This window comes from Chelmon rostratus, chromosome 5, assembly GCF_017976325.1.
Source record: "Chelmon rostratus isolate fCheRos1 chromosome 5, fCheRos1.pri, whole genome shotgun sequence".
NCBI classification, from domain to species: domain Eukaryota; kingdom Metazoa; phylum Chordata; class Actinopteri; order Chaetodontiformes; family Chaetodontidae; genus Chelmon; species Chelmon rostratus.
The window spans coordinates 879,947-946,814 of record NC_055662.1 but is presented as its reverse complement, the minus strand read 5'-3'; the positions used below and the strand labels follow the sequence as shown (position 1 = coordinate 946,814).

At 39.7% G+C, this 66,868-nt stretch overlaps 2 protein-coding genes and 1 pseudogene across 6 annotated transcripts; 1 reads left to right on the top strand and 2 right to left on the bottom strand.

Annotated features, from left to right (window-relative positions):
* Nucleotides 1–3,784: 3,784 nt before the first annotated feature.
* Nucleotides 3,785–8,813, bottom strand: LOC121606238 (leukocyte surface antigen CD53-like). Its single transcript, XM_041936435.1, has 8 exons — nt 8,692–8,813; nt 7,974–8,064; nt 6,731–6,919; nt 6,238–6,312; nt 5,705–5,815; nt 5,382–5,489; nt 5,182–5,265; nt 3,785–4,518 (listed from the first exon to the last, which is right to left on the bottom strand). The coding sequence occupies exons 2-8, from the start codon at nt 8,034–8,036 to the stop codon at nt 4,450–4,452; spliced, it is 699 nt and encodes a 232-aa protein (XP_041792369.1). The 5' UTR covers nt 8,037–8,064; nt 8,692–8,813; the 3' UTR covers nt 3,785–4,449.
* A 10,355-nt stretch (nt 8,814–19,168) lies between these two features.
* On the top strand, nt 19,169–28,069 carry sub1b (SUB1 regulator of transcription b). Of its 5 annotated transcripts, none has more exons than XM_041936440.1 (6): nt 20,433–20,470; nt 20,900–21,024; nt 22,651–22,723; nt 23,189–23,308; nt 23,661–23,769; nt 26,866–28,069. In XM_041936440.1, exons 3-6 carry the CDS (start codon nt 22,655–22,657, stop codon nt 26,943–26,945), a joined length of 378 nt encoding a protein of 125 aa, XP_041792374.1. In that variant the 5' UTR covers nt 20,433–20,470; nt 20,900–21,024; nt 22,651–22,654; the 3' UTR covers nt 26,946–28,069. The 5 variants fall into 5 exon arrangements, with proteins under 5 accessions (XP_041792371.1, XP_041792373.1, XP_041792374.1 ...); XM_041936438.1 differs by having other exon boundaries at nt 22,654–22,723; nt 26,866–28,068; XM_041936437.1 differs by lacking the exons at nt 20,433–20,470; nt 20,900–21,024 and adding an exon at nt 19,169–19,667 and having other exon boundaries at nt 22,654–22,723.
* A 966-nt stretch (nt 28,070–29,035) lies between these two features.
* Nucleotides 29,036–66,104, bottom strand: LOC121606162 (annotated as a pseudogene).
* Nucleotides 66,105–66,868: the final 764 nt, after the last annotated feature.

The following is a 66,868-nucleotide window of genomic DNA, read 5'->3' as shown; positions in this document are numbered from 1 at the left end:
ACCTGAACAAATGAAACAGTAGATTGCTTCTCGTAGCACCAACTGTCATCAAGAAAACAATCCTCATGAACTGAAACTCAAGGAACACTACACATATTTCACTCTGGAAAATTAACTTTTGATTCATATTTCAAGGAACACGTCCATCAAAAACACAGACAAGGAACTCCTCTCTAACCCTTCATGAATTATTTGCAAACCTGATTCCATTCCATACATACATACTTACATATATGTGCACATACATACATACATGCATGCATGTACATGTACATACATACAAGAGGTGAAGTAGAGAAGGATAAAATAAAATGCAAAGGAGGAGGAGAATCAATAATGACAATGATAATGATTCAGCTTCATTTATCCACTGTACTATAATAACAAAAAAACTATTTACTTATTACATTATTTCCTTAATGTTTGTTTATATATTTATTTTGTTTCTCTCTCTTTCTCTGATACTCCTCCACCACTACAATATTACTAATACGTAACACAATCAATTGTTGGGACCACGCTCTGCCTTTTCCTTTCTGGCTTATGCTCCATTCGAGGCACTCAGATGGTTCTCTCTGGAACGGGCAGCATGCGGAAGGAAGGCTTGGTCAACTTTTTCCTCATTTCCTCACTTCTAATCAAGTAAAAACATTGACTGGTAATCCCTAAAAATCCAATTTGCAACCCTTCTTGATCATTGTCACAGACTTAAATGCATAGTGGGAAATGTCTCTAATCAGAGTGGTCAAATACAGCTTGTCAGCTGTTGTCAGCAAATGTCAGCTTGTTGACAAGCAATATGTACAATATGTGCTACTCTGGTGGATCATTAGGTAGGGGTGTTAGGGTTTAATGATTATTCTGAGGCTGCTTCTGTTCACTCTATAATTGAATGGGATGTAAACCATCTGAAGCACCATTGTTATCAAAGGATATTGGGTTGAAAAAAAAAACCTATGCTATCGGAACACTAAATCTTGTAATTAGATGAAATTAGATATTTTGTTGAGAATAAATTGAGAACATACCCTCATGCAAGAGCAAAGATTAAAAGTTGACTTGACGTTTTTGTTCTACTTTTCCTTTCATCTGTCTTTGAAATGGCTTTTCCACATGTCTGTTTCCACATGCCCCACTTCAGCCGCCCTCCTGACAACAGCAGAGGAAATGGTATCTACAGAAAATAAGTCATGTCACTGAGTCACATCATGCCCTAGATCCACACTGGTGATCAAGGCCCACGCCGTAAAAAAGGGCTGGACCATGATGGAAACTCTTGAATCAACTGTAATATCAAAAGAAGACTAGTGGAATGTCTTATCTTTATTACCTTAAAGACATTAAAACCAGCCATGTGTATTTTACCAATGGCACATTTTTCTATGTTTGGCCAATTTTCTTCAGCCCAGTAGTAATAGTTATCTGTTACAGATTGTTAACCTGACTCAATTCTACATAAGATCTTCATCAGGTGACTGTAATCATGCATATTGAAGGCATGCAATAGTGGTTTAGCTTTAGGAGAGCAGTTGGTATATTAAGTCTTAGAAAAGTCATGAGAAGTCACGTCTAACCATGCCAATGGACTGCTGATGTGGTGACTGTGTATTGAGAAATGCATGTTACCAACTGTAAAAAAAAAAAAAAAAAGAAGAAGAAAAAAGAAAACAGTAAATTCATTAGCGATGCAAATATCTGAGGTTTGATGTCTTGAATAAAAACAAAACAAAGCAATCAAACGTATACATATAGGATGTGCTGTAACAACACACTTCATCATCTATATTCACATTATATTTATATATTGTATGTGCACAGCATATTCAATAAATAACATGAAAGTTTTCAAATGTAATTCTTAATTTACAGAATTTCAAATACTGACTTCTGCGTTGATTCTTCTTTCTGCAAATTTTTATCATTTTTGAGGAGCATGCCAATATTTTGATTATAATTTGTGTCTGACAGCATTATTTGGTAGTGCCATTTTATTTTAAAATGCAAAAATGATTCCAACATAGGTTGCTGTAGTCCTCTGGTATGCTTACTGTTTGCAGCTTGTCTAATTTCATGGAGATGTTTGCATTTGTTTGCATTTTAGGCCGAAATTGTAATATTTTAAAGAGTTTAAAGAGAGAGGAAATCTTACTGTGAAAAGTAAAAGCCAAAGCAATCATAAAATACTGGAATGCCGAATTAAATGTTTCACCAGCTGTCAGTAATTCAGTCGAAGGCCTGCTTTTTTGTCTACACGTTCCCTGTCGAGCGGCGTTTAGGATGTAATATGCAAACTTTCAGTTAAACAGGCTTACTCTGTGCCAGACTGACCTGCATTTAACCTGAGGGTCAGTCCAGCCAAGTTAGATAAACTAAAAGACCAGACTAAACATATGCGACTGTCCTTTTTTAATTAGTTGCACAATGCTCCCGTCTAGTGGTTCAACAGAAGCTCTGCACTTTTAAGCTTTTAACTACACACACAAGTTTGTCTTTGTGCTATGCTCACAGTGTACAAGTATATTCACAGAGTGGAATTAATTGGATATGTTAAGAATATTCTTTCATAATCAGTTGGAGCGGGTTGAAGATTTAAGACACTGCGGCTCAGTGACAAATCATTAGCCTTATTATGCCCACTGTGTGGTCTGTCTCTCTACTGCGTCTTCCTTTTTCCTCTCCTTGATATGCTTGGATTCATCAGTCTATCATCAGTCTAATGCTGCTGTGTTTATTCTCCTCGCAGGATGGAGGTCAATCTTCATCATCACTAAGATGGAGTGTGTCTGTGAGATGGGAAAATCAGAAAATTTAAATGACATCCCACCAATATTTAGGGGACTCATCATGACACAGCAATGACACCATCAAAGATATAAGAAACAACACTCCCTTCTCCACCTTGCTCCATTCCACTGCATTGTGTAGTGCCACACCTAAAAAACTGAGCTGAGTTTGCACACTGGGTTTTTGTGTAATAAACAGTTAATGTGTCAATTAAGGTCTTGCCTTGGGGTCTTGACCAACCACTGACCATTTAAAATTGTATTTTGCAAATTGACAAGGGCAAGGAATTTCAACCAAATTAGATTTCTGATACCTTTCAAAATAATCTCAGAAACATCTGATGGGATAGATACTTACAAAGAACAGATACATTTGAGAATTTGCTAAGAAAGCACTTTTCTAAATACTGTACTGTATCAATCTTCTCATGTAACTCTGGTTAAGACAGAGTGTTCCTATAATAATAATTTTATTAAAATACCAATAAAAATACTCCATCTACTCCATATATACATAGACCCACACAACAAACATTATGCCTGCTAAACATTAACATCACTGCTGTACAACAGCACAGAGCCACGAGCATGGCTGCAGACTGTAACAGCATGTCACTGTTCTATGTTGTTTACGCTGAAAAAGTGGCAAAATAAAATATACTTCAATATAATATACAGTTGTAGACAGCGTGTACACCAAATACAGATGATTTTTTTTGTGTGCTGTTGTTGTCTTGATATGGGTCACTTATGTCAGGATCTTCAGACATTGATAGAGCCCAAACTTTGACGGATGGGGCCAAATGGCAGTTTCAACCACCTATTCTGGTCCCAGGGGTCCAAGGGGACCAGAATAGGCTGCTAGCCTCATCCATCTTGCACTGAAAAAAGCATCTCAGCTTTTAAGGCTGATCGTTTGACTATGACACTATTGTTGATTAAGTCTGTGGAGTCCAGAGAGACCATAGACTGAATACACAGAAAAAAAAACACCACACAAATGGAAGCAAATATGTGCTGGTTTATTGGGCAGAGTAAAATAACACTCATAAACTCAAAACAAGTAAAATCAATAAATGAAAACATTGGAATAAAGGAAGAAAATGATTGAAAAAAAATGGGGGTTTTGATAATGATAATAGGTACCAAAGTTCAATCGAAAGGATTACTAGATTCAAAATGTTGATGTTAAATTCCTCTAAATCTGGTTTATCTTTGTCCAGTACAAAATGTTCTTGAAGTCTAACTGGGAAGGGCAGGTGTCTAAAGTGCATTTATAATTTATCCAGCACTCATTGAGGGAAACGACAGGTCTGGCATAATGATATCTTACCCTCCAATTCAATGTCTCTTTTATGTTTTCAATATCACATTGATTGGCCTATCACCTATATGACATTATCGATAGAGATAAGCCACGTTCCTCAGCTTGTCCCTGGTCATAGAACTAAGGCTTTTGTCATGTTGTCACCCTTTCTGATAGCTGGAAATGACCATCTTTGGTGTTCAAAATAAATTAATAAAAGAAAATAAATATATTATAATAATTATAATATATTCTAACTTTTATAATCACGTAAATTCCTTGTATCAACACAACGAAAAGCAACCTGTTGACATGCATAAAGTTGCTGTAAATTTCGGATGCTGTTTTACTGGCCCTCCTTCACTGGTATCCCAGTCCACGTCGACTGAAGTGGCAAAAGAGAGGGATGGTGACAGACAGACAAAAAAACTGTAAACAAAGAAGAGAAGAAAATATAAATAACTGTTAGCAAACAATGTTTTTTTCCAAGACACAAAAGAGCACACAGAAGCTAATAGGCCAAAATAACAAAGTGAGTGGAGCATTTAGCAGCCAAACAGTCAGATATTTTCCTACAGAACTTCAGAGATAAAAGACAATAAATATTAAACTTATTAGCCATTTAGCTAAAACATGACTCTAAATGAATGCACCATATCAAGTTTATACGCTATATGTTAACATGTCAATGTTGTGTGGCCCAAAAACAGTGATGGATGGCGAGTAATGATTTGCTAGCAAGCTTGAAATTAATAGTTCTCATACATAAACAGAACACAAATTAACCATGCCTATTTAGCTCTGTTGAGGCAGCTATCTCATGAATTTAAAAAGGTATTCAGCTGTTTCTGTACAGAGCTCTTTGCTTCCAATATGGCAGCCATTGCTACTACCTCAAAAAGTAATTCAGTGCTGCATCTCAGAGCAGGAGACTGCAGCTACACTGCTTTCTCTCAGTTTAATTTAAAAAAAATGGCTGGTGTCTGATGGCTAATGGACAACACCTGCTTGGACATCGCTAACTGGGATTTTGAAAGTGCAGCATGAAGGTTTGGTTCAAGGGTAGAATTACCCTTGCATCCTGTACTGTACCTGTATGATAAACATGGTGACAACGCCTGCACCTGTGCTAAGGTAGTTTCGGGCAAACCAGTTCCTCAATTTCACAAGGCAACCCTGAAAGACAAAGCCCCAGAATCTAAGTTTGATCAAATAAGGAACTACAGAGTATTGTCTATTTGGAGATCCTTTTAGGAATATGTTTATACAGTGGATAGTACAGTAAAAGTAACCTCTTGCCAGTTGGCGTGGAGGAGGATGTTACAGGGGTCCTTGGTACAACAGGAGATTGGGACGTTACCCCTCCAGTCTGCCACACCATGAACTCCACAACACTTAAACTGTACAAAAAAAAAAATGACTTCATTGGAATGAACGTCTATTTCATTTGAGCAGGGGAAAACGAATGACTACTACTGTAATCTACATAATGTGTATAAAAGTCAGCAGTAAAACAAATCCAAGATACAGTCAAATAAAAAATATAAAACAGAAATCATTGATCAATCATTGATATAAACATTAAGTTTATAATGTAGAGTAGTGTATCATTTACCAGATGCTGAACAGCATCAAAGTCATCTCTAATGGTCTTGTTGCCTTCTGGACTGGATTGTCTGTAGATCTCCAAGCTTCGCATTAGGTCTTCCTCAAAGTATGTGTCGATCTGCACAACAGATAGGTAAGCTACAACCCTGAATCTCTCCCCATCCTTGCTCGCAAACAACTGAGCCTTTCAAGAATGTCCCTTTCATCCCCAGGCATGATACTATCATCTGTTACTTATTAACCTGTTTACCTGTCAAACATTCCAAACAGATATTTTTTGAGCATTCCACAACTTTCTGAGTTACATTACCTGCAATATTGTCTACATTGCATTAAAGACATTCAGCTGTAGTTTGATGGCAGTATGTGCTGGTGGTAAGACCAGCGGCAGTAACAGGACTGAAAAAGATTTGTGGGTTGTCCCTCAAAAGCCTTCAGCTAGTGATATTGTGAACCTTATCACAGTTTGACACTAGTTCAGCATCAACACAAAAACCTTCTATAAATGTATTTTTGTACAGGCAACATATATTCTTCCACCTCTCTGCTGTAGACCAGGAACACACAGGCCATGGCCAGCTCCACCAGCATCAGGATGAACAGCAGGACAAAAAACTGGAATCACATCAGAAATCAGATTCAAACATCAGTGATTTGTACAATTTCTATTTTGTTATTTGTACTGAGTCAAACAGTGTATGCCTCATTTCCACTTCAAGGTATAGCTTAGCTTGACTTGACCTTGACCGAGGAGATATCAAAAAAACGTACCAGGTACTGTGCACAACTTTTGCCAATGGAAAACCAAAAGAGAATGGTTCCAAGCAAGTGAAGTCAAGTCAAACCAAGCTGTGCCATGCGAAGTCATACCATCAAAAATTAATCACAAGTTCTTTAAAATTATAGATAGGCAAAATCTTTTTTTTAGAATAATCACAAAATGACATTGACTTCAATGCAGTAGCATAAGCTATTCAGATTTACGATTTAACCCTGCAATCGGGTTCTAATAAATATCATGCTTTAGACTCACACTGATGAGCATACAGCGGTTCTCCCTCAAGCCTCCTAACACTCCCACGTAACACACACAGGTAACAATGGTACCGGTGACCACCAGAGTGTTGGCAGGGTAGATGGGCCAGAAGGTGGTGATGAGGGAGGCAAACTTGGAGTGCATCATCTGGAACTCCCCAAACGCCACTACAAATGCACCGCATAGCTCCAACACACACAGATACAAAAAACACATCACATTATTATTCTGGGTATGTGGGTTTAAGTTTGATTCTACAGCATAAATTCAAATTTAGGGCATAATAAATTCTGCACTGAAAGCCAGGATAATAACAATGAAACTTACACATGGCGTTTTAACCCCAGACCTTTGGCAAACCTCCTCCAGATTCATTAATTTTATTTCCACAAGACAGCCTCTTTTAGACATTTTCTATTAAGGGAACACTCAAACAGTTTTGTGTGTAGGATATTGACCTGGGACACTGCAGGACCGTTCAACTTGCCTTCAAACTGAATTAAAATTAATAATTGCATTAATGATTTAATAATAATAGACTGTAAATCTCTCTTAATGATTGCGTGACATTTAAAGTGGCCATCACACCTCAAAAGATGTCATTTTAGGACACATTTTTCTTTCACTTTTGTGCAATGCGAACATTTTGTATACGTTTAGAATACTGTACTAAGAAAATAGGATTCAAACATGAGTGAATTTGTAAGATCTAGGTTTTCCTGTAATTCTGGAGGAAAATATTTATGTTGCAGAGCCTTGTTTTTTCTTATTTCCTACCCTATTAATCCCCCAGGTTTTTCTTGTGATCCCTTCAAGGGAACAAGACCCCTAAACCACCAAACTACTTAACACTATATAAGTGTTGTATATAAGTATATAAGTGGGATAAAATATAATGTCTATATAAAATATACAGAGCATAAAAAAGAGTTCACAATCATACCATATTTTCTATTTTGGATAAAGGATGCAACAATAACATGGTAATTAACACTAACACTGGACTGGGTCATAACAACCCATTGTCTTGGGAGCTTGGTTTTAAGAATCAGAATTCATGCCATTCTCTCCCCCAAAAGGAACTTCATTTCAAACATCCTGAAAAGTCAAACGATAGCCATAATCAAACTTCATATCTCCCGTCTATCAGTTCTAACAGGTAATACCCATTACAGACAACCCAGTGTTTGGTTTGACACTGTGTGATGGCTGCAGGGTATCTGGCTCTTCAACAACCTACCCAGCACAGAAAGTTGAGATTTATCACCAAAGTTTTCAAGCAGTTTACACAGGACCGATTCATCCTTCTTGATTATCTTCCTCTGTAAGATCTGTAAGTGTAGGAAAGTTGATTCATTAAATTACATGCAGAGTTACAGATTTTAGATAAAATCAAATCATCCTTCGGTACTTGTGAAGCAAAACAAGTGAAGCTGCTGCTACACTTAGTGGCAGAGTGTTTACAGGACACAGTTGTTTGATATGACAACACTGAGCCGTGAGTCACAATGGACACCAGTGACTTATTCAGGCTCCAGTTAATAATTATTACCTGCTCTCACCTCCAGATGAACCTTTTGTTGAAAGTTTGTAGTTTAATGTTTAAGAATATTCTTTATCTTAACAGATTAGTACCTGTTTCACTTTTTGCTGACAAAACCAAGTGTAAGAACTTCACTGTTTTTAGTCTTTGCTATACAGTCGCTCTCTGCAGTGGCATTCATATTCTGTAGATTAATTTATTCTTAAGTAATTTTTAAAAAATTCATGATGATTAATGGCTACTTTTTATAACAACAGCAATATTAGGTATACCTTGATAGGTCACTGTCACTGATTTTATTAACTGAATTTGTTTTTTATATTGTTCCTCATAAATAAAGCTGGTATTTGTACAAATGTTTACTGGTATTAACTCAACAATCATCATAAAATTGATTAAATATATAAGTGCTTACCTTAACTACACTGCATCCAGCAATATTGCAGTGACAGATGGAGTGAGCAGTATTTTGGTGTTCCTTACCGTCTCAGTGTTAACTGAAAACAGACAGGAAGGAGGGAGGAGGGAAGGCAACTGTGGCCTCTGTCTGCCTACCGACAGGAAGAACATACTGTATACCTGCATGACTAACACTAAAGAGGAGGGGCATCTGCACTTTGCAATTACAGTAAAGAAAAACTGCTGAGAGAGAAGTATGAGAAAAGTCAGGTTTGTCATGAGAGTGTAGCTTTGATAAAAAAGTTCAGCAAACAAATATTGGTTGAATTTGCCATCAATTTATCTGCATCCTTTACTTCCTCTGGTCAAATACACAATAATTTGGAGATGCTGTTACACTGTAACTATAGCAACAACTTTACACAGTTTAATCAATATTCATATTTGTTCCATCAACTCCCATCCCATAGCTGTCTGCAAAGCGGAATAGTTTTTTCTCAAACACAGGACATTAAATAAGAGTTTACGGTGCAATACAGTTAATAAGCTATGATAGCTTTGTCCATTTTGGACTCTCAGTTACTATTACAGGTTTGTTCAGGAGAACCAGGACCCAGATGCAGAGTAAAACAAATCCGATTTTATTTACAACAAAAAACCTAATGAAAAACCACCTAGCGAAAAAAAATAATGAATTCGCAAAATGCTAACAGAAAATCACTATATAGGGTAAAGTAACAAAGAAACACAAAATCACCTCAAAGGGAATACTCACAATGAAATAACTATAGTTGTCCAGGAGCAAACTCTAACTGGCAAAGATAACAAAAGAATACAAACCTTTTTCAACAAGGAAATAAGAGACACGAGAGGCAGGAGATCAGCTCCCGAGCAGAGTAGCATGCGAGTGGCAAAATGAACCATCTGGCACAGGGGTGAGTTGGGAGATGGCTTAAGTAGCCGGGCTGATTGCAGAATGCCCAACAGGTGAGACTAATGAGCCCTGCTGCTGAGGAGATCGCCTTGCCTCTCTGTGCTCAATCTGCAACAGAGGGAGAGAGAAAACAGAGGAGAGGTAGGAAGCACAGGCAGGGCGAGCGACAAACACTACAAAAATAACCACAAGAATCGAGACCACCTCAGCATGACTTACAACTGGTCAACGTTGCTGATCCTGTTGCATTATGGGGAATGTAGTATTCAGTGTTTTTGACTCTTCACCCATAGTAGGAACTTAAAGTTAGGACATCTAGGACTCAGATTTTGACAATTATTTTTTCTACCTTTAAAAAATCATAAACTGAAAACTCTTATTTCATAGACCTTATTCAGTGTTTTGGAGAAAACCTTTGGAAGCAGTTACAGCTTCAAATCTACAAGTCTCTATAAGCTTTGTGTACCTGCATTTGAGCAGCTTCTTCCATTCTTCCAGGCAGATCCTATTAAACTCAGTCCATGAATGGATGCAGTCTGTGAAATGCCATCTTCAGTCTTCCAAGGTTCTCAAGGGTTAAAGTCAAGTCTAAGGGTGCATCTCATTTGTCTTAATTGTTGTGCCCTCGTCACTTGTTCTGCGTGTTATCTGACTGAAATAATGTGTTTCATGGCTTGTTGGTTTCCTTTCACTGACAGCTCTGAAATGTGTCTCATTGAACAGGGAAAGAGACACAGCGAGGCTGATAAAGTTCAGGTCAGAAAGTGACCACCTGTTCACCTGGAAGAGGCATCCAGCCAAGAATGAACTCATTAATTCTCATGTGTGTTAATAAAAGTGTTTCATACTTATTTGCTAGTACTGGAGACTTTTTTCTAATAATGTAAATATAAGTAAATGAGTCTAAGCAGAGTATGGAGTGTGGGGGGTGGGTGAATATAATGGTGAATGCAGCAGATCCAGCTGTGCCGCGTCATTAGAAACAGACGTCGCTTTACGTGACGCTTCAGAGGAAAGCACATCTTGATTCTCCTGAAACATATTTCCTTGTTTCTTCTCTCCTTGTGTGGTTTCCTTGCGTCTCTCCATGCATCCCCCAAGACGCAAGGAAAAGACGCAAGTGAGGGAAACATGGATGCAATTAAGAGAAACAGGATGTACCCTGTGATTAGATCATCATTCACGGACATTCAGAGACTGATCCTGAAGCCACTTCGGCATTGTGCTGGCTGTAAGGTCTAGTCCATTGGATGCTGGAAGGTGAACCAACGCCTCAGTCTGAGGCAGTATGCACTCTGGAGCAGGTTTTTTCAATGACCTCTCTATTTAGCTGCATTCATTTTCCCCACAATTCTGGGACTATCTTCATAAAGCTCTCTGTACTAAGAGATGCTCCTAGTGATGAAATTGTGAGAAAATTCTTAAAATTATGACATTTCCAAGAATGTCCCTTCCAGAGTTAAGAACAGGTCCTGGTAAAGATAAAAGCTATTGACAAAGCATCTCAGCTCTTAAGAGAGCTCATTGGGTTAAAAAATGTAAGCAGTAGAGAGGAGGACTTTTAAAAGCCTTCTTAAACAGAGAAGAAAATGGCAGAAATGCGAAGGTAGAAGAAATATGGCTGAATGAAACACAATAGATTATATCAGAGATCATGTTTGTGATTGATCTCATTTTAAATGCGCTCACATTCCCACCTAATACTACAATGCTCTAACAGCAGAAATGGAAGTGACTGCTACACTAAGATATTTGGCAACTGGAAAAATACAACAGTGCAGCACTGATGACATGGGTCTGTCACAGCAGTGCAGAATAAACACACAAACTATTACAGCAATTTCACAGCTTCACATCGTGATGCAGTTCATCTCATTTTCACTAGATGTCATCAAACGCTCGCAAAAGGGCTTTCATGAGCATAGCCTCCCCATTGTTGTTTGTGTAATTGATGGGACGCACATCCATATTACTACTACTACATCAGAAAATTAGCATTTTTGTCTACAGAAAGAGGTATCAAAGCATCAGTGCTGAAATTGTTCTCAGTGCAGACTACATAATTTTGGACGTTGTTGCAAAATGGCCAGGGTAAACACATGATGGCAGGATGCTGTCTGAGAGTGGCCTGAGACAGGAAGGATTTTAGAAAGACATTAGTGCCAGCCACTTGCCACTTGTTAGGGGACAGTGGTTATCAATGCAAACCACAGCTCCTTACCCTTTACCTCCATCCAGACCAGAGACCACAGCTAAATTGCACCAGGTGAGAAGGTTATTTAAAGAGCAACAAATGTGTTGGAGTTTAAATATGTGTTATCAAATAGTTTAAGCTGTCATGTCTTGAAAATTACTCACATTATTTTCAGTTGCTTAATTCTGCTGATTTATTTGTATTGACTTATAGGGCCAATAAGACACATGATAAGATCATGTACTACATGGAGAGATGTGGCTAATGGTAGATGAGGTCTGCAAAGTCATTACAGCCTGTGCAGTATTTAACAACATCTGCAAAGTCAGACAAAGTCCAGAACGTCTCGAGGACAGTGGTGGTGACGGTGATGAAGACAAGGTTGATAATGAAGCTGTCACCCACCCCAGTGGAGGAATTTCTTCCAGAGTGGGCTTCCTTACAGAGCCCAATTCATACATTGGTTTTTCAGGCAAGCGACAGTCAAGGTAATATAAAAACTGGTGGCTGTATTAAATCCAACATACCATAAAGTTTTTCTAGGTGAATATTAGAAATGTTGTTATAAAGACACATGAAACATGATTTTGTAGAAGCTCAATTTTTAGTTTGTAGTACTCCTATAAAAATGAGACTCTTTTGTTGTTTGTCAATTTTCTGTCTAGTGGGGATCATGTTGGAGCAGCAATGACTGTAAAGGATAAGCATATGTAAACTTAAAGTAATAACTGTCTACTATTGACCACAGATGTATAACTATAGTAGATATGGAATAACAGGGCGGTGTCTCCACTGTGGAACTACTAAACTCATACACTATGAGTTACACTTATATTCCCCCAGAAAACAATGGTAACTATTTATTTTCTTGTATTGCATACCCTTGGTGAGTAAACAGCCAGCCATCAGGGATGTGAAGACATGGTCATGAGTCCAGTATGGCACTGAGGGACTGTTTTGACACCGAGTGTTGTGCAGCCCTCACGGGGAGAACACTGACAGTTTGACAACATGCATCACAGACTACATTAACTTCTGTGTGGACAACACTGTGCCTCCCAGGAAAGTGCATTGTTTCCCAAACAACAAACCCTGGGTTTGCCCTGAACTGAAAACCCTACTTAAAGAGAAAAAGGGGATTTTTAAGTCTGGGGATAGAACTGAGTTGAAGAGGGCTACAGGAGGAGGGAACAACGCCAGAGAGGTTTGGAGGGACCTGAAAACCATCTCAGGCCACAGCAGGGTCCCAGAATCTGGAGACAGAGGAATGTGCAAATGAGCTGAACCTGTTTTTTAACAGGTTTGATTCTACCCCCGTTTCCTCCCCCAACCACTAGAGCCCAGACCAGACACCATTAGCTCTCAGCATCCCCTCCCCTCCCCCCAGTACATCACTGACACGAGCAGCTCTGTCATCACACCCCTTACCTCCCTCCAATCCACATCACAGACTACGGACCCAGCCCCCCTCCTCACCCAACAGGAGCCACCCCCCTGTCCCCCACACGGCCTCTACATAACAGCAGATCAGGTGAGGAAGGAGCTCAGGAAGATGAAAGTGAGAAAGGCTACTGGTCCTGATGGCATCAGCTCCAGACTGATCAGGGACTGTGCAGATCAGCTCTGTGGGGTTGTTCTTCAATATGAGTCTCAGTCTGGAGAGAGTTCCTGCCCTGTGGAAAACTTCTTGTGTGGTTCCAGTGCCAAAGACCGTGCATCCCAGGGAGCCCAACCACTTCAGGCCGGTAGCCTTAACTTCCCACCTGATGAAGACCCTGGAGAGGATTATATTTAACCACCTCCATCACCTGGTGAGCAGCAGGCTGGACCCCCAACAGTTCGCATATCGTCCAGATGATGCAATCATCTACCTGTTCCATTGCTCTCTTTCCCACCTGGAGAGCACTGGGAGCACAGTGAGGGTCATGTTTTTTGACTTCTCCAGTGCTTTCAGCACAATCCAACCATGCTGAGGGGGAAGCTGGAAGGAGCCGGAGTAGACTGTCACCTGACTGCATGGACTATCAACTACCTCAACAGACCACAGTATGTGGAGGTTTGCGGCACCGGGTCTCCACAGGGTACTGTGCTCTCTCCTTTCCTCTACACCCTCTACACATTGGACATCAGACACAACACAACCAGCTGCCACCTCCAGAAGTTCTCTGACGATATTGACATCCGACATCGTTCGATGTATATCGCAGGGGAACAATTTGGAATACAGGGAAGACATCACTAACTTTGTCAACTGGTGTGGAATAAACCACCTGCACAGAAACGCCAGCAAGACAAAAGAGATGGTGATTGACTTTCGCTGGAAAGCACCACACACTACACCGGTGTGCATCCAGGGTCTGGACATTGAGATGTGGAGGACTACAAATACCTAGATGTATACCTCATCTATAAACCGGACTGGTCCACTACCATTGATGCCCTGTACAGGAAGGGCCAAAGTCGTTTCCATCTACTGAGAGGACCGAGGTCCTTTGGAATATGTAAGACATTACTGAAGACTTTCTATGACTCTGTGGTTGCATCTGCAATCTTTTACACAGTGGTCTGCTGGGGCTGTGGAAGCTCTGAGAGGGTAAGAGACTCAACAAACTGGTCAGGAGGGCTGGTCCTGTCCTGGACTGATCAGCTGCACAGAGGAGGGCAGTGCACAGCGTCACACATACAGCTATTTCTTACTGTGTATCATTAATTTCCCACCTGTTTTGCTCTCATTTTTCATGCAGTTCTGTTGAATAATGCATCTATGGTTTCATGGGACAGATTGATGTAGAATGAGAAATTAGAGGTGTGTCTATTTTAGCCTTCTCACTTTCTAAATTTGAACAGCAGTTTGTGTTAGCTACAAAAAAAAATCAATTTTATTTTATTTATACAGTGCCAAATCACAGAAGAAGTGGCAAAGCAGGTATGATACCTTACTCTTTATCAACAGAGGCCTTGACAACAGTGGCAATGAAAAAGTTTGTAACAGGCAGAAATCTCAAGCAAAACCAGCCTCTGGATGAGTGGCCATCAGCCTCAATGAGTTAGCGAGAGAGACAACAGAGAGAAGGAGATAGAGAAAGGGCGGGAGGTGGGGGTAACTGTAAGCTTGATCAAATTATCAATATCTCTATGTTGTGTACATACAAATGCTATCTAATACCTATCTGACCCCAATGTGAGCACGACTACAACTGGTCAGATGTGATCAGGCAGATCCGATCAAAATTTGATCATGACACATTTACACCTTGCATGCGTTTTCTCTTATCTAGACATGTCCACATACAGATCACATTTTAATACCAGGTGTAAATGGGGTCAAATTTACCACTTAGTCATGCTGATTCCTCCCCTTCACTTCACAAACAGGCAACTAGAGACAGCACTTGGTTTCTGTCTAGTTTAAGAGCAGTTGGCGTCTATAAATGTTGCATAACTGCCATGTACAGTAAGCGTTTGGTCTTCCCTGCATTTGTTAATTTTATGACACATAATGTTGTGGAAAAACAGTCTCAAAATAATCCAAAGTAATTGGTTGAGATTCACAAATACATTTCCATTGAAAAATGGTAATCTGATCTACAAATGGTTTATAAGTCGATTTAGATTTACAGACCCAAATTACTCTAAACTTATTTGTCAGTGTTTCACATGTCATGTGCTCCCTGCATTTGTGGATTTGTGTGAAGCAGCATGGTAAAACAATCTCTAATAGATATTCACATATTTCCATTGAACAATGCTAAATTGATGTACAAATAATGAGTGGCAAGAGGCACAGATATAGATACACATTTACAGATACAAATTACTGCATTGATTTGCAAATCGTCTTTTACGACTTACATAATTTATTCAACTGTCTCACTCCCATGTGGAGACAGAAATGTTAGAGGTTAAAACTCCAGCAACACGTCACAGCTTGTGGCCTTTATCAATGTCATCATAAATCACATTACAAAGCACATTTGAATAAGGTTTGAAGCAAAAACATTTAAAAAGGTTATCAGTATTTCCCTAAGACTGGTGCTATTGTCACTGTTGCTGTGGCAATAATCTTAACTGGTGACAAAAGAACCCAGTTCTACAGCTTTGCAAAGGTTTTATTCCAAACGCATATGAATAGGGACCCACAGTGAAAAGGACGAATGATCACTGATATGCAACTTACTCAGGTTCTTGCACAGCTTAACCCTTGTGTGGTCTTCGCATTTTGGACCCTCTGGTATCCCTCGGGTCAAATTGACCCGGGACATATTTTTGGTGTTAAAAGCAAGTACAAATCAAAATTTAACTTCATAACCCATTAATATACATGACCTTTATCTCAATTTCAGATAGATAGATTGATAGAAAGATACTTTATTAATCTCCAAAGAGAAATAATAGAGAAAACATATATGTTTAGTTATTGCATCACCCCTATGAGAACACAGTTAAAAATGGAAGTTTGATTTGTTTTTTGGAATTTTACTATCCACTGTTACTGTCAAATCATTCATACCTCTAAAGAAAAGAAAATATTTTCATCAACATTTTTTTTTTTAAAAACTCATGAACGTGAATTTCAACAATCACTTTTATCTCATAAAATGCAAATGAACAAGTGAGGCATTATCCTTGCAACAAAGGGTGTTGGTGAGTAAAACAATACCATACCTCCTTACAAAACACATGCATCATCATTTGCAAATTTCTCCTTAGAGATAAAATATCTATCACAAAACTTAGCAGTATGCGTGCCACAAGTGGCCATCGCAGTGTTCTTCTTTGACAGCTGTAGCAGGCCAGCAGCTTGTTGAGGTTGTCTACTTCTCCTTCCTATTTTTGTGGATTGTTCCAACCATTGTCAGCTTTCTTTTGAGAAGCTCCTGTCTCAGGTTGTGCGATGTGAAAAAGTTGTCAAAGGTAATGTTGTGACCACTTAGGCCTTGTGACATATCTAGCACCACTCGTGTTCCCTGGTTTCTCTCAGCAGCTCCTCTTTCTGGCTTCCCTGTATAAATCTGCATGTGCATAAGATGCAACAGCATCACAGGCATCCCAGATTTTGATGCCATACCTTGCTGGTTTTGAGGGAATATATTGCCTGAAAGGGCAGCGGCCTCTAAACCCCACAAGTCGTTCATCCACTGTTACACTGGGCCCAGGGTTGTAAAGGCAGGGAAGCCGGTCCACCCACAAGTCCCACACAGAGCGGATTGCTGGCAAGTTGTTGGGGATGAAGACCATTCAATCTTTCCATTTTTTGACAAAGATGTCTGTGGGCCTATTCCAGTGGCTGGCTCTTGGGCTGCTCCAGCAGCTCCCTGTAGTGCTTCGTCTGGAGCTCTTTGTGGTGTATGTTCCTGGTCATCTTCAAATTCACTCTCAGAATCAGAATTTATGTCTAAATTGTCTTCATAGTCTGAGATATTTTTCTCTTCCACATCGCTGTATGCCTGGCTCTCTTCAAGTATGAGCTCTAAAGCCCTCTGACTGCTGAATCTTTGGTCATATTGAGAGTGGAAGGTTGTACTGTGAAGTAGAGGTATTTATACCTTTTGTCCCCTCCACCTGATGAACAGTGCCTTTGATGACATTCTGTCAATCAAATGTTACAAAATAATGCTCTAAACAACCTGACACAGTGTCAAAAGAGCAGGAAAATGAGATCAGACACCTTCTCTGTGCTGAGTGTGTGCACATCTATGTATGCGGGTCAAAATGACCCGAATACCATATAAAGGATGTAAATGTGTGGGGTATAGTAGCAAGTGTGCTCAATTAATTTTTTTTATTTGTACATGTTTATCACCGAAAATAAGCTAAGGCCATGGAGTTTCAGGTAGAACAAATGTATACTTGTCACATTTTTATTCTTGTAAAAATTTGAAACGGGTTAATTTGACCCGAAGACCACACAAGGGTTAAGGTCAATCTGGTCAGACTGTGGCCCATGATTCATTCTGGCAAGTGACAATTTTGCAGTGTGATATTATGTTGTGTGCATGTGTTATGGTGTTATCTGTATTTATTTTTAATTTATCACAAATATGATTTGACATTCCTTGACACGTTTTCACTGATTCCTGTTTATCATTTTACATTATCCTTCTTATAATCTGTTTGACAGTATTATTCTCTATATTTTATCTTCAATGTTTTATGTTCTATGTGCTGCTGCTGTCGTGGCCAGTCCTCGCTTGTAAAAAAAAGATTTTTAATTTCAGTAAGGCACTTTCCCTGGTTGTATAATGTACAAAGACTCTCAGTGAGGGGCCACCACCTGGGAGTCCTACACCTAGTTAGGAGAGAGTGTTGGGGAAAAAGGCAAAGTGAGTTTTTGTTAACATTTTAGATGTTTCAATGAAAATAAGTTTTGATGTTGATGCCAGATGTTCACTGTATCCCTTTTAGAGGGAAATTTGATTTTGTTAAATGAGTAGGAATGTTCATGTACCTTATGTTTAATAATGCTAGTGTGACATGACGAGAGAACTGCAGGTGAATTTTTTAATTACTGTCGTCAACAACGCCAGCTAGGGTAGGCCTAGGACCCTGCACAAGGCAGACAAAGGTTCGTTTTACCACATTAAATATGGGGCAGAGACAGCACAGTGCTTTTAAATATTAAAGTACAAATTTTATTTAATACATTTCTTTTCTAATTCGTTTTCAGTAAATGACAATTGTAACATATGGATATGATAAATAACACATGATGCAAAAACTCACACCAAAAATACACACAACATGCAAAGAAAGTAAACCCAAAATTGATAATAACAAACCAGTTATTTACAGCTACAATTTACAATATGTACATAAAACCCAGACTGTTACTAACACTTCCAAAGGACTCATGGAGGGACCTAAAGTTCTTTTTGTTCAGTACCAGTCAATAAAAGGAAAACTAAGTTTTTACCAGAAATCCGGAACTCAAGACTGAATTGGGAGGAGGGACATCCAGAATGGACCAACCCAGAACTTGCCAGTCCGGAACAAAACAATCCACAACAGCGGAGGTGGGAGGAGTTGGGCCAGCCGTAGCCAGCGCTTTCAATGGTGTGGGCCAAAGGAAGTCCCCAGGAGACGCAGGAGGTGCAGCTTGGTCCTGTAAGTAGAAGAAACACCGGTCTCCAGACCCCCACGGAGGCGTAATCTCAGCCTCCGAATAAACGCGTGCGTTCCCGCGCATACAAAACCACCACACTACACAAGGAAGAGAGCAGTACACTGGCTGGGTACAGCCCAATGGGTCAGAGAGAGACATGCCTCTTACATCAAATGCCACTGGACCACACAAACGGCGGCTTTTACGCGGCGCGGAGACACTGCAAGAGGAGAGCGCATGCATGAGTGCCAAATACTCACCGCACAAAAACGTGAAGGGAGGCAACGCCGTATAGCCTCACCCACAGAGCAGCATGAGGTTCCAAACAGCAGCTATAATTTACCACAGCCGACCAGGTTTCCACACACGCCACCAGTGCACTGAAACAAAGCGGCGTTAAGTGCCAATTATTCGCAAGAATGGTGCGTAAAAGCAAAACGAAACTCACCCACGGAGAGCGGAGTGCTGATTACGGAGTGAATCCAACGCAGCTGGACATCCCAAACGCCGCCACGGGCACAACTAAAACAAACCCAAGGAAGAGCAGCAAGGATCCACGCACGGAAGCGTCAAAAGAGGATCTGAGCCATTTCAGACCTGAGCTAAAAATCCCCTCGGTCCTGCCCAGCAATCAGCGCAAAAGCCAGGTGCGCGCACAGGTGCGCTCCAAGAAACAGGTGGGGGAGGGCGCACGCTCTCCACACTGCCACACTAGGATAGGATGAGTGTGAAAGTACAGAGAAATCCCATTATGGCTATGAGGTAAAGCTATTTTACATATCTGTAATGTTTATATTCTTACATGACAATTTGACATTTTCTTTGGTCCTGGAAGCTGTTTTAAAATTTATCAGGCACTTCTGTCAACAAGTTTTTAAGTCCCAAACCTGCAACAGTGCAGGTTTATTGGTAGTATCATCACCAAGCCAATCATAAGAATGATAGTTTTAGCTCTCAACTCATTTAGTCTTTATCTCACAATATGAGTGCTCTGTTATTCAGGATAACTTCATCCATGATAAACAAATTAAGCCTCAAAGCCTTAGAAAACCAAATTAGTTGGAGGAGAATAAACAGGAATATTTCTATCTAGTAACAGCGCATTAGCCTGACGTACTTAAACCACATTTGAAGGACAGGGCCCTGGAAATTAAAGAAAGACACCAAGGCTTAACAGTGTGAAGTTGATGCTGTGACATTCACTGTGTAAAACATACAACAGTACTGTAAAGCAGACAGTATAACTGTCTGAAATACTTTCTCTGATAAAGTCAACGAACAAGTTGGCCCGAAAAAAAAGGACAAATCGTTACTTAGGAAACATTTGTCTGATAAAACATAGTTCGGTGTAACGACCATAAATATACTACAGAACAGAATATAGATCTCATATCATTGGCCCGACAGTAAAGATTATATCGTTGTTAAACAGCAAGTCACTTAAGAAATCATTCACGTCTGGTTAAGCGGCCGTGTTTATTTCTAGGAAGAGCTGGAACCGGAAAGTCCGTCAGTTTTCCGCTTCCTGTCGAGACATCCGATTCCGCACTACTTCATCATATCATGTAAGCATTTACAGTTTGAGAAGAACACGACAAAGCGTGTTTTTAACGTTGATATTTGGTCCACTAGACGAACGGGTCGGTGTGTTATTGCAAAGCTATTATTTTACAATATACTGGCTAAAGAGTTTATATCATTTAGCCACATAACGACCCGGCATACATGTGCAACGGTGCTTCAGCTCTGTTAGCGTTTGCTACCGTGGCTAACATGGCTATCCAGATAGCATTCAATTTAGCTAGCTAGCTAACGTCCATGCTGGACTATAAGCACGGTCTTACCATTACAGTGCAACGCACCAATTACGCACTTGTCCATCACCTAGTATGACAGAGCCTCGAACGAAGTAACTTTGAATATGAGATGTGTTTCTAGTGGAAACTGTTATGGTAGTTATGGTAGCAAATACCAAAGTGTTTTTATGTACGTAGCTGCGCGGACTAAAAAAGGAGCTGCAGTCGTCTCACAGTGGAAACCATCGGTCCCTTAGAAGGTTCCCAGGCTATGTTTGCAAAGCTCCCGCGGTCGTCGAGCAACACTTACCGCTTGCTGTGAGGTAACTGTTCACGTTATTGCCACAATCCTAGAAGATTCCTCATATGGATTAAAAACTATTCCGCCCGCTGCACTTAAAAATATTTTTTACTCCGCTTGCAACTCTGTTTTCTGTCCAGGTAACTGGTTAGCTGCCCTCTTTGTTTGGGTTAGGGAATACCTTCAGAGCAGCAGTGAGAGATGTTCAATGGCCTGGGAGGTTTTTCAGGAAGGCCAGTTGTTTCTTTGGAAAACGGATGGTTACCACTGTGGCACGAGAGGTTACTACGGTGTATAATGAAGTGTGAACCGTCTCAAAGCCCACTTGTACAGTTTATTCTCTGCGGGAGGTGTGATAAGATAAGATAGACTTTATTAATCCTCAGGTGGGGAAATTCGGTGTTACAGGCAGCAGCAACAGAAATAGCAATAGCAAGACAATGGAAAATAAAAAATACGAATTAAGTTGACTATATATATATGTACAATTTATACCAAAGACAATAAAAAAATGCTGCTGATGGAAAATATTGAGAAATATTGAAAAAGGATTTAAATAAAATGCACATGTTAAGCACAGTGTTTGCTCTATTGCAGATAAATATTTATGTGTCACAGTGGAGAAAAAAAGAATGTAATATTGCACAAGTTATAGCATGTATGAGATAGATGTTGTTAAACAACAGTAGTGCAAAAAACAGTATGTGTGTGGACACAGTGCTATATTATACTACTGTGTTGGCTGAGTTGAATAACCGGACAGCTGTTGGGATGAAAAACCTCAGGCAGCGTTCCTTCTTACACAGTGGATACAGCAGTCTGTTGCTGAAGGAGCTGCTGAGGGCCATCACACATCATGCAGGGGGTGAGAGGTGTTGTCAATGATAGATGTCAGCTTGGCTAACATCCTCCTCATGCATATGTCCTCAGTGGTGTCCAGAGGGCAGTCCAGGACAGAGCCGGCTCTTCTGACCTGATGATTTTAACATTACATGCTCTAATCAGTGAGCACTTTATGCTTGTGTTTCTCCCCCTAATCCAGTAATCAGCCTGCTGCTAGAGAGAGACTTTGTTTCATCAGTTTGGCTCACAGTTTGTGACAAGTTAGAAAAGGATTTGTTTGAAACTAATACATGCCAATGTTCTGTTAAATTGAATGACTACCATAAGGTAAAAAATGAAAACCCAGAGTCAAACAAGAGCCCGCAAGCTCATGAAATTGTTTTTAATTATATCATCATAATACTTATCCATATACATGCAGTATATCAATTTTCTGTCTGATTTTAATAATAGTGAATTTTGAGTGCAGTGACATTGTCACTCTCTACTCACTGTCTTGCACACACCACCCCCTACTGTAACAACATAGTAGGGAGACTGTCTTTCTGAATTTGTATACAGATGGTTTTCTAAATATAATAAAATGAATCAAAATAATGTATATAATGAAATAGTTTCTGCAAGTTGCTGACATTCCGATGTTTTTCCCACAGAATATCACTGTCTGTTACAGAACCAGCTCCTGTAATTTGAAAATGGCCAAACCTCTGTACAGAGGTTTGGCCGCGAATTTATAGTCTTTTTAAATAAATGCGTGAGAGTTTTGGTTTTGCACTGCAATAATGATATTTGATTCCTGTCCCAGCAGAATGCCAAAATCAAAGGAGGTTCTGTCTTCCACATCTGGAAGTGACTCTGACAGTGATGTAGAAAGCAAGGTTTGTGCTTTTATAACTTCTGATTTGTTTATTTTATCCATGTTCTTAAAATATGTCTTGGCATCAGAAATGAAATATTAAAAGCAGATCTTATATTTGATAGACAATGTTAGGCGACTGACAGTTTACGCATTTCAGGGTTTACAAAAGATGATCTGGCTTATTGTATTGTTTTTTATGTTAAGTCAAAGGTACAACGCTGTAGGATTGTAGTCACCTGTGATATGGGAAGAGTATAACTTTGAATTTATTGAATTAACGTTGTTCCTGCTGATCATTACTGATATTTACCTGAACCGTAACCCTTATCAATACTGCTCCACAACTTTAAGTAGAATATTTGCCTAGTTGCACTTAGACATAGTGTTCTCTTTCACTGCCTATCCTCATATCATTTCCTCCCAGTCTGCTTATACTAGCTGTGTTACACTATTCTTTTCTATTTGTCTTCTTTTTTGTTTCAAGGCAAAGAGAAAGAAGCCAAGTGCACCAGAGAAGCCAGCTAAGAAACCAAAGAGTGGCGAGAGCTCCAAGCCAGGTGGCTCATCCAAGGGCAGCAGTAATGCTGATGACAACATGTTCCAGGTGGGTCACAGATACAATGTAGTTTCAGCTGTTAAAAAAAAAAAAAACTTGATAGAGATTGTATTCAGTTTCAAGCCACTACATTTTTTGTAATCTTTAAACAGATATGAGTGAGGGCTAGATATGAGTATGTGAAACTCAAATTCAGGCGGTTTAATTTAATAGACTAGAAGATTTTAGTTGTAATTCAGTATTACACAAAATCCTCATATGTACAGCACAATTTTTGTCTGGATGGATGTATTGTTAAGTGCTCATTATTTGTTTTGTAAAGGCCATAAAAAGTATTTATCCCAAAAATGTTTGTAGGAGAAAAGTCAAGTCCAGTTGAGAGCTTGTTTGCTTCTTACAGATTGGAAAGATGAGATATGTCAGTGTCAGGGACTTCAAAGGTAAAGTCCTGATTGACATCAGAGAGTACTGGATGAACCAAGATGGGGAGATGAAGCCAGGGAAAAAAGGTAATCACATCAGTAAGCTCTGCATATGTTATAGATACTATATGTTTTAAAAAGTTTCAGTGATATACAGTACCAGTGAAAAGTTTGCACATACCCTCCCATTCAGTGTTTTTTATATATTTGTTTTATTATTTCTGCATTGTAGATCATTACTGAAGACATCAAAAGTATAAAAGCACACTTATGGAATTATGTAGTACACAAAAAAGCGTGTATAAAGCAAATATATGTTATATTTCACTTTCTCATAGCTGCCTTTTGCTTTAATGACAGTTTTACACACTATTGGTATTCTCTCCATCAGCTTTCCATGCTTTTCTAATAAGCTTAAAGAAGTCAGTGCAGTCAAACATCTCAAACCATCTCAATTGGGATTATGGAGGCCTGGTCATCAGATGCAGCACTCCATCACTGTCCTTGGTCAAATAGCCCTTACATTTGTCCTGTTGAATAATAAATAATGGTCCCACAAGGCACAAACTAGATGGGATGGCATGTGCTAGCAAAATACTGTGCTAGCCATGCTGGTTCAGTGTGCATTGAATTTTGAATATATCGCCAACAGTCATCAGCAAAGCACCCCCACAACATTTCGTCTCCTCCTTCATGCTTCACAGTGACAACACACATGCAGATACCATCTGTTCACCTTCTGTGTGTCTTACAAAGACACAGCGGCTGGAATCAGCAATCTCAAATTTGCACTTTTCAGACCAAAGCATAGATTTCCATTTCTCTAATGTCCATTCCATGTGTTTGCTGGCCCAAGCACATCTTTCCTTGTCATCTCCCTCAGTAGTAGTTTGTGTGCTGCAATTTAATGGTGAAGGCCTGATTCACGCAGTCTCTTCTGAACAATTGATCTTGAGATGTGTGAGCTACCTACGTGAACACTGTAAAGCATTTGTAGTTAGTTATCCTCCACAGTAGGTTATCTGGATATCTCTTGGTCTTTCTTTCCTGGGGTGGTCCTCATGAGATCCAGTGTCATCGACTTCCTTGTCTTAAAGTAATGATGCACTGTGGTTTCTCTTTGTGTAGCAATTCTTGCTATAATAAAAATATGGCTATTTACTGTATGCCAACACTACCTCTGCACAACACAACTAATGTCCTCAAACTAAAGGAAATAAATTCCACTAATTAGGGGGTTGCAGGATTTTAATTTATTTTTTAATACACTATAAGACACTAATTTCTGATGACTTGTAGGCACAATCTCTCTGTTCTTACATCAGAAGATGCTGGAACATATAAATAAAATAAATACAAAACACACAATAATGCATGCAGAAGCTACCTCTGCTCCAAAAGCAGAAGAAAATGAGACAAAAAAGAGTTTTAAGGATGACAGCAGATGATAGACCAGATAAATTAAAACTTCAAAAATCATTAGATCAAAATTACTGATTTTCTGGCCACGGTGACTTAAAATATAAAAGGTGTCCATCTTACCCTATTTTCCTCTGCAGTGTAATTAATAAGAATGCATTACAATAACCTCAAGGCAAAAGTTGCTTGTAATTGCTGATGTAGGATCAGTGTCATTACCCCAAATGAGACACTGACCAAACTAAGAGAACATTGAAATATTTATTAAAAACAAGCCTTAACACTGACATTAGTCAGTGGTTGCAAACCTTAACCATGGTCCATCATATCCAACATGTTCAATTCAGTTTTATTTATATAGTGCCAAATCACAACAATGGTTTTCTCAGGTCATCTTCTATATAGAGCAGGTCAGGATTATACTTTTCAATGCACAGGGACCCAACAATAACCCCCATGAGGAAGCCTTGGCAACAGTGGCATGGAAAATGTTCCTTTGTTGTTCAATGGAGGATAGGCTAGTTAATGTTAAAACTAGTGGCAAAAGAATCTTTAAAATTTTAGCCCATTTTCTTCTGCTTTTGATAAGTGGTAGCTCGTGTATGCATCATGTTTCATACATAACTTGTATTTATCGCCTGCTGCAAGAAGTGAGAGATTGTGACCTGGTGTACTCTGTTGAGGGATACATTGCATCCAGGTTACTGCAGCAGTTCTCTGTAAATGAGCCAATCTATTACAGCTTATAAATATATTTAGCTACTCTTTTGAGTGGTGTATATATCAATTTGTTCATTGCAATATGAGGAGCAGCATGGGACCATTAAAGCTTTGCTACCTCAAATGGTACCGATCTGTGAAATTTCCAGGTCTGGCCCATGGACTAACATGAACAACACATGTATTAGTGTTAGTGTAATTTAAAATGAGCTAGCTGGCTAATATAACCTTACCTATCTTACACTGTGAGTTAAGCATTCAGTCAATTATCTAGCTAACAACAAAAGATTATCAAGTACCCAAATTGCTAACGTTAAGCTATCTAACAGGATAATAACAATGTTAGCCATCTTGCTGACAATTCTCGTTTCATCCAGCAACAGGCTTTCTGATTGTAAGATATTTTTCAGTTTTTAGTTGTGGTTTTGTGGCTGGCATGCACCACTTTGCTGCAGCTTTTTCCACACAGCAGGCAACAGTCCGATGGCCTTGACTTGCGCTGTACTGTGACTAGTGAATTAATTGGATAATTTTTTATAGCCGCTTGTTGCCCAGTGTTGAGAGTCAATGTATGCACATCCTCAGCATTAGATGTTTGTGCCTGATTGTCTTTCTATGGAAGTAGCTTAGAAATTTGGTCCTTTCTTCATGCAAGGTCTCCACAAATCACATAGGTGACCTAATTTGGATACAAAACAGTGAATCTTGCTAAAAGGTGCAACATTTGCATGCCTGTAATTACCTTTTAACAAGGCATATCTGTTAATTGAAAACCATTCCAGGTGACTAAGTCATGAAGCTTACTGAGAGAGTTCCAATAGTGTGCAAAGCTCTCATCAAGGCAAAAGGTGCCTATTTCAAAGAATCTAAAATATAAAACATGTTTTTCTTTGTTTCATTCTGTTGTTTGCCACATATTTATTTCATAGTTTTGATATTTTCACGATTAATCTTTTTGAAAACTGATATATATATTTATTTTTTTGGTGGTTTGCAGTTGTGGTGTAAGACATAGTTTGATGCTCTGTTTTAAATGTCTTGTAGGTATCTCCCTGAATCCTGAGCAATGGAGCCAACTTAAGGACCAGATTTCAGAAATTGATGATGCCATTAAAAGAATATAAGCATTCCTTTTATGTTATCTGTTGACCTAATTAAACTTGTTGGCTAATCAGTTTTGTAAAAAGCCTGGAATTGTTTTCTAATGGACTTTAATTTTTAGTTCTATAGATCTAGTGTTGTCTGCATACTCTGGTGTGCAACTTGTTTTTGAGCTGTTGTAGTAAAGGTATGGGTGGATGAGTTGGTGGTTCATTATTACAGTAGGTGGATAGGATGCATCAATACAGTGATGTTTGTATTGAATAAAACACGAGGCACTAGCTTAATATTGTTGTTCAGCCAATGTGTAAGTTCATGTTCACAGTTTGACTATCATGTACATATAAATGATAAGACTTTGTTTCATCTGACCTTTGTAATATGTAGCACCCAGTATCAGTGCTCCTCAATTCTGAAAGCCAAGCTCAATTTGTCATGTGCTTGCAGTTGATTAGATTCATGGGTTGAACTGTTAGGTTAGGTTTTGAAAATAAATGATACTAAACAAACTGGCATATTCAATTATTCAAAGCATTGTATTACATTTGCATTACCTAACAAGGTAACTATTAACCAGTTCTGTCAGTCATAAAAAATGTGATTTGTGAACCAGTGAATATGGGGCTTATGTGGTCTTAGTATGTAAGGCCAAAATCCCTTGACCTTTCATGTAGTTTTCACAAAACTAGTAATTTTCACAAACTTGGCACAAATAAATCTAACTATATCAGATCATATACAGATGCCTACATGCCTCACTAGTGATTCTATATACAGACTCATTAAATACATATGCACATGTACACATAGTCCAGGCCTTTGTATGTGTAAGTCTTTGTCATTTATTTAAACAGCCGTGTCCCAGTGAGGTTAGAGACCCTTTATTGCAAAGGACACCATCAGTCTGAACCAGGATTACAATGAATATCACACAGAAACAGTTGTCTTCAAAGTTCCTCCCCAAAGATTCCTCTTTACTGCAGCACAATGAACATTCATTAGTTTGTAGTTCATATCATTTTCACCATATTCAGATGTGGGCTGCACGTCACTGCTTAATTAAACTGTCAACATATGTGCTTTTAAATGCATTACAATTATAATAAAGCAAATAAACAACAAGGATGTGTCCGTAGCCTCATAGTGAGAATCATTTTCACAATTTCTGTTATTGCCTTAAATGTCATGCAAGTAAAAATAAAGAAACAGACATCCAGAAGTTGGTCTACAGAAAATATAACAAGGGCAGACTATCAGTCTGAATGTATTTTTCCCCAGACAGGCTGTTATCCAATTCAGTTGAATCATTTTATATAACACATTTCCTACAAAGTAGGCTCAATGTGCTTCACACACAACAAATATGAACAAAATAAAAACAAGAATACATATGCAGAAAATTTTCCTAATTATTCATCCCCAGCCCACCCACACATGCCAAAAGAGAGAGAGGGAGAAAGAGAGAGCCAAAGGCCTGAGAGAAAAAGTAGGTCTCAAGCTTGCTTTTCAAAGATGACATGTTTGTTCCAAAGAGTGGGCCCATATTAACTGAATGCACCAGATTTACTTCTGATCATGGGTAAAGCCATGCAGGAGACCTGTGTCTAATCTCTGAGTTCTGGGGGGTTTGTAAGCAGTGAGCAAGTCAAAGATGTATTGAGGAGCTAGACCATAAAGTGATTTCTAGACAGTGAGAAGATTTGAAATCACTTATGGCTGTATCGAAAGCCAGTGAAGTGGTCTAAGTATATAAGTAATAAAGGTTTGACTCTGGCTGCAGTATCTTGAACGAGCTGGCACTGTCTCACATTCTTTTTGGGATGTCCAATGTAGCCAAGAGGAGATGAATGCATAAACCAGTTTTTCAGCATCAGACTGAGAGAAGATGGATTTAACTTTTGAATTATTTTTAGGTGGTAAAATGCTGTACTAGTTATACTTGTAATGTGGCTTGTAAAGTTGAGTTCTGAATCCAAGATAACACCGAGACTTTTAACCTGTTCACTTGGTTTCAGAGACAGTAAGATCAGTTTGGATCCTCTGCCATAAGGATCTCAGTGCATTGTTCAACTGCAAAAAGTTTGGGTCATCAGGTGTAAGCAACAGTCCAGGTTCAGCCACTCTCCACGCCGACCTGCGAGATGAGAAAGCACAAAGACTCCAGGGAAGAAGCCAAGTCAGTAACATGCTTGGTAGGACAGGAACGCATACAGATGGAGAGGGAGAGAAGAACAGAGGAGCTCTGTGTGTCATTGGAAGTCCCTCAGCAGCCTAATCCTATAGCAGCATAGCAAGGTTCAAGGCAAGCCTGAGCCAGCCCTAAATGTAATCTTTATCAAAAAGGAAAGTTTTAAGCCTGCTCTTAAATGTAGAGAGGGTGTCTGCCTCCTGGACAATAGCTGGAAGATGGTTCCACAGGAGAGGAGCTTGATAACTAAAGGCTCTGGCTCCCATTCTGGTTTTAGAGACTTTAGGAACCACCAGTAAGCCTGAATTCTGGAATTGCAATATTCTACTGGGGTAATAGGTTACTATAAGTTCTTTAAGATAAGATGGTGCCTGACCATTTAATGCTTTGTAGGAAACGAGAAGAATTTTAAATTCTGTTCTGGATTTTACAGGCAGCCAGTGCAGCGCAGCTAATATCGGAGAAATATGATCTCCTTTCCTGTTTTTATCAGAACAAAGGCCACAGCTGGAGACTACTTAGCAATGAATTATGCAGCAATGAATGCAATAATCCAGCCTGGAAGTAAAAAATGTGTGGAGTAGTTTTTCTGCATCATTTTGAGACAGGAAGTGCCTGATTTTTTACAATGTTATGTAAAAGGAAAAAGGCAGTCCTTGAAATTTGTTTTACATGGAAGTTAAAGGACGTATCCTGATTATAAGATAAGATGACTCCCAAATTCCTTACAGTGGTGTTGTGCAATGCCATTCATAATTGTGCTATCAACAGATAGTGAGTTTCTAAGGTGTTTTAGAGAGGAAGCATATATAGAGTGAAAAGGATCCATCCAAACACAAAATTCCGTAACTGCCTTTAGTGTACACAGAGGAGTCATCATTAACCTGCACAAACTGAAATCGTTCTGAAAAGTTTTAAATTTAAACCATTTTAATGCAGTTCCCTTGATGCCAATGAGGTGTTCCAGTCTCTGTAATAGGATGCTATTATCAGTGGTGTCAAATGCAGCACTAAGATCTAGCAAGACTCTGATGCAATTAGAAGGTCGTTTGCGACTTTAACCAATGCTGTCTCTGTGGAATGACACTCTTCTCTAAGCATTTGTTTAACCACTTAGTCTCTGATCTTCAGCTAGGTGACTTAAACCTACTGGTGAGTCCCACTGTTCACTGGCATTACATGGGGTTTGAATGAATGCTGGTGTGATTCACTGTGGCTGGTGTCACAGCTTTTTCAAAGATCTGGGCAGGCAACACAGTCATCTGGCCACTGGGGGTTAAGGTCTGGCTGAAATAGCATGGTCATGTCTTGTTTAAAAGGCTGGGCAGCTACACGACACTCAATCGAAATACTACTGTGCTTTGGTATTGCAACCTTCTCTTTGTTTTCACTGAATACCCATCTATCTGCTCTGCACTAACAGCCTGTATAAGAGCTCTCACTTTATTTCTTTTCAGACTCGGGAAAGCTTTTCTCACTGCACTGTTCCGTTTCATCTTTCCAGGCTTTGCTGTGCTCAATAACCTTAAAACCTATGATGGGATGGGATAGGTGACAGCCAGTCATCACCAGTGCTGGAATGATCAGTTCTTTTGTTTGGTTGGTTTCAGAGGCTAGCCGGAAAGTTTTCTCAATCCATCCCAGGTAAGACATTTCAGTCCCATTTGCAGCAGTTAATTGCAGATTATCAGGACAGTCCAGGATTTCTAAAACATTCCTCAGCCTTGCGTCTGGTAGGTATTCCTCCTTCCATCTTCATCAATGACTGACACCTGAGAGCCTGTGTCCCATAAAGCTTGGAGGTGGTGGCCATTTAGGAAACAGTCAACAAGGCACTGCTGCCAACTAGCGAGGTGACTCTAACGTGAGCTAGGGGTGACAAGTAGTGTGCAGTTTTGTCTTTGTTGGGAGGCTCTACACTTTCACCGTTAGTTGTCAGTGTAGTACATTTTCCCTTGACATGCTCTGGAACAATGCAGTGTCTCTTTACAGGATGAGCATTGTTTCAGCTTCTTGACTGAACCCACTCTCGTTACAGTGGTTGCGACCTGGTACAATGTGCACATTTCTGGGACCTTTTGCTGGATATGGTTAGCACATATCCCTCCTTGTTAACCATTTCCCATTTAAAGGGGCCAATCTTGATGGTCTGATTCCTGTGATTATACATCCAGCTTGAAAACGTTCTCCACTCCCACATCAGCAGCAGTGCATGCAGTGTTCATCTGCTCCGGTCTGCTGACAGACAAAACACCTCCTTGGAGCTTGAGCTGAGCGGCCGGTGTGCAGGTGAGGTATATTCTGGTGCTGGAGCTGGTGCTTAGGGCTGACTGTAGTTGCTTTAATGCTACTGCTGTGAAACAGGTGTGAGACAGGTGTCCCTATCTGGCCTCCTAAATGAAAGTGGGGTATTGGCCTGTGACTGAAACATAGGCTGCTGTAATGTCTCTTTAATCTGGGCTATCTCTGCACTGAGACCTTTTAGAGAAGCAACACCTGTTGCTTACTCTGTTAATAGTTCAGGGGGTGCTCTTGCTTTGGCTGCCTTCACAGGACACTTTGCAGATGGCGTATCTTCTGATTGGACTACACTTACATTTATAGTTGGCTATGAGGCACAAAACTTATTTTTGTTTCTTCTTTGTTTCTTCTTTCTATCTCATTAGCACAGGTAATGTTTAACCTCTCTAGCAAAAGATCATCTGAGGTTTCAGTGTCGAGCAAGGAGGGGCTGCATGTCTATCCTGATACTGGAGACCAGTAAGTACTGTGTGTAAACACATGTGCTGGATCAGAGCTGGGTCATATTTAAGACCTGATTCTGACTCCTGGAATGCAAACAGTACTTTCTGCCTCAGATCCAAGACTCACATTAGGAGCTTTGAGGGGTCTCTTTGCTATGCTGTGCCTCTGAGGCTAGCTGCTTGTAAAGCTCTGTGGCGCTCTGTTCTGTGAAGTGGAAGCGCGGGATGCATCTCAGTGTGGAAAGGGTAAGGTGGGGCTTTCCCTCCAAGTAGCTGCATAGCTGTGTGCCAGGAGAAATAGCTCTGATTACAGCATGTACTATCTCTATCTCAAAATAACCCCTGTTTAGGCCATTCGTAATCTGATGAGCAAGGCTGGAAAATGCTTATCTTTCTGGCCTGGTTCGCCTATTTGACCAGAGATTTTGAAATCTTTGCACCAGTACGGGCTTGGCTGTAGCTAAGCACTGTGTGCGGGCTATATGCTCACTTGAGCGTGGGCAGTGGTTTGGGGCTAGTGCAGCGAATCATCAACAGTGGCATTAACTGTAGTAATCCACTCAGTTTCTAATTCTTGTTGCTGATTTGCAGTTCTCAGCTCTTCCGTTCCTCTCTGTGTCCCACTCTTTTCAATATCACGTTCAGCTTGTAATGTTTTGTTAGTGCATGAAGCATATTATACAAAAAACAGTTCAAAATATAATACAAAATGTGTACATGTGGATTTACAATTGACACAAAATGCACTTGGGTTGTTCTCTGTTAGCGAGCGGGGGGCTTAACAATAAGGAAAACACTGCGAGTTCTCCAGCTAAGTGGGCAGAGACAAAAGCAATTGATCTAGGGATTCAGATTCAGACTACTTGTAGATCACAGATTTACACTTTCACGTCTTCAATTAAACAATAAACAATGTAATAAAAACACCTTCTGAGCATTTTAACCATTTTAAAATGTGACAGATATCAACTGTTTTAGTCAATCCCTTTTAACTGTTACTCCTGAATGTATGATCTTGTTTTTCTAACCTTTTAACAGTTTCTGAGTGTATTATCCTTTAACTTGTCACAAAAACAGATAGGATTCTGTTGTGGACATCACTGCATGGGCTCAGGAACACTTCCAAAAACCACTGTCTGTGAGCACATCCACAAATGCAAGCTGACACTCTACCATGCAAATAGAAAGCCGTATATAAACCAGACCCAGAAACTATGCCACATTCTCTGGTCCCAAGATCATTTAAGATGGACTGAGGTAGAGTGGAAAATTGTCCTGTGGCCTGACAAGTCAAAATTTGAAGTTCTTTTTGAAAATCATGGATGTCACATCCTCTTCCTGCGGTGTATTAATCCACATGGCATGGGTAACCTGCACATTTTTAAATGCACCATTAATGCTGAACGATATATTCAGGTTTTGGAGCAAGACATGCTGCCAAGTAGACAAAGTCCTTTTCAGGATAGGCCTTGCTTATTTCAGCGAGACAATGCCAAACCACATTCTGAACATATTACAACAGCATGGCTCCATAGTCAAAGAGTCTGGGAGCTGAACTGATGTGCCTGCAGTTCTGACTTGCCACCCATTGCAAATGGATGTGAAATGTAAAATATGACAAAGGAGACCCCAAACTGCTGAGCAGCTGATATCGTTCATCAAGCAAGAATGGGAAAAGACTGAACTTCTTTAAATGACAGAAATTGGTCTCCTCAGTTCCCAAATGCTTACAGAGAGTTGTTAAAAGAAGAGGTGATGCAACAGAGTAGTAAACACGACCCTGTCCCACCTTTTTTGAAGCATGTTGCTGGCATCAAATTCTGAATGAGGGTATGCTTTTCAAACATTTGATCTGTTGTCTTTGTGCTTTTTTCAATTAAATATGGAGTTTGAGTTCTGCTTGTTGTTACTCTGTAATCCTGCAGGGAAAGTGTGTTGAAAGTGGGTCTTCAGCCTTGCCACAGGCCCATTAGAAACAACTTAATGCCAGAAGTCCATATCCTGTATTTGCAGAGAGTCTGTGGATCCTGGCTTTACATGAATACCCCAACACAGCAACAGGGCAGTAACTCTGATTGTTGACCTCTGGTCACCCTGTGACCGTGACATTCATGCTGCCTACTCTGAGCAGACACTTGTCTGTATGATGTACTGATTTCAGGAATCAATGAGATTTTACAATCAGCAGACCAGTTTCAACACATACAGGGCCAACATCATTGGATGTGATAATTCCTTGGTTTTGATGTTTTCCTAGTACGATCTTTATGACGCCATTTAGGAGAGGTGAAGCAGCAGTGCCTGACATGCTGCTACAAACACCTGCCAGCATCGTATTCAGAATCCAGGTAATGATGATCTCAAGTAAAATGCTACAATATTCTGAGCTAAAAATTGAAATTTAAAGTAATCCACAATGATTTAAGGCAAACAAGATAGATAGATAGATAGATAGATACTTTATTTATCTCCAAGGAAAAATTTGCAGTTCCAGCAGCTCAAAAAGGTGGACACACAAGGGCATGCAAAATAAGAACAGGAACTACTTTCAAGTAATGTGCAACTTACAAGTGATGAACAACTTTCAACTACAGATCAACCTTCAAGTAAGGCACAACTTTCAAGTAAGAGGCAAAAATCCAATACAAAATACAAGATACCAATATAAGAAAAAATAGTGAAGTAAAAAATAAAGAACTAAGCTATACAGGATAAACATCTGAACTAAACATTTGAGCAGTTAAATATGTGCGCAGTAGTGCAGTTGTGCAAAGTAGCAGTGTGCAATAGTCGAACAAGACTGAAATAATATTTCGAAAATATCAAGATAGCTGAAGTTCAGGTCAACACTGACATCATGGGCTAAACAAAGATAGATACAAGATAGAAAAAAGCAATAATGGTTTGAGGTCAACATTGACATGATGCTCTGATGACAACATCATACAGCAGAGAATAAAGCAATGGAAACTTAAGGTCAACATTCAAATGATGGCCTGACAACAGAATTATTTAACAGAGAATAAGTACACATCGGTATTTATTACTTAAGAAGTGATCATCAAATAGTGGTGATAATGTGTGCACCTTTGTAAATCTTTAAATGTATACTAAGCTGACTTAGTATTGGCTTAGTCCATAAATATTATTCTTCTGTAGGAATGAGAGCAATCCAAACCTTTGGTCACAGTATCATGTTGTGTCAGATAGACATCCTGAAGCCCTCACTTTGCTTCATAGGTAAACTGGAATGGATCAAGTTTGTCTGCAAGTCACCAGCCCCTTCTTTTCACCTGCTTGTGAGAAGCTTTTAGGTCATAACATGTGCAGAGGTAAACTTTGTTACCCAGGTCCCACACCTCTGCAGCGGCATACATGCCAACCAGTAGGAGTTGCTATTGCAGTGATGAGAATGTGATCCCTTGGCAGCTCCTCACCCACAAACACTCACTTGTGTTTGATGAAGCCCCTGGCTTTGCTGGAAGTGTAGCTGCCCTTATTTTAAAAAAAATTGTAAATGTTTATCTGCATAAAGACGTGGAAATCATCTCTGAGAGTTTTGAAAATAGTTTCTTCTGTCTTGTGATCGATTTGAATGAGTTACAAGTAATTCTTAATATATAAAGAAATTAATCATTAGCCAATTATTTCTGATTGTTTCGTGATTAACTGTTTATATATGACTTAGAACATGTTTGTGATATGTTAACATAACATTTAGAAATCATTTAAGTTTTATTAATGATTTACTTATTAACTAAAGGCTTATACATTAGTTAGGATGAATCTTTATTGTCCGCTCCATGTCCACTGTGCAGTGGATTGAGGGATGGCAGTATTCATCAGCAGCACACTTCATGTCACTAATAACTTATTTATAACATCTCAAACCACAGTTGGACTATAGTGTGCAATTAAGACACACTTTACAGTTTCTAACATTCTGCACTGCCAGCACAAACAATAAAGGAGTGAGGTTATTATTTTAAGTTTCTTTCCAGCAGCTTATAATAGCAATATTCAGTATTAAATCAAGCAAACACTCCATTGTCCTGCTGTGGCACTGGTTTGTTCTATATCAATTCTTCCCATATTGCCCCTGTGGATTTGCTCTGAGCAAATGTATGTTAGAATTTAGATCAGCCTTTCTCACGGATAGATCATTGAAGGGTTGCCAGCAAACCTTTCTGTTGCAACACAATTTCTGAACCATTAGGGTGTCCTGACTCTAGCTAAAGTTCACATCATCGTGATGCCTGCTGAGAAGAAAAGTGTGATGGCAACTGTTTGAGCAAAATTTACTGTTTACTGGTGCCCTGTCCTGACCCTAAGGAGTATTTGTTGACATTTCCCAGGCACTTGCAGCTGTGTGGACATGTGTTTCCAACAAGGGGTGACACCTAACAAAGTCAGGCTGAAAAACATGCTCTTCAGACCTTACATATCCTTGGCACTGTTGACTCATGCATGCCTGCACAATTCACTCATTGTTCTTTTGGGACAAATAACTCAAGAGCACTCAAGAGTTAAGAGTCTACTGTAAAAAATATCATTGTTTGTTCAGAGGATACCTTATACTTCCATCTCACTTGGGTATGCAGTTGATAAATGATTGGCACAGACAAGTGAAGTGCAGATATCTGCTTTAATAAATGACACTCCATGTCTTACTGCTTTCTTACTTACATTAAAGAGCATTTCTAGTCAAAATAGATCTGATAGATAGCTACTATTCTTAAATTTCTGAGTTGGAGTGAAAGTGAAGTGTGAAAGATTTTCACATTTATATATATTTTATTTAAACACTTTAGTATTTTGGTAAATACAAGTCCTGAGCTATATATTTGCACATATATTCATAGAGCCTTCCTGTTATAACCTGTTATTCTTCCAATTTAACAGACATATCCTCTCTATAAGGGGTCTCACATTCTACTTATTGAATATTTCAGCTTTTTACACAAAGTATACCAATCTCCCCGGAAAATATAATGCAATATATTCAATGATACATTTCCATGTATGGGAAACTAGTGCTTATGATTTGTGCTAATTACGTACATTATATCTCGTTAAACAGACAACAAATCATGCATTTGCTGAGGCTAATGAAATGTCTGGTTCACTGTGTTCTAAAATTCCCTAGATTCTACTTGCTGCAGTACATTAACAGTTCAGACTAAATTCTTCCATCTGAGCTGTCCTATGGAAGCAGTCTCACAGCCTGGACAATATAACATTGATCAACAAGTTTCCAGGAGCAATATACAGTATATAGTACAGAATACTTTTACCAGTTGTAGTGACTGCATGCTTTCTTCTGAGCTGTTATCTCCAAATGCTCATTTGACAGGACGTTGCACTTCTTGTTTGTGCATTACAAATGAAAGAGTTAATCTAATTTTATTTCCAACCTAGGTTGCATGTGTTAATGTAGTTCTAAATTACATGTAAATTTAAGTGTTAATCTCAAGACTGAGAAATATGAGCACAACCTTTTAATATTCCTTAAATCTCACTGATATAGAATGGACAGATGGATGGGTTATTGTGCATCATGACCTCCAGACTGGTTTATGAAGGAAGATCATTACAGAGGGACAAACTGCACTGAATGAGATATAAACATTTTCTTGTATAAATACAGGAAATGACTCCGGCTGTCCCAGAAATTAGGTTATTTACAAACAGCTCTTCATTTATTTATGATAGATGTTTGCTTGTGACACTTCACTTATGTAATGCTTAACCCATGAAAGACAATTACTGCAAGTTTTGTATACCTTTCATTAATTTCATCCACATGCCCAGGTCAAAAATTAGTATACTTTAGTGCATTAGTAATATAATTTAAGTACAGACAAGTCATCACAACTTCACTTTTACTTTTTGTGCTTTATTTAAAGTATGTTTGACATAAACTTTTAATAAAATGAACTTCTGACTAGATGTTGGTAAGTTCTACTTAAATGTATTGAGAATGAATATACTAATTCTGCAATACTTAAAGTGGTATTTCACAGCACTTGTAAAAAGTTTATGTTATAATAAGTGTATTATATATTGTACTTAAGTGTACTTTTTAAAAGTGCACTAAATTACAAATAATCTTAATATTAATAAAGTGTATTTATAATACACTATTAGCATGCTTAAATAAAGTGTACTTGCACTTCATTTAAAGTATATTTAAAGTTATTACAGATTATAAATGACAAGGCAATAATTACCATAATGATTAAGTATCAAGCATCATAACCACAAAAAAAATATATTACAATAAAAAAGTTATTGAGTTTAGTCAAATTGCTTTATGTGGCTTGTCAACAGTGTTGAAAACAATACAAAACAAAGATGAGGACAAATGGTTGGGCTAAAGTATCAACAAACAACATGATTCAAAATACATAAATACAACAATAATAAAAAATCTATCTATCTATCTATCTAAACAAATCTCCCCTGTGCTTTCTGACTACAGTGTAGGAGGTGAAGCAGGAACAGTTAACATTGGCGACCATGAAGGGACACTCTCATGAAACGGCAGTGGTGAGCATAAGAGCGGTAAAATAAACCGGGACAGTTAAGCTAGTCGAAAGTTCATTGTTTGCTGCACGTGGTGGAGCAGCTAAGCTAAGATGGCAGCCCCCGGCCAACACCCTGGCGCAGATGGCATGTTTTTCCGTTGGAAAAGCAGACTATGTGAGTGAAAGAAATGAAAAATATGGACATTTTAACCTCTAATGTTTCTCGAATGCTAACTTGATTCTTTAGTTGGAAGCCCAAGAACAAGCTGAAGACATGTTAAGATCACAGATGTAGAATGTATTTAGGTCACAGGTAAAGTAAGGCAGTGCTGGGCTCAGAGTGACAGAGATCTCGCAGGATCTCAGTTATCTTCTTGGTGTTATGTCTCATTGTGTATGTTAAGCTGTTTGTTTCACTTGCGTCAAGTTTTGTCTCACTTCCTCTTTTACTGTGAAACCCGGACTCTCCTCTCATTTCAGAACCCTGACTTCCTGGTGTGTTTCCCGCCTGTCTGATTGTCTGCACCTGTTCATTGTTACCTCGTGTATATATAGTCCGTGTCTCGCCTTGTTCTGTGCTAGATTGTCTTGTTGCCTTGGTGTTTCATGTCAGCGTTTCGTCCTTGTTGAGCCTAGTATTTCCTTGAGAGCCTTTTTTGATTTCCTAGTCATTGAGAATATTCTAGCCTTAGCGTCTTGTGTTTGTATCTTGAGCCTTGCGCCTTTTGTTCTTCATTTTTGTACTGAGAATCATTTTTGTTTTCATTAAACCAGCCTTTTTTCACCTCTGCCTGTTTGAGTCGTGCATTTGAGTCCAGTACCTCGTGCCTGAGCGCTGTTGTCACTTGGGCTTGTACGGCCATGTAAAGAGGTTGGACTTGCATGGACCAAGTCTCATTGGCCAGTTATCTTTGACATGCACAGGCCAGCCACTGCTCACGTGAACTTACTGAAAAGTGATATAAAAGATGAGTGAATGTTGTCATTGAGGCCTGTATCTATTGCAACAAACCTAACATGACAGATTAGAGAGGCCTGCTTATCAAACTAAACTGTGACATTGTTGATCAAATGAGAACAACTAGTAAATATCATGAGTTCAGTCAAAAGTGCAAATCTAAAGTGAACAGAGTTCAATTATAACACTAAGAGCCAGTTAAATTGAGGTGAGGAGTGACTGAAACACCACATAAGCCCAAGCCCATGCACGCCTTGGTTTTGGAAACCATCGAATTGTGCTGTGTGGAGAAGAAGTGCCATATTTTCAATTTAGAGAACCAGTTGGAACACGTTGCCTTGGACATCATGGGGCCACTGAATGAGATAGAGCACAACAATAGCTATGTGCTTGTGATACAAGATTATTTCTCCATGTCTGTTGAAGTCTTCCCTCTACCCAATGATCAGGCTGTGACTGTGGCTGAAGTGCTTGCCTCAGAATGGGTGTGTCGTTATGGAACACCGCAGACGTTGCACAGTGACCAAGGCCGAAACTTTGAGTGCGAAGTATTCCAGAAAATGTGCACGCAGTTTGATATTGAGAAAAGGCATATGCTACCTACGCTGTCATGGCCTACAGAGTGACAAAGCAAAGTGCGACTGGTTTAACTCCCAACTTCATGATGTTCAGCAGGGAAGTGAGTGAGTCAGTGGACCTGGTAGCTGGCCTGCCACCAGACCCCGACACAACTCCTTCAGCCCCTGAGTAAGTCAGAGAGTGCCAGAGAAGCTCTCGTGAGTCAGTGAAATGTGCAAAGAGACGATATGACAAGAACTGCTCCCGCACACAGAACCAGACTAGGGTCTGTCCAAGCTGTTCTCCAACGATGACGTCAGGGGAGCCTCCAGCTTCACCTCATCCGATCCAGCAATAGACATTCCTGCAGCTGCAGCATTCCACCCCTCCTCTTCTCCTCATCTGGACTCTTCTGCTCCTGGGGACCCTCAGGATAATGGTGTGGCATCGTTCTTAAAGGCTAAGTCGCCAGCGGAGACCACTGGTAACGTTTGGTGAGTGGATGGCTCACAGAGTAGTTTTCAGAGTTTAAAGGACAATATTCAAAGTTACCCATTTAATCCCAAATTTTTCCCAGACACAAAAATATCCAGATCATGTGTCATTAGTATCCCTTTGAAACAATCAATCACAATTTTTAGAAATTTTCAAGGAAAAGTGTGTGAAAAAGTGTGTTTTATGATCGGTCACAATTGTGACCGGTGGGATCCTGTGTGGTATCAACCATTGGACAGAATGAATATAGGTCTATTTGACCTGTGCAGTGTGTTTGTGTGTGAGTTTGTGTGTGTGTGTGTGTGTGTTTGTTTGTGTACGTGTGTGTGTGTGTGTGTGTGTGTGTGTGCGTATGTATGTGCGTGTGTGTGCGCTGGTGTATAACATCCTTATATATAAAGGCTATTATCACTTTTAAAAGTTCCAGCATTGCCTCTAAATGCTCTCTTATTGTAGTGTGATTATTTAACATATAAGCCTTATACTATCTGCTAGCAATATGAGTACTGGGAGCACCGTGAATATTGAGGTTAAGACAAAAAACAATCATCAATGTATTTCAACATTGTAACTTTAGTGCAACATTCATCTGAAAATGTTCCTTTTCCGTGCAAAATTCATTTGAACACATTCATTTTTAGTGCAGTATACATTGAGCACACTGAACATGAAGGTCAACATTTAGAATAGAGGTAGCTGCTGAACATGCTTTCAAGTATAGGCCTACACTGACTGACTGAACAACAAAATAAATTAGGTTGTAGAACAAAGAGCAAAGCAATGCCTTGCCTTGCCTCTTTTTCTGGAACATTTAGGACATTTTAATGGTTTGTTTTAGCTTTTTTTCCCTAGACTCCAAAGTACTGTTTGTTTGTAACTGTATGCAACCACTTGTGCGTGTGTGTGTGTGTGTGTGTGTGTGCGTGTATGCTTGTGAACTCTATGTCCACTGCATTCTCCTGTCTTTACATCATGATCATGCTCTATCCACTGACAGCCATTCCTGAAATGGCATGATTTTGTATGAGTGATCGAGCTCAGAGAAGATGGGTCTAACCTTAAAAAATGGGTCATCAAGTCATCAAACGGGTAATTTAATTTGAATTTCCCAGTCTTGGGATCAATAAAGTATATAAACTTAAACTTAAATCAGTGATCTTGGTGTTGTCAACCACATGAACTGAGGCCATTATATCATCAAAGCGGTTTCTCCGCATTGCACCTGAAATGCTCTCATTGTGTACATCCTTGTCAGCTGACCAGTACATGTGTCTTCTTGGGACAGAGCTGTATCCACTTGCAATTAGGATCCCATAGAAGGTGAGGAGCTCATCCATACTTAGATTCAGTTGCTTTCCCTTGGTTTTAACAGCAGTGGAAGGCCTCTTGGATCGTTTAAATACTCTATCTTTATTTTTGACCACTTGCAGTTTTGCCCTTGGTTCTTCTGGCTGACTTGGCTGAACCCTTTGGTGCTTAGAGGCCCTTGGGTCTTCTAGCTGGCCTTCATTGCAAATTTCTCTTTGGAGATGAATAAAGTATCTATCTATCTATCTATTGTTCTGCCGGGAGGTGGGGGAGCTGGAACAGGGGAAAGGGGAAGGAGGTTGCGGAGGGGAAGGGGTGTGTGTGTGTGTGTGTTTGTGTTTGTGTGTGTAAAATTAGGTAGAAAGTTAGGTAGCAGAGAGTAAGGTAGAACAGTTAGCCTACGTGTATTAGCATATAGATACAATGGGTTATCCCACCGGTCACTATTGTTGCCGGTGACATCTCTGTGAGTTCTATGACCACATTAAACAAAGTTGAGTAATTGCAAATACATATATCAATACTAGACACCTTAAACACCTTTCTGTTAACATACTTTACTAACTACTTTACTGGTACTAACATACTTTACTTTACTAATCTTTTCTGTGTGAGCTTCCTTGCTGCCATCCTGTTCTCTTGGTGCAAACAGGAAGTAAACAGCTCTGGTCATGTGACAATTTACAGTAAACATGTGACACTGCACATATTTCATTGAGACCCTTTATTATTGTCATCTGCTGGAAATGCATTGATAGATCATGCTGTAACATTTTTATAGCCTTAGAAATGAAACTTTTTTTTTACAGTCACTATTGTGACCGGTAACAAAAATAAAAGAGAGAGTTTTAAAACAAGGACAGCTGTTGTGGACTGTTTTGTGCTGTCAGAGATGAAGTTAATTTTACATGCTCATACAAAAAAACATAAAATAATATTTTTAAAAAATCTGTATTTAATAGCTGTTAATTGTCGTACACTCTGACCAGAACTGTATTTGTTGTATTTTTCTGCTAGAGGTAATATTTTGAGTCAATACAAAGAATCTCACTTTATATGCTCCGTATTGCTAATTTTGCCCAAAATAAGTCGCAGTCTGTATAATGGGTGTTATTATTGTCTTTTCAGGGTGAGTTTGTGTCACTGTAATGGATGCACACTTAACATATGGACTGTTAACTGTTTGCATTTGCACTAGAAGCTGCACTTTTTGTCCACACTTGAAGTGGACTTGAAATCTACTGGTTATAATGAAATCCTCTTAAATGGGCTGACCATAAATGAGGACTGTATATCTGTATGCATTTGCATGTTAATGTATGTTATTGTGCTGGATTGGAATCCTGGTATAATCTACATCCAGAGTGGGGGTAGTGTTACAAGAGTAGCGTGACTCCTTTAAGAAGCAGGGCAGTGTATGTGTGTGTGTGTATGGAGTGACTGAATGAGTGAGAGAGAGTGAGCAGGGAATATGAGTGTGAATGGCAGAAAAGCAGAGAGGGCAGTCAGTTTGACAGTAAATGTGCAGTCACAGTTGTGACTTAATAAAGTCTGCATCTTCTCAAGACCAATGACAATGATAATTATCTAAATACATTTGAGATCCAAGTAGGTACATGACGTCTTTTTTAATGTTGGGGTGCCCTTCAACATTTATTCCAGATGAATTGCTATTCTTTCACATAGCTTGATTGACTGATGGGGAACTTTTACGTATTGTATGTAATTGTAGAATCAAACAATGATGTATTACCCGACCTGAAGGAAGAATCCCTCAACATCTTGTGTAATATTAATCTCTTCTGTGCTCAATATACCTTCCTCCCTAGACTCAAGGCTGGTTTGGCTCAAGGCTCAAGTTTTCTGCTGGCTGGAATGACAATTCATCAGGACAGAGGGTTGCCTTACCCTGAAGCTCAGGCTGTGAGAGCTCTGACAGGGACAGAAAAAGACTGAAAAACTGGTCATGAGGGCTGGCTCTGCCCTGGACTGCCCTCTGAACATCATTGAGGAGGTAGGTGAGAGGAGGAGGTTAGCCAAGCTAACATCTCTCATTGACAACCCCATTTCACCCCCTACATGAGAGTGTAGGGGCCTTAAGCAGCTACTGCCGGTCCTTCATTCAAATAGCTGTCTGTTTGACTCCAACATCATTTAACATAGCACTGTTTTGATGTGGTTTCACATCACAACATCACAAACCTACTGCTTACACTACTGTGTGATTATGTTTAATATTTGCTAATACCCACCACATCTGTGCAAGTATCTTGTACAATATTACATATTTTTATTGTGCTTATATATTTGATGATATATATTTTCTATCTGCTTTGTACCTATGTCATCATCAGTGACAGTTGTCATGACCCATGCCATGCACGCCGGCTTTTTGTTAAGTTTCCCCTTGTGCGTTGTCTTTGTCTGGTTTTTGTCACATCCTGTTTTATTTTGAAGGTTTATGTTATGTTTCTTGGGTTACTTTACTTCCTGTGTTTTCCCACCCTTGTGATTGTCTAATGTGTTTCACCTGTGTGTCATTAATGTTCCTGCCCTGTGTATATAAGTCAGCGTCTTCCCCCCAGTCTTTGTCGGGTCGTTGTCTGCGCTACCTTGCTGTCTTGTCACCTTGCTGTCTGCGTTTCCTTACCAAAGCCATAGCCCTAGCCCTAGCCCTAGCCCTATAAGTGAGTGTTCTTTGTTTTCTTTTTTCATGTTCGCGCCATGATTTAGGTGATTGTCTCCTTGGGTTGTCTTTGTCTTTTGTTTGCCACAGCTCCAGTAAGTTTGGTTCCTGTCTTGTTCTTGTCTTTGTTCATGTCCATGCCTTGTTTTATGTAGTGTTCCACCGTCCTTAGTGTTGTCTGCGTTTCCCTTGTTAGTTTGAGATTCCTTGCCATAGTCCATAGTGTTTTTTGTTTGTAACTTTAAAGGATAACTTTCGTTTTTTACAACCTGGACTTTATTTGTAGCATCAAATACGACCATTTAGACACCCAGACAACTTTGGTGGCATTTGGAGTCGTTTTGAAGAAATTAGCCCCAGAAGAACGGCGCGTATATCCATATAATGCGAGTAATTGGGGCACCCGTGCGTAGCCTCTATAAACGCATAATATGCGGCGAAACTCGTTCATATTCCAATATTGTGTTATGATATGCTGGCGCTATTCCCCTCTGAGCCCGTGGTGGCATGTTATCAACATCCAGTGTCTTACGATGGACGTCCTCACCGTTTTGAGCCAGAGTACACGGACGAGGAGCTCGTTGAAAGGAGGACGAGGAGGCAGAGAGAGGAACAGCTGGCCAAACAACAACAAACGGCTGCGCGTCCACGAGTAGACGGTAACTGGTGGTGTTCTTGTGGACAATGTTCATCGATGACAACAGAGGAGGAATGCCTCTGTTGCTCAGAGTAGGACTTGCGGCCAGGAGATACGCGTCTGGATGTGTCAATAAATGTCTGTGTCACAACACTGGAGGATTTCCGTGCAATGATAAACTTCTGTCAAACAAAACCAAGGCAACATCTCTAAAACTGAATGCTACCCTGTCAATGCTTCAGCATTACTACTCAAACAATCTGACATCCCTTTTAAATTTAGTCTGTCTGGCTTTAGGTATCTAGGGATCAATGTAACCAGAACGCTAAATTCTCTTTTTTCTGCTAATTTCCTGCCTTTAATGTCTAATATTAAATCTGACCTCCAAAGATGGGGAAGCTTACCTCTCTCATTAATTGGAAGAATTAATGCAATCAAAATGAATATTTTGCCTAGATTTCTATTTTTGTTCCATTGTCTCCCACTTTTCCTCCCAAAGCAGTTCTTTAAAACAATTGATCAGACTATTTCTCACTTCCTATGGTGTGGAAAGGCCCCCAGGATCCGCAAATCCACACTTCAGAGATGTAAATTTAATGGTGGATTGTCACTTCCTAATTTTCAACTGTATTATTGGGCAGCACATATTCACAAGATTTCATTTTGGTTCAAATCAGTTGATCTGCCATGGTGTGATTTAGAGGCGCAGTCATGTGATTCATCCTCCCTAACTGCTTTGCTTACCTCTTCTATTCCATCCAACCTCTCTGGCTTTACAAATAACCAAGTGGTTCATTCCACGCTTAAAATTTGGTATCAATTTAGGAAGCATTTCAAATTTAAGTCAGCATCTACATTAGCTCCTTTATTGAGGAAACATTTATTTCAACCTGCATTTACAGATTCAACCTTTTTTGCATGGCATAATAAGGGCCTGAAATGTTTTAAAGATTTTTACAAGGATGGCAGTTTTTGCAGCTTTACAGATCTCTCAAGAGAATTTCATCTCCCACCCTCCCATCTCTTCCGTTGCTCCCAAATTAGACACTGCGCTAATGCTTTGTTTCCAGCTTTTCCGTCTTTACCTCCAAATTTACAGTGTGAGGAACTTCTATCTCACTATCCACTTCAGAAGTCACTCATCTCCAAAGTTTATGATGAAATCCTGTTTTTTGATTGTTCACCAATTACCAAAGTCAAGATTGCTTGGGAACAAGAACTGGGTCTACATTTGGGAGATGACTGGTGGGACACTGCTCTTAAGAAAATTCACACTAGCTCAGCCTGTGCTTGTCTCACACTTATACAGTTTAAAGTATTGTTTAGAGTCCATTATTCTAAAACCAGATTGTCACAAATCTATCCCAGCATCGCAGATAATTGTGACAAATGCCATGCTTCACCTTGTTACTTAACTCATATGTTTTATTCTTGTTCATTACTTTCTCGTTTCTGGCAGAATTATTTTGATACCATGTCAAAAATATTTTCAATGACCATAACAGTCTCCCCCCATGTCGCTATATTCGGGTTCCCTGAGGATCACAACCGGTTTACCTCTAATCAATTAGATATTTTAGCCTTTACCTCCTTACTGGCAAGACGCCATCTTCTTCTTCACTGGAAGTCAACCAAAGCTCCCTCCAGCACTCAGTGGTTCAATGACATCATGTCTTTTCTAAAGCTGGAGAAGATCAGATATTCCTTGAAAGGGAATTCTGATAAATTTTACAACAAGTGGCTTCCCTTTTTAACATTCTTTCACTCTCTGCAGTCTATGCCTCCTGATTGATGGACCCCAACCTCCTTTCCTTCCTTTTCTTCTTATCTTTATCATTATTATTATTTATTTGTTTTTTGTTGTTTTTTATTTTGTTATTTTTTATTTATTTATTTATATATTTTTTTTATCACTATCATTATTTTTACTTGTACATTGTTTGTTTGCTGCCCCATGTTCCTGTTAGGCCGCAAATACAAAAAAAGAGAAAACTTTCTAGGAGGCGGACTCTGTGCCTTGCTTTTCATTCCTCTTGATGCACAGTGTTTCTATTGTATCAACATTTTAAACTCTGATGCAGGCGTGATGTGATATTCAATGTAATAATGACATTGGTTTCTGTTCTAATGTGCCTTCCTCCTAATAAAAATATTAAAAAAACAAAAAAACAAAACAAAACCAAGGCAAATAAACAATCTATACATGTGTGTAAGCTACTTACTCAATCGAAAGTTGCCAATTTGGTCCTGCAGGCTTTGGCTGGGTCTTCCAGTTCACTTTAGGGACACGAAAAAACGTCTCCACCACAGCCCGGTTTATCATTGCGCGGAAATCCTCCAGTGTTGTGATACAGACGTTTATTGACACATCCTCTTCTGTTGTCATCGATGAACATTGTCCACAAGAACACCGCCAGTTACCGTCTACTCGTGGACGCACAGCTGTTTGTTGTTGTTTGGCCATTATTCCTTTCTCTGCCTCCGCGTCCTCCTTTCAACGAGCTCCTCTTCCGTGTACTCAGGCTCAAAACGGTAAGGACGTTTTTTACCCACGCCACAGCCTAAGTTTGTTCCAAGTCTTGTCATTGTCAAAAGCCCAGTTGCGTTCTGTGTTAGTATGTTTCTTGTGCTGTCCTTGTCTCATCCATGCCCCGTTGTGTTTTGTGTTAGTGTGTTGTAATTGTTCCGTTTTTCCCTGTGTTGCCTTTGTTGTATGTATAGCCCTTGTCCCCAGTGTGTGTTTAATCATAGTTCCCATAGTTGTTTTTTCATTGTGTTTAATACATTTATTTAATTTGAACCAAGCGCCCCACGAGTCTACATCTGGGTTCTACCCATAGCTCCCTTAAATCCCCACCTCCCTGACACCAGTCATCTTTGTGCCAATCAGAGGACTAAATTATAATAGCTATTAATAATTCATGTTCAGTCTAGTGCCCCATGTATCCTGGAATCATGTACTTTATCTTCCAGCCACAGAAAACAAAAACAATTAATGATAATAAAATGGCATTAATATTTCTGACTCTCATAGAACCACCTTCCCTGATTATATAAACTCATTGTATTTTGCTTCCGCACTATTTTACTGGACATCCCCCACCTTCAAATACATGGTGCCAAGCTGACACCGCCACTGGGAGGAGGGAAAGAACACACCAACTCTTCTAATGGTGCAATGCCCACATGGAAATATTGTTTGAATTATAACATTTGACTTAGCCGCTAACAATGATGCATACCTTCTAAAATCTGTCAAGTAAAGTCAATCAATAAGCTATAAATGTTTTGTTTAATTTTTAGCTTTTGTTTACATTCGAAAGGATTGTGGTGGAAAAAAGAGCAGGAGACCAAGATCTTCAAATCCAAGAGACTTTTATTACAAGCAACAAAGGCTGAGTTGGTCTGCAGAGCAACTGAATACATACAGAAATGCGTGTCCTTATATACTGTTTTAGCAGGAGCTAACAAATTCATCGAAGCGCCTCCCTTGACCTTTTCCACCATTATTTTGTATTCCTCCCCTTAAGTGGCATCTACCCACTAGATGCAATTCCTTTCCTTCATTGGTCTGAATACAAGGGAAGAATATTTCCTGGGTCACTTAAGGTTCTTACTAACTTTTATGGTTGGAGGCTGAAGAGGCTGTGTGAGGGATGGGTTGAGTTGACTACAATGCTAATTGCTTTGAGGGTAAGGCAGGTGTTTTGGATGTCCAGGAGGGAAGGGATGCACCAATGATATTTCCATCTTTCCAGTAAAGTCTTTGTCAGGCCGGAACTGAATTGAGGACTCAGGTGCAGAGTGATATCGTAACAGGCTTTTATTGTACACAATAAACAACCAGTGACCTCTTCGATAAACGTGAAAGCAAATGGCTATGAAATTTATTCTTGATTCAAACGTCCTGGACCAGGAAGTGGCCAGAACATAAGGGAACAAAATAAACTTAGAAAAACAACACAAAACGCTCTGAAGTGAGGAATCGAGGCTATAAAACTTAGAAAACAGAAATCGCTCCAGATGGAGGAAAAATAACAAGGCTATCAACAATTATCTCTGAAAATTTATAAAACAAAAAACGCTCACAAGGAGGATAATAAATAGGCTACGAGGTATTTTTCGGTACTGGACTATGAGGCTTAAACAACTGAAAAAACTCTCACAAGGAGGACTATGAAATATCTAGGACAAAGACTACTAAACCTGAACAACAAAAACGCTCACAAGGAGGACTATGATTCTACAAGGAAATAACTATGGAACTCAAAAACTCAGAACTAGACTATGAAATTTTACAAAACACAAAACGCTCACGAAGAGGATCAAAGGCTTACTTGGCAACTTGAACTATGGCTGTGGATCTTGGGGGGCACGGGTGAAACGACCATCTGACGAAAAACACACTGGCACGAGACAAGGGAGACGCAGACTATTTAAACACATGGAGGGTAATAGGCAACAGGTGGAGACAATAGGTAATCAGGAGGACGCACCGGTGACACATGAGGGAGGGCAAGTGCTCTGAAACGAGAGGAGAGTTAGGTTCACAAAATAAAACAGGAAATAACAAGACAAAAACCCAAGACGAGACAAACCTCACCGCGGTGTGACAGTCTTGCAGTTGGAGGCAGTATCGCTCGAATACCACACAGTGACACAGCTGGTCAGGATACTGTTAATGGTCCGTTGGTGGAAAGAGCACCCTGTGCTCAGTGTGCCAATTAGAGAGAGAGGTGTTAATGCCCACCCAGTTCAGTTTTGTTATTAACTTCTGAGGAATGACAGCGTTGAATGCTGAACTGAAGTCCATGAATAACATTCTTATATAAGAGTCTCTTGTGGAGAGCAGAGGAGACTGCATCACTGGTAGACCAGTTGGCCCAATATGCAAACTGAAATGGGTCCAGAGAGGGATAGAGAATGGATCTTATTTGCTGTATGTCTAGCCTTTCAACACACTTTATGATGGTGGAGGTCAGTGCAACAGGGCGATAGTCATTGAAGGAGGATGGAGATGCTTTTTTTGGCAGGTATGATTGTGTACGTTTTAAAGCAAATGGGGACAACAGCCTGGCTCAGAGCGATGTTGAGGATTTTCGTAAGGACATCTTTGAGCTCCTCTGCACATTGTCTCAACACACAACCAGGTATGTCTGGACCAGCAGCCTTACAGGCATTGATCTTGGAGAGTGACCTCTTTACGCTGCCTGGGGACAGGCACACAATCTGGCCGGTTAGGGTTCTAACCCTAACTCATTCTGGTCCTTCAGCAGCCTGTAGACTTCACCTGTCAGCCATGGATTCTGGTTAGCCTGGATGCTGATGTTTTTAGTGTGGGTCATATCATCAATGCAGTTGGTGATGTAGTCAGTGACTGTCTCTGTATATCCCAGTGTGCTTGTTGTAGGTGGCTGCCTGCTTAAAAATGTCCCCATCTGTGGGGTCAAAGCAGTCTTGAAGTGCAGAGGTGGCACCTTCTGGCCAGGCATGTACCTTTTTCTGAACCTCTTTGGTGACTTTCACCCATGTATGTTGGTTTTAGAACGACAGTAATGTGGTCAGCGAGGCTGAGGTGGGAAAGGGGCGATACCTTGTTTGCTCCTTTTTAGGCTGTGTAAACCAGGTCCAGAGTATCATTTGTCCTTGTTGGAAAGTCAACATGCTGGTCTGTTTTTGGAAGGACAGTCTTAAAGTCTGCATGGTTAAAATTCCCAGCTGGATGGTTGGCTGTCTGTTGCTCACTGATGGCCTGACACAGTTCACAGAAAGTAGGTACTCCTTTGTGTCATTGTTGTTGGGAATGAGTGGAATGTAAACAGCAACCAACAGAATGGCTGTAAATTCCCTTGACAAATATTTGTATTTGATGAACATATACTCTGCCAGCAGTACCAGTGTTTGCAAACTACCTTGACATCATGACACCAAACATCGCTGACGTAAATACGGACTCTGCCACCATGAGTAATCCAAGGCCCTGAAGTTTCTCAGCTTGTGTGATTCCCAAGTTATGTTGTTTACATAAACAAGAAGACTCACATATGTAAACACCTTATTGTTGGAACAAGGAGGGGCAGCTGTGTCTGCACATGCTTTTCATTTTTAAGCACATTTTCAACATACTGATATTTCAAACATCACTGCTCACTGAATCAGGACCCCTAAAATATGATGTGTATAAAAACAGAATATCGCTACCAATACACAGAACATACAGTATGACACTATGGTGTTCTCACCCTCAGAGCAAGGGGAACATCCCAGATGTTTCTCTGACTTTCTTGACTAATTCCAGAATCCCATATACAGCATCTTAATCTGGAACAACTGAAATTGTGACTTAAACCGATATATAATTGACCTTTTATCTACAAATGTAAGACAGAAAGAAATTAATGCAAATGGTAGATGATGACTGTCAGTGGGAGTTACACTGTCTTCCATGACAAAGGGGGGGTTAAAAGGTAAACCCCATTCCCTGTTTTGAATGCAATTCCAGGAATTGAGCTTGGAATCCTGTCTTACAAAGATTTTTTTTTTTTATTTTTTTTTTTTAGGACAGTGCACATTGATAAACATTGCTGTAAATGTGCCAGTTTATAGCTGATAAGCTAATTTGCAACTGTAGACCTTGGGCAGAATGTTAGTTGCCTAATAAAACAACATGGAAGTACACATTAAAAACATGGAAGTACACATTACATAAAAATACAATTACAAAATACACATTTCAAAATGACATTCACAAGCGAGCAATTTAATACAGTCCAACTTAACCAGATCCAGTGGTCTCAGTCTACTTAATGGACACACTTCTGGGCATCCTTTAACCAGTCTTTAAGCTTTGCTTTAAAAGAGGAATATGTAAGACATTCCCTTCCTGTGGAGGGAAGACTGTTCCAGATGTCCCCCCCCCCCCCAAGACAGACAACACATTTCTACCAAAGGTGGTACGTCTGGAAGGGATCTCTACGTCTCCTCTGTCGCAGGCCCTGGTGTTCATACCCCTGACAGTCCTGTTTTTTATAAATTCATTCAGAGGTGGGGGGGCAAGACCATGAAGACTTTTGTATATAGCGCACGCAAATTTATAGACCTTGAAACTATGAAAACTTAGAAAACTATACTTTTTTTAGGATATTACAGATCTGATAAGAGTAAGTTTTTTTGTCCAGTGTCTTTAAAGTTTTTTTTATAAAGGGATTCTATTGGTTTGAGTGCTGATGAACATGCCAGTGCCCAGCTAGTGAAACAATAGTCGATGTGTGAGAAGATCATGCAATGTAAAAACATCAGAGCAGCAGTATTAGTTAATGAGTTCCTTATTTGTCTGAAGTTTGCCAGGTTGTGTTTAACCGAATTAGATACCTTTTTAATGTGTTTCCTGAATGAGAGTGTCGAGTCCAGGATGACTCCAAGATATTTGAACTTGTGTACCAACGAGAGCTCCTCTCCTCCCAGAAACACATCAGAATGAACAATTTTTGGTGGCTGTTTTGCAAAAAACATACAGACACTTTTTTTGACGTTTAGGCAAAGACAGGATTTAGTGAACCAGTTTTGAACTTTACCCATTGCTAATGTGAGACTCTGAGCAGCCTCTGTTGTATTTTCATCCACATATAGCTGGGCATGGACACCTTCACAGACATCAAGATGTGATGCCAAAACATTTTACAACAGACCTCTGTTAGACAAGAGATGTATACTGAGCATCACAGACATCCTCTTTGGAACTGTGCTGTATGTAGTGCATCTGCAACTCCCCATCGCACAAGTACATGTTGTGCCAAAGTTTGAGGCAGTAGGGAAGTGGTCCACCTTGAGCCAGACTTGCAGCCCACATTTCTCAGCACTCCTGAAAAGAGACAGAATGATATAGCAGTAACATAGTCATGTCCTACTAGGACTTACTGTGTAAAGATCACAGGCCACTGGTTGGTACAGTATGTAAGCAAGGCATACCTAAACTTTGCTTGATCAAGATCTAACATGGAATGTTTGGGACACTCAAGACATTACAATGTAGCTTTGTGGTACATCTTCCTCCATAGACTGAAAAAACCATCCATCCATCCATCCATTTTCTTCCACTTATCCGGGGCCGGGTCGCGGGGGCAGCAGTCTAAGCAGGGAGCCCAGACTTCCCTCTCCCCAGACACTTCCTCCAGCTCTTCCGGGGGGACCCCGAGGCGTTCCCAGGAAGGCGTCCAGGAGGCATCTGGTAAAGATGCCCGAGCCACCTCAGCTGGCTCCTCTCAACGTGGAGGGAGCGTCCCGCCACCCTGCGGTGGAAACTCATTTCAGCCACTTGTATCCGAGATCTCGTTCTTTCGGTCATGACCCAAAGTTCATGACCATAGGTGAGGGTAGGAACGTAGATTGACTGTTAATCGAGAGCTTTGCCTTTCGGCTCAGCTCCTTCTTCACCACAACGGACCGGTACAATGACCGCATTACTGCTGCCACCGCACCGCTCCACCTGTCAATCTCACGCTCCATCCTTCCCTCACTCGTGAACAAGACCCCAAGATACTTGAACTCCTCCACTTGAGGCAGGAGCTCTCTTCCAACCCAGAGGGGACAAGCCACCCTTTTCCGGTCGAGAACCATGGCCTCGGACTTGGAGGTGCTGATTCTCATCCCAGCCGCTTCGCACTCGGCTGCAAACCTCCCCAACACATGCTGGAGGTCCTGGTTCGAAGAAGCAAACAGGACAACATCATCCGCAAAAAGCAGAGATGAGATCCTGTGGTCCCCAAACCAGACTCCCTCCGGCCCTTGGCTGCGCCTAGAAATTCTGTCCATAAAAATAATGAACAGAACCGGTGACAAAGGGCAGCCCTGCCGGAGTCCAATATGCACTGGGAACAAGCAAGTCCTCCTGGAGGCCCTTCCCCGAACTGCTGTGGCCGCTACTTGTGCCCTGGTCAGACATATCTCTGGACATGGATAGAATTTGGGTAGAAACACTCTGCCATGCTCATCCACAGGCATGTCTCCTCTTCAGTGTGTGTTTGGTTACCAGCCTCCCCTATTCATGGCGTTAGAACGCTAGGTCAGCGTCCTTTCTGCAATCGCTCTCGTCCACCACTGCCACCGCATGTGGACCTGGGCCCACCAGCTTCTGCTGCACACATCAGAACTACAAGAGGGCCGCAGACCGACGTTGGATTCCTGCCCCACCTACCAGTGGGGCCAGAAAGTTTGGCTGTCCACCCAGGATCTACCTCTCCAGGTTGAGTCACGTAAGTTGACTCCTAGATTTATTGGTCCAATATCCAAGGTCATTAATTCTGTTTTATTTTGGTAGGTTTCTGTTCATTCCTCAAGATTCCTGCCCTTCCTAATCAGCCTGGTGTGTTTCACCTGTGTCTATTGTCCACCTGCCCCTTCCTATATATACCCTTTGTCTTTCCCCTTTCTCTTGCCAAATAGTCTTCATCCCATGTGTGTTGTTATCCAGTGTTTTCTAAGATTCCAGTGTTCCTTGTGTATGACCCTTTTTGGATTTCGACTATTCTCTCTGCCTTTGGATACCTTGGTTTGTCAGATGCACTGTTGTCTGAAGAGACATTAAATCCTCTGAAACTCCTCATTTATGTAGGGACTGCTTGATTAGTTCACTTCCTCTGTGAGCCTTGTCATGATATGCACTGATGCCATTCAGCTTGGAGTATAATGAGTATAATAATCCAGAGAATGAAAGGGAATTTAAATGCCATTTCCTTGAAATATCTAGATCCAATTTGTCATTGATATTGTTAAGAGAATAGTTGTTACAGTATGAAAAGGAGTACTATGAATCTGCATTCAATTGCTGGTTGTATGCCTTAACCTTCCACTGAATTTGAATTGTGAGAGTTGAACATGGAAGTATGAGTTTCATTTTCAGTCAGGATCAAATACAGTTTCAGAGCAAATTAATTTAATTTCATAATATTATATTTAGTTTCAAGTTTATTGTAATTAACTTCCAAACTAGAAAATTCAATTTCAAATTAGGTTAATCAGATTCAGTTTTTCAGTGCAATTATTCAAGGTAAACAATACAATCTCAACAGTTTTGAGGAACTCCAGCTGCCCTGTGTTGTTCACTCTTTGATTTACCTGTTTCATTTAGCATTTTTAACACTGGCCTGGAGTTTGCCAGTACACCAGAATTTCTGTGACATAACCCATACTACATCCATGCAGGAAACAGATTAAACATAAAATTAAATAAATAAATAATAAATTGTTACTGAAACTACGACATGTTGACATGTCATAGGTTGAGGTTGGAATGCAAGTCTAAAGGGGGCAGTTGAACCACTTTAATGAGAAACCATGTTGATTTATAGAAACTGTTACTGCTTTTCGTTATAGCACCTCCTCTCACCCTGACAAGAAATGAGGTGGGCAAATAAAGGCTGGTCAAACTTTGTTGTTTGTGAGCACAGCTAATTGACATTCTCGTTGTCAAAGTAACAAGTCAAGAGGAAACTGCAAAGCCAGTAAGCATAATACACTGTTTCCTTGGTAGCCACTGGTGTGGAGGCAGCTGTAGTTAATTCCTGACAATGGCCATGTGACACAGCCATTCTAACTGTTTATGGGTTGTTATTACTCCTATACAGACACTTTGGATAATGGATACATTTTACTAGAATGGGAATCTGTAAAACGTTTTTACTAAATTGAGTAGCTGCAAGACCTCTTTGGATCAGTACATTTATTTCTGCTTCCAGCACACTTTGAGTGACAGTGCGAGAATGTGGGTATGTATGCATTACCTTTACCCAGCATTTCCAGTTATTTTTGAAAACCCATTTACAAGTGCACCATATTCTGGATTGATCTGAAGTCTGGATTCAAGTATACTCTAGAACATGAAGATTTTTTGTTTTGAATACATTTTTGCGTAGCTTGGTCATTACATTTGGGGTTGGTGTCTTGCTGGAAATAAATGAGGCAGTCCTCACTTAGACTGCAGCTCATGAATCTTTCAGGGCCTGCTGCAGACAACCATCTCTTTACAAGGATTCTCACCATTCTTCTTCCTGAGTGTGGTGTTTGTCTTATATTAAATGTAGAGTTCATTGGTTTGGTGTAGAACTTCATACTCAATTATGCCAATTGTCTGTTTAATTTGTTTTTACAATTACTGGTTTAATCACAATCAAAAAATGGTGGAAGAATGTTTCCAGAACAATAGATGATGGTAGAAAATGGAAATTATCATATTTGAGAAGCTGGAAACAGATGTTTGCTATTTTTTCTTAACAAATGACTTATAGTTATAACTGTTGATTTATTCTCTGTTAATCAACTAATCAATTTATCAAAAGTCTCATCACACCAGAGAGCCTTCTACTTTGCTACTTTGTGTAATCTGCCACATTCCTTCTGTCAAACACTAGCCCTGTTTTTTCAACAGCCATAAAGCTGTGACTGCTGAAGTACCTGGGAAACAGTTGTATTTACAATGTCTATTGTCCCAGCCATGGAAACCTATAGCCCCTACAGAGAAAGAGAAAGAGGCTGCCAAGAATCCTGTAGCAGCCACCCTCACTAGTGCCTTTCTTGCACAGACAGTTAGATTTACAAATGAGACATTTTATTTATTTATTTTTATTTATTTATTTTGTAAAATCATGACTGACAAAGTATTCATTTTCTCATTTTTTTTCTTTCATTCTCCTCCTGTAACTGTATTTCACTTGTCACTCCTTACATACAGGTTAACTCTATTCAATATATTATGTTATGCAAAGTAAACAACCTTGATAAATGGCCTGCAAACCCACAATTGTGTAAACAATGTATGCAAATATAAAAAAGTGACACTTTGACTTTGCTTGAGTGTTTGTTCTTGACCATAAAAATAGCTCAGTAACAGACACTCACATCAATGAATTAAAGGTTTACAACAAATGCAAAGTAACAATAAAGTTTTGGCAGAAAAGACTGTGCTCTTTGAGAGAGCTCTCAAAGAATCCATGCAATGATGAGGATTCTGCTGAGACAGCTAATCCCCCAAAATAAATGATTCCCCCCATATGGCTTTCCGAATGAATTTATTCAAGTGCTCGGGTGTCTGTATTTGAAATCAAATGTTAGTGTTAATGTAAGTGGAATTTTAACTGAGAATTTTGAAGTTGAAAAAGGCGTAAAGCAGGGCTTCCCTCTGAGCGCTGCTTTATATGTGTGTATATATCGGCTTTCTGGCACATGTGTGGGGCACAGGTACAGAGTGGCAGCCACTGCTTATGCAGATGCTTCTGTCATAATGCAAAATCAAGTTGAGATGGAAATTTTAACCAGTCATTTAAATTTATATGAACAAACATCTGGTGCACAATTAAATTATGACAAAACAGAAGGAGTTTGGATTGGAGAGTAAAATAATAGACAAAAACTTGTTATTCAAATAAAAAAAGAGATTAAAATCCTCGGTCTGACCATCTGTAATGGTGACATTAGTGAAAGAAACTGGGAGAAAAAACTGTGTGAAATTAAAGAAGAAGTTCAGAAATGGGAAAATAAAAACACAAATTACAGAACAAGAATAAATATTGTCAAAACCCTCATCCTGTCCAAACTCATGTTTCAAACAAACATCCTCCCCAGTGCGTCAATTGAATTTGGGGAACAACCAGAGAAGTCACCAGAAGAGAACTATTATAAAAAAGCAAAGAACATAGAGATTTGGGTGCCATGGATATAGGTACTAAACTGAAAATAGTTTTACTAAAAATGTGTCTGCTGCCATCTCCAGAAATGCCCTCTGGGTTAGAGATGACACCATGTGGAGGAAGAGGAGAGGGAGAGCCAGACATGGCCCTTATTAACAATTATTGTTTGGAGACTCACCACACAATATCAACATCTTAATTAAGACTGGTGTGGATTATCAAGTAAATTGATTTTTTTTAAAAAGAAATGATTTTACAAATGGTGGCTTAATTAGATATAAAAAAATAGCAGAATCTGAAAGTTCTGAAGTGATAAAAAATTTCAAAAATAAAACCTTCTCAGAGAACATTAGAGATATCCGCTGGCTAATCACTGTCAACAGGCTTCCCGTTCGAGCTGTCATATCATGGAATTGTAATGTGACAACAAAAAAATGCCCCATGATTTATTGCTATGAAGATGAAACTCAGCAACACCTTCTGATGTACTGCTACAGAGCCAAGATGGTCTGCTCTATAATTCAAAACCATGGTCTGACCTTTGAAATGAACTATAACTCAGTCATGTATGGATTGCTGGAAGAAAAGATGCCTCCCAAACAAAGAGAAATTTTGTGTCAATTGATCATAGTATACAGTATTGTATGTGTCAAACTGTGGAAAACCAGAAATGCTATGGTCTTCCAACAGACTGTCATCGGCAGTGAAATGGTGATGAAACAAGTGCTCCCTGACCTCAGACAGAGGAGAACTTTGGATACAACACAGAGCTGCCATGGCCCGTGTTGGACCTTTGACCTGAGAGCCTTCTTCATGCACTGTATTGGAGTTGAAATAACTGATTATTGAACATTCAGCACTTCAAGAACTCAATTGTTATTATTGTTACTGTTACTACTACTATAGTGCTTCCTCTTGTTGATTTGTTCTCATTTTCTCTGTATGTAAATATTGTCTTTTAACCCTTGGCACCTTGGCGACTCTGTGTATTTTGTGTGTTGTGCTGTGCTTTCTGTATATCCTGCTTTGTATGTTTTTGTAATTATATTGAATAAATAAAGTGTTGTTTAAAAAGCAAAGCAACAGAGCCATTGCAACCTGCCATCCTAAATCTATGCAACATGCCTGTTGCAAATTTCTGACTGCGAGTTAAGCCCTTCTCATCTGAGGTATGAATCAAATGACGTTACCATAGGAATATAGAATGGAAATATTCTAAACTACATGTGTCTAACCTATATGAAGCAATACCATGTTGTAATTCCCACTGAATTCTAGCTAGGCCCGTTCCTCTGAGATGCAACTCTGAGACAAATAACTCTATTCTCAAGTCAATGTAGTGCAACTACAATGCAATTCCCTTTGAATGTTGTCAAACCCTTCTCATCTGAGATGTAACTCAATATGATTACTCTTTTACTCTACCAATAATGTCTTTGTAAAAGGGAAATATTCTACAACTAAAATGTACCTAGACAATGCAATTCAATTTTATTTATATAGCACCAAATCACAACAAAGTTGTCTCAGGACACTTTACATTTAGAGCAGGTACAGACCAAACTCTTCATGTACAGAAACCCAACAATTCCCTCACGAGCAAGCACTTGGTGACAGTGGCGAGGAAAAACTTCCTTTTAGGAGGCAGAAACCTCGAGCAGAACCAGGCTCTGGGTGGGCGGCCATCTGCTTCGACTGGTTGGGTGGGTGACAGAGAGAGAGACAGAGAGAGAGAGAGAGAGAAAGGGAGGGGGGATAGAGATAGAGAGGTTCAGGGTTGGAGAGAAATCACAGTTTTGACAGCTGTAATAGATTTATAGGTATACGAAGTGAATATGGTATAGTATATGCCTATGTGGTATATTTATGTATGTGATGTATTAACATATTAATAGCAGAGAGTATATGAACATAGTACGGCACTAATGATCTAATAATAATGGTAGCATTGCTAATAACAATAAAAGTTGCAGTGGATGTCTGGCAGTTGTAATCAGTAGTCCAGGCTCAGCCGCTTTCCATTCGGACCTGCGAGACGAGAAAGCACAAACACTTTGGGGAAGAAGCCAAGTCAGTAACATGCCTTGATAGGACAGGAACGCATACAGATGGAGAGGGAGAGAAGAACAGAGGTTTGGGTGTCATTGGAAGTCCCTCAGCAGCCTAATCCTATAGCAGCATAACTAGGGGCTGGTCCAAGGCCAGCCTGAGCCAGCCCTAAGTGTAAGCATTATCAAAAAGGAAAGTTTTAAACCTGCTCTTAAATGTAGAGAGGGTGTCTGCCTCCAGGACAATGGCTGGAAGATGGTTCCCCCGAAAGAGGAGCTTGATAACTAAAGGCTCTGGCTCCCATTCTGGTATTAGAGACTTTAGGAACCACCAGTAAGCCTGCATTCTGGGATCGTAATGTTCTACTGGGGTAATAGGGTACTATAAGTTCTTTAAGATATGATTGTGCCTTACCATTGAAGGCTTTGTAGGTAAGGAGAAGGATTTTAAATTCTTTTTTAAATTTTAAATTTAGAAGGTTGTTTGTGACTTTAACCAATGCTGTCTCCGTGCTATGGTGCACTCTAAATCCTGACTGGAAATCCTAAACTTTTGTTATGTAAAAAGTTGCACAGCTGGCAACTGCTTTCTCAAGAATTTTAGAGAGAAAGGGTAGGTTAGATATAAGTCTATAGTTGGCTAAAATCCCTGGATCAAGAGTAGGCTTTTTGAGGAGAGGTTTTATTACTGCTACTTTAAAGGACTGTGGTACGTAGCCTGTTGACAGAGACAGGTTGATCATGTCTAATAAAGAAGAGCCAACTAAGGGTAAACAAATTGTTGAAATTAGTTTGTGAAGGTCGACAGGAGAAAAGCTGTCTAAAAATATGACAGGTTTCACAGCTGCTTCTATGGTTTCTGTACTTGAAGATAAATCAGTACCCACTGAAGTTAGTAGCTGCTGAATTCTGTCTCTAATAGTGAGAATTTTATCATTAAAGAGTGTGGTTAAAATAGTGAGTAGGTCCATGAACACTCTGACGGAAGCCAATTGAGTCGAATGATGAGATAAATGCAGTACTTGTCCAATGTCCACATCAACATTAAAGTCACCTACAATAACTATTTTTTTCTGTTTTAAGGACTATCCCTGATAGAAACTCTAAGAATTCAGTTATAAGTTCAGAATAGGGACCAAAAGGGCGGTACACTATGACCAATAAAACTGTCTCTGATGTTTTCCAGGTTTGGTTTGAAAGATTAAGAACAAGGCTTTCAAATTATGTATCATTGAGTTCAGGTCTAGGGTTAATTACTAAGCATGAGTCAAAAATCACTGCAACTCCACCTCCTCTGCCGCTACCTTGAAGAACGTGAGTATTAGTATGACTCGGGGGAGTAGCTTCATTTAGGCTGACATACTCATCATATTTTTATTCATGAATAAAAGATTTTCCCAAAATAAATAAAATAAGTAATAGAATTTCAATTTTCTTATCCTCCATTCTGACTTCAAATGTGATATAATTTGTGCTTAAGTGGGTGAGAGAAAATATTTTTGATTCAAGTATATCATGCACGTCACACCAAAATTGATTACTATAAAGACAAAAGAAAAACAAGTGGTCCATAATCTGTTTTCCCATACCATCAATAATGGTATGGGAGTGTATTAGTGCACATGGCATGGGTAACTCACACTATGTGAAGGCACCGTTAATGGTGAACAATATATTCAGGTTTTGGAGCAACATATGCTGCCAAGTAGACAATGTCTTTTGCTTGGAAGGCCTTGCTTATTTCAGCAAGACAATGCGAAACCACATTCATTCAACATTCACATTCAAGAGTATAGCTTCATAGTAAAAGATACCGGAAACCAAAAAAAAGAGTCCCAATTTACTTAAATATTTTTGATTTTTGAAATTCCATTTTACAGTCAAAGTCAATGGCCATCCTCTTCATAATCATTTACCATGGTTGCTTTTTTTATGTAATGAAATTTTCTTTTTCCAAATGTAGTCAAAGTTTAACTTGCCATTATCGCTTGGTTGTATACAGAAAGAGAACAAGCTTGATTGATAGACTTTCCATCTTTGTTATGTAAATGCGACCATTGTCCTATTAAACCATTGTCTTATCTTAATTCTTTTTTTTTTTAATTTTTTTTGGTTCCTTATATTGAAAGTTTCACTTAATTTACCCTTCTTTGTAATGTGCACACATAGTACCTGACTGAAGTTTTAATGGGGATACCATGTGCTGCCACAAGGTGGAAGTCATGTATTGCTTGTAATCCATACTTTTTCATGATTAATTGTGAACCAGATAAATAAGTCTATAACTGAATAGCTGTTGGGACCTGTTCAACATTCAAAAACAAACAAAAAAAAAAATAGTAGAGTAATGAGTATCTGAAGTTTATCTAAGAATTTAGAGCAACTAAAAAGAGTGCTGGTGAAATTAAACAGCCTTGCTTTATACATTTGTTGATGGAAACATGAGGGGAACTACCACCTGATAAACAGATTAAGCTATTAGTGCATTGTTAAAAGCATTTGATAACATTCCTGAAATTCTCTCCAAAACAACAAATAAAAGTAAATGTTCTACCATCTCAAAAGCTTTATAGAAATCGAGAAAAAGAATATAGCCATCATCAATGTAATAACTAGATTGAAGCAGGTCTAGGACTAAGCATACATCATTGTGTATTGATCTACCTCTCATAAATCCTGACTGACGATTTGAGAATTGCAAGCAGTTTGCAAGCAAGTCACAGTCATTTTACATAGTCTCTTTAAACATTTCAAATAAATATAATTTGATGCGTTTCCAAAAACGTTTGTAAAGATTTCCAAAAGGCTTATTTCGCTCAAATTTTGCCAACAAATTTGTTTTAATCCATGGTAGTAATCCCTTTGCCAAGATAACTCACCCACCTGAGAGGTGTGGCATATCAAGCAAATCATGTTAAAAACTATGCATTATTGGATGATATATTGCCATTGAGTGGATGTTTTGGTGTCAGAGGGAGACGCTATATGATTAGCTAGCTGTTCATCATAGTGACGGCCGGTGGGAATGAACTGTTTTTGTGTCTGGTTGTTTTGCCGTTCAGTGATCTGTAGCGCCTACCAGAAGGGAGAAGTTGGAACGGGTTGTGTACAGGATATGAGGAGGATGCTTCCTGCCCATTTCCTCAATCTGGAGGTCTAAACCCTGAACAGAGGGCAGAATGGCACCAATTATTTTCCCTGCAGTCCTTATAGTCCGTTGCAGTCTGTTCTTGTCCTGTTTGGTGGCAGACCCAAACCATGATGGATATGCCTACAACAGACTTGATTATTCCCGTGCAGAAGTGCTTCAGCAGCTGGTGAGGCAGGTTGAATTTCTTGAGCTGACGCAGGAAGTATATCCTCTGTTGCACCTTCTTGATGTTTTAGTCTATGTTATTGGATCCCAGAAACCTGAAGGTGTCCACAGTGGAAACAATGTTTTTTTTAAGATGTTGACTGATGCTTCTCCTGAAGATCACTGTCACACCCACAGTTTGGAGTCTGTTCAGCTCCAGGTTGTCCTGACTACACAAGAGGACCAGTTGTTCAATTTCCCATCTGTATGCTAGGCTAGTGTATCGCTGTGCTATTAGATAGACAGCAAATTAAAACAGCTGATATCTAAACTGACAGCCGCAGACAATGACAGCAAAGAATATACTGAGCATGTGTGAGAAGACTGAATGCAGGATGGTATGAGAAATACGCGACAGGCCTAAGTATGCAAAGAAAAGTCTCCCTAACTGAACATTTTCTAGAGCTTCATGAGTTTATTACTAGTTACTTCTCTCAAAAGTAATTGAATAACTTTTAAAACAATTACTGCATATAAAAGTAAGTAGTTACTACACCATACACAAAGTGTCAAAATAACAGTAACTTGGCAACAATTATCCAGTGGTTGCTGTATTTCATACCACGGTAAAATTACCACTGTAAAACTGACTGTAGTTCAGTCAGGACCACTTTAGTCAAAGTATATATATTAATACCAAATATATTACATTTGGCGGTATGGCTCTGTTCTGGGACCTCCTCTCTGCTCTTCCATGTGCCTACATAGAACAGCTACAAGCAGGGAGAGCAGCAGCAAAGAGCCCATAGGAAACAGAACAGAGGAAGCATCAATGACAACAGAAAATACATTGATAAAAGTCACACATGGCATGAATGGTGGAGCTAGGGTGGAGGTGGGTTTTAAACAGCTTGCTGAGGAAGCAGCGCAGGTAAGCAGGCTATGACATCTTAAATAGAGCGCCCTGTTTGAGATGTGCCAATAAGGTGCAAGCCAAGAATCTGCTGACCTGTCAGCTGATGTGGGCTGGTTTGAGATCAGCTGAGCCATCAGCCAATGAAACTAGAATGCCAAGCTTGACTTCCATGGCCTGCCCCAACTTGCGCTGTGCTTCATTACTCTCAACATACTGTAAAATGAAGTGCAGTATTGTAGTGTTGTCATGTTAAATTAGACTATTGTACTGTTATTTTTTGACATAATCATGAAGTATTATACTATTAGCAGAATGTTACTGTAATTTATTTTACAGTACCATTTTATAGCCAAGAGTATGTACTTCTGTATTTATTACAATGTAATACAGTATTTAGAAAGGATAATTCAAGACTTAACTTCACAAAAAGTAGAAAATGTAATGTGCAGTTTGAACATTACAGTAATAATAAGACAATACAATAATATAAACAGATCTGTTTTATAACAAGTCCAACAATGACGTCAGTAGTCAGCAATCAATGTATCAAATGGGTTCCTCTGAAAATGTTTCCCTCTTGAAGGAGCTGTTGAAGCCAGATTGGTTAAAAGGTAAAATACTGAAATGGATGTGTTTCCATCCAACTCATAAACATTCTGGGTCATTGGCCATCTTGGCCACATAAATTGATAAAACAAATGATGAGAAAATCAGAAAATATGCTAGCTTTCCATTTTCTGCAAGTAACCCAGATAAACTCCTGTACCAACCATGTCTCTCACTCAAAATCAGCATCTGTTTCACAGCACTTAACTCATCCAGTGTCATGGAATTCTAAACCTTTAATCCCCAACTATGCCAGCACTGTAAAATGTACTTAAAATGCGAGGTACAGACAACAGAGACACTTCATTCTGTTTAGCCAGTTAAATATCATTATCAAGCTGAATGAGTCAGAGCAAAATGACAAAACTAACAATCTCAATAACAAAAAAAAGAAGGAACTAACATGAAATAAGCTTGTTAGTTGCCATATGTTACCACCTAGCTCAGGGGTGACACCAATAAGGGGAGCAACACACAGTCAATACCAGTTCTGATCACTATTTATTTAACAAAAGTGTTCATCAAAATGGTATAAATATGGAGTGTGTAAAATGGAGCATAATCAGTTGTGTCAGGTGTGTGGATGGGTGAGAATGTGTGTGTGGTGAGTGTTGAATTCTGCAGCAAACCAAACAGAGATGGCTGCACAGGCTGGTGCAGGCTTCGCTGAGGGTGAGTGAGAGAGAGTGGGCAATCAGAAAGGCAGGCCTTTTATCCTTTCTGAAGGCCACACCCAGATGATTAAAGCAGGTGACACTCCTCAGCTCCACCCCTGAACAGCTCTCAGAGGCTGCAAACAAAAAGAGAGTGAGGCACAAACCAAGGAGTGGGAGGAGTTGTCACACCCCCTCCCTTAAGATGGGGGTCCACCTCTGAGGATTGTGGTCAGTATATACCACCAGCGGACTTGACCCTCCACCAACATAAGTCTCAAAGTGTTGCAAGTGCCAAATAAGAGCCAGTGCCTCCTTTTCAATGATGGAATAGTTTAACTGGTGTGAGTTAAACTATTTGGAAAAGAAGCCCACCGGACAGTCAACACCGTGAGCATTAGCTTGCATGAGAACAGCTCCAGCTCCCACCTTACTAGCATCCACATACAGTGTGAAGGGCTGGTCGACTTTTGGAGCAGCTAGAACAGGAGCAGAGCACAGCAAAGACTTGATATTCTCAAAGGCATGTTGGCAAACAGGTGACCATTCAAACTTAGCCTTTGAGCTCAGAAGAGATGTTAGCGGGGCAGCTACTGTGGAGAAATCCTTACAAAACCCATTATAATAATAACCTGCCATGCCGAGGAAGCAGGAGAGCTCTTTCTTGGTAGTTCGGATGGGGGATGGGGATTTGGCCAGATTTATTGTCAAAGCTGCCCAGGCTAGTCGCTCAAACAGTGCCCTTATACGCTGAAGGTGATGGCCAAGAGTCACTGTAAATCACTACATCATCTAAATACACAGCACACCCTTCCAAGCCTGATACCACCTTGTTCATCAGGCGCTGGAAGGTGGCTGGAGCATTGCGGAGACCGAACGGCATGACAGTATATGAGTACAACCCACTATCTGTACAATCTGTACACAATCATCCTTTTGGTGAAATATATTGCATGTATCACACAGAGGGAAAAAAATGTGAGCCACAATGAGAAATCTGCCAAGCACAAGCGCACCCAAGAGTAGAAACATGCTCCATCAATGACTGCATTTGTACTATTTGTACGCTTAATTGCAGCCACCACTTAATACAGGAACTAGTTAACGCAGTCATTGTTGCTCTGACATTTTAAAGAAAGTGGTTGCCGAGTGGTGATTTTAGGATTCACTGTGTGTAACCTTGTCTAAATCCAAGGGATGTGTGGACAGTGGTCAAGGAAACCACGGAAATTCCCATATTTTCAAATCCTGTTCACAAGTATGCGCATATGTGCACGTAATAGAATGATAGTGAATACTCACTGAACTGAAAGCTAATACTGTAAACTTTGTAAATGTATGACTTAGCAGATCAAAATCTTGCTACAAACTGTGTAGTGTTAAATTACATATATTAAATCCACATTTAATAATAATTAATTCACTTCTGAAAGTGGCAACACTCCTTGAATTTAACGTTGTACATTATACTGTGGTATCCTTCACATTATATTCATCACTCTAACTCAAAGTGCTCCTTGCTTTTATTTTATTCTTTTCTCTAAGAGTCATATTTTTGGTTTCTTCTTATTCACATTTCATCATCATCACATTAGTTCATCACTATTAAGCTAAGTATCCCAGGTTCACTGTCAGGCTAGCCAATTT

Excerpts from the sequence above, each read along its gene's own strand:
- sub1b (XM_041936437.1), top strand. The coding sequence starts at position 19,627 with ATGAGTGTGAAAGTACAGAGAAATCCCATTATGGCTATGAG. Across the intron at positions 19,668-22,653 it reads AATCCCATTATGGCTATGAG|AATGCCAAAATCAAAGGAGG; the intron begins GTAAAGCTATTT and ends CTGTCCCAGCAG. Across the intron at positions 23,309-23,660 it reads CTGATGACAACATGTTCCAG|ATTGGAAAGATGAGATATGT; the intron begins GTGGGTCACAGA and ends TGCTTCTTACAG.
- LOC121606238 (XM_041936435.1), bottom strand. The coding sequence starts at position 8,036 with ATGAATCGGTCCTGTGTAAACTGCTTGAAAACTTTGGTGATAAATCTC. Across the intron at positions 6,313-6,730 it reads ACCGCTGTATGCTCATCAGT|TTTTTTGTCCTGCTGTTCAT; the intron begins GTGAGTCTAAAG and ends ATGTGATTCCAG. Across the intron at positions 5,266-5,381 it reads TCCACGCCAACTGGCAAGAG|GGTTGCCTTGTGAAATTGAG; the intron begins GTTACTTTTACT and ends TTTGTCTTTCAG.